At 36.8% G+C, this 72,089-nt stretch overlaps 2 protein-coding genes across 2 annotated transcripts; one reads left to right on the forward strand and one right to left on the reverse strand.

Annotated features, from left to right (window-relative positions):
• The first annotated feature begins 11,085 nt into the window (after window positions 1–11,085).
• LOC149837769 (putative E3 ubiquitin-protein ligase XBAT31) lies at window positions 11,086–12,622 on the forward strand. Its single transcript, XM_090008119.1, has 3 exons — window positions 11,086–11,161; window positions 12,103–12,303; window positions 12,396–12,622. The coding sequence occupies exons 1-3, from the start codon at window positions 11,086–11,088 to the stop codon at window positions 12,620–12,622; spliced, it is 504 nt and encodes a 167-aa protein (XP_089864245.1).
• Window positions 12,623–30,519: 17,897 nt separating this feature from the next.
• Window positions 30,520–31,167, reverse strand: LOC149837770 (uncharacterized). Its single transcript, XM_090008120.1, has one exon. It carries the CDS (start codon window positions 31,165–31,167, stop codon window positions 30,520–30,522), a length of 648 nt encoding a protein of 215 aa, XP_089864246.1.
• Window positions 31,168–72,089: the final 40,922 nt, after the last annotated feature.

Below are 72,089 nucleotides of genomic sequence, written 5' to 3' on the forward strand. Positions count from 1 at the left end.
TGTCAGAATCTGTCTTCCAAGTACATTCTTCTATCCCATGGTGCTGCCAACGCACCTTGACAAGGGATATCATCTTTGACCTAAGCACTTGATCTCGACGATTGTGAACACCCCAAATTTTTCAAAATATTGTAAATATTCCCTTTTTGCCCATGATTTCATTCTCTGAGCAATTGAGTCACTTTTAAATTTAAATTCCAGTTCATTTCTCAAGTTTTACTGAAATTAAATTCATTTTATATATCTGACTCAATTTCGGATCCGGATCCAGATAAAAGATCCAAATCTGAGCTTCTTTGTCCCATTTTTAAATCAAATTCTCAAAATTACCAAAATAAAAGGCTCAGACACCTCGTCCGGTATCCGCTTGGACCCATCGTGTTATATTCCTCGATTTGAGGTTTAAAACTCGAATATTTTCTCAAAACTTGGGTCCAAACCCATTTTCTGGAGAAATTTCCTCCAAATAGCCTTGAAAACCTTCCTTTGTAAATATTTCTCAGGAAAAACACAAAAAATTAGTTTTCCCGTAAAACTTTAGGATTTTATTTCAAAAAATACAAAAAAATGGAAAATACAAATAGAAAAGAAACAAAAAAACATTAGTTTTGAAAAACCACTTTAAAAAAAAACCATTCTTTTGCAAAAACCTTTTTTTTGAAAAAAAACACCTTTTTGAATCGAGTTTTTGAAAACACCCTTTAGCAAAAATCTTGAAAAATAAGGACCCGTATGGAATTTTTACCAAAACTTTCGTTAAAAGGAGTCGCATAAGAGGATTTAGGGCATCGGTTTTCACTCCTCTCATTCTCCTTCTTCGCCTCTCTCGAAGCCTCCAGCCAGCCATTCATCCGCAACAACAGCCATTCTCATCCTTCCGCCACCCATCACCAACCGAACCCCCATCAACCCTTGATCTCCAACAGCTCGACCCCTCTGGATTCGGCCTCTTCTTCTTTAAGAAAGGGTCGCATGTGCCTCTTCAACCCACCGCTTCTTCACCCCCGCACCTTCCTTCATCTTCAACACCCATTTTCACCCTACCACCACACCTCCTCTTTCACAAGACCGCTTCTTCACCTCCGCACCCCCTTCTTCCTTCTGACTTCTTCTTCCCTCTCTCATTGCTTTTTTTTTTCTCCTTCTGTGCTCATACCTTCTCTGATTCCCTTCCAAAAGTCGACTAAAGAGGAAGAATCGGTAAGGATTTCGTATGTTCTTCCCTTTTTTTTGTTTTATAAAAGAATCTGAAGATAGTCTTTCTGCTATTTTCTTTTTTTTTAGCCTCTCTATAATGTCGATCTATCTAAAATAGAATCGGCTTATGGATGGCACAATCAACGGAATGCATGTATTCCAACAGATTTTCTCATTTTTTTTTTATTTTCTTTCATTTTTAGTCATCATTTGTTCTTTTTTTTTTTCATTTATTGTTAGATTCATTTTCCTTCCCTTTTCTTTGGCTGCATTTCAATGTCTCGATCAGATTATGTTCTGATCTTTGATCCCCTGTTGGCGTTCCGGTTTAAATTTTTGTGGCTTTCTTGTGGCTTTTCTACTGATCAAAAATATTTGCGGGATGACAGTATCATGATTTACTTCATTGATTTTATACATTGTGAGCCCATACCCAGGTGTTTTGTTCTTGCATAGCATAATATTCATATGGCATATCATCTCTTCATTTGTACCTTTCTATGGTTGTGATTGTCATCCACACTGTAAATACTTTGAGGCTTATTACCTCGACTTCATTTTTGTCATTCAGGTGGTTTTGACAGTAATACCTTTTTGAAACTTCTCTTCACCATACTCCATAACGATGTACCATGACCATGGAATTCAGTCTCTACCATTGATGTCATGCTTTGGTCAACTTTTTTTTTTATTCATAAATAATGTTTCTAAATTGTTGTGAACATTAGTTTGATCTTATATACGCCAAGTGTATCTGTGTTCACCGATTTCTGATCAAGGCATGAAAAAGGGTGAACTCTTTGATTCTCATGAAAATCTGATTATACTGGAGAAGGATTATAAAGAGCTGAAGCCAAGGGTGAAGACAATTTTGAAAGGGGATGAATCTTGTCGTGTGTTTCATGATCCTATTGCTGGTGTCTGGATTACCATTTGAAGAAATGAAGTGATCCATCATAGTGCTTTAAAAGCACGTGACAGAGTGCTGCATAGTAGAGGTTCATGAGTGAGGTTCATTTTATGCATATTATCTTACTCAAAGATGCTATTCTTGGGTTATGACTGTTTGACTTACTGTTAATAGATTATGAGGTTGGATTGCAGTTAATCGATGGGCATTCTTTCTCTTCATGTGCATATTTCACCATCAAGATTCTTTGTAATCAACGGGTTAATTCAGAAGATCGAACCTTGATGAGACTTATCGGTTTCATAATCCTGTGATATTTTCTTTTCTTTTTTTTTCTTATATATATTTGTTTAATTAATCTGATTTTGTGAATGCTTGAAGGAGATGCCCCCAGTTCCCCAGGATGTATTGCTCCAGTGTCCTGAATGATAACATTGGCCTATAGAGAGTAGTACAATGACATTACAACACAAAGATATGGTGCCACGTTCAAAATTAGCTTTGAAGTCGAATTTACCATATGAACAAATTCCTCCCATGCCCCACGATGGTGCTCAGCAGCCTGTTCCTAGCTTAACCGTGATGTTACTCACTGTCCTTTGAGATTCCTGTGTTGTGGCTGGGAAGTGTGGTCCTTCTAATGTATCAACTGGTAAAAACCAAAAAAAAGATGTAGTTCAATGGGTTCCGATGTCACTACTGATAAAGTTACTGAAAGTGCACTAGGATCGAGGCAACGAGCACTAGAGGGGGGGCTGAATAGTGCTTTTAAAAACTTTCTGCGGAATATTGAAGGATTTTGCAAACACACAAAGAACACAAGATTTTATCCTGGTTCGGTCAAACCCGACCTACATCCAGTCCCAAGCAAAACCCGCTTGAGATTTTCCACTATCAACCTTATAAACTACAAGATCACACAGACCATAACCGGTCCCACTTTCAGTAACAACCCAACTGAAAGCAAACAACTCCTTTACACCAAGGAGTCCTTCTTTTTACAGAAAAGAAATAAGAACTTACAATACAACCTATGAGCCTTCCTTTTGAATGCAAATGAGATGCAATTGTCTTTTGAGGTTGTTGAAACACTCTACTCACGAATTCACTATCTCTCAAAGTGATTTGAGTGAAAACTGAAGTGAAAATATCATGTGAGTGAGAAAATCAATACTTGACTGAATAAGAGTGAAAAGCAAAATTCAAATCGATTGAATTGTTGTTTTTGAGTATAAAATGCACTCATATTTATAGTTAAAAGATTCCATACGTTGAGAGTATGAAAGGGTGTCAAAACGGTCCATTTCGAACGATCAAAACGTTTGAAAAATGAAAAGACACGCCTTTTTTGAAGTTTCAGGAAAACGACAAAATTAGTCGACTGAAACATCAGTTAGTCGACTAATAGTTAGTTATTAGTAGACTCACAGTTATCGTCGGTCGACTGATCTGTTAATCGAGCTGTTTGAAAATCTGAACTTTTGAAACTTAGTCGACTTAAGAAAAGTTAGTCGACTGATAATATCATCAGTTGACTGAAAAACCTTTTAGTCGACTGCTGCTAAAAACTTCTGAAAAACAAACATTTTGTTCGGTCGACTGATAAAAAGCATTAGTCGACTGCTGCTAAATTTTTCAGAAAACACATGTTCTGTTCAGTCGACTGAAAAACCATTAGTCGACTGCTGCTAATTTTCCAGAAAACAGACATTCTGTCCAGTCGACTGATAAAACCTTCGGTCGACTAATTTGACAAGAATGACTTTTTAGAAAATATGGCGCGAAAGGATTAGTCGACTGATAAGTCTATTGGTCGACTAATAAACATGAAAATTTAAGAAAAGAGTTTTCTAAAAAGATTTTCAAAAGAGTTTCTTTTAGAAAAGTTTTTCTAAAGACTTTTAAGATGAAATGCAACCTAAATATGCACTCTAAGTAAGGCTCTTACAAGAATCTAAGACTTTTAATGAATTAAACATTTGCACACTAGTCTTCAAGGATTCTTCACTGAATTCTTCAATTTCTTCATAGCCTTAGCTGAAATGCAGTTGATTCCACTTGCTCATCATCAAAACTATGTACTTGAAGTATCATGTATGGCTTCATTGTCGTAACAATCTCCCCCTTTTTGATGATGACAAACTTAATCAAAGATGAAGCATTTAGATGCATAGATGGAGATTTTACTCTCCCTATCAATATGCTGCAAAACATTAAAAGTTAGCACATTTAAAGCACATATATCACATATTGATTGGTTTGCATTTTCATTCATCATTTCTTCATGTATTTAGAAATACATTCATACAAAGCTTTCTTTTTCTCTTAATTTTGCAAGATCTCCTGTAATGTAATTGCTATCATCTTTTTCTCAAGATCTCCCTGCAATTTAAAAGTAATGCTATCTTTATCTTTTTCTCCCCCTTTGTCAGAATAAAAAAGAGTAAGGGCAAAAATAGCATAAGCAAAAATAGAGATAAGTTTAAAATATTACAACCCATAAAGTATGTTTTTCAAATATCAAACATCAGAAAAGAGAGTTTAGCAAATCCTTAATGGCAGTTACATCCTTCTGAATTGTAACTCATTCTAAAAAATCATCAGTCGACTAAAAATATATCGGTCGACTAATATGATGCGATACATTCCAAAATATAAAAACACCAGTCGACTAGAATTTTATCGGTCGACTAATATAGTGCGATTTTGAGATTTTGTTCAAAAAATCAGCATTTTTATAAATCCAAAAATGAGCAAATACTTAGTTCTCTCCTAATTCTCATAAAATCTTCATTTTTAAGAGGTTTAGTGAAGATATCAGCATGTTGTTCTTTAGTGTAAATAAAATTTAACGAAATATCTCCTTTTAACACATGATCTCTTAAAAAATGATGTCTAACTTTAATATGCTTAGTTCTTGAGTGCTGAATAGGATTTTTCGAAAGATTTATAGCGCTAGTGTTATCACAATAAATAGTTGTTGTGGAGTAGTTCAAACCAAAATCTTTTAAGGTCTGTTTCATCCAAAGTACTTGTGAACATGCTAAACTAGCCACTATATATTCAGCTTCAGTTGTTGAGAGTGATACTGAATTTTGCTTTTTACTAAACCAAGAGACTAAGGAATTTCCCAAGAAATGACAAGTTCCACTAGTACTCTTGCGATCAGATTTACTTCCTGCAAAATCTGCATCACTATATAAAACTAAATCAAAGGAAGATGATTTTGGGTAAAACAAACCGAAATCTGAAGTATCTTTCAAATATCGAAGAATTTGTTTTACTGCAGTTAAATGAGATTCCTTTGGATTAGCTTGAAATCTTGCACACATACAAAACTAAACATAATATCAGGTCGACTAGAAGTTAAGTATAATAGAAATCCGATCATACATCTGTAGAGCTTAGTATCTACACTTTTACCATTTTCATCTTTATCAAGAGAAGTAGTTGTACTCATAGGATTCCTTCTTGATTTCGATGAGTCCATCCCAAATCTCTTGAGAAGTTCTTTTGTATACTTACCCTGATTGATGAAGATTCCTTCTTCAGTTTGCTTTATTTGAAGTCCAAGGAAGTAGTTTAATTCGCCCATCAAGCTCATTTCAAACTCTTCCTGCATAGCTTTAGCAAATTCTTTACCGAGAGAATCATTAGTAGAACCAAATATTATGTCATCAACATAAATTTGCACAATAAGAATATCTAAATTAAAATGTTTAATAAATAAAGTGGAGTCTACCCGACCAATGGAAAAACCAGATTGTTCTAGAAAATTTCGTAGTCTTTCATACCACGCTCTTGGTGCTTGTTTGAGTCCATACAAAGCTCTTTTCAATTTGAAGACCTTTTCTGGATATTTCTCATTTTCAAAACCTGGGGGTTGCTTTACATAAACTTCTTCATTGATGTGTCCATTTAAGAATGCACTCTTAACATCAATTTGATATAACTTGAAGTTCATGTAACTAGCAAAAGCAAGCATCATACGAATTGACTCTAATCGAGCCACAGGTGCATAGGTTTCATCAAAATCTATGCCTTCTTCTTGATTATAGCCTTGTGCCACTAGCCTTGCTTTGTTACAAATGACTTCACCATTTTCATCCAGCTTATTTCGGAAGACCCATCTTGTTCCAATTACTAGATGATCCTTTGGTCTATCAACTAGATCCCAAATATCATTCCTAGTAAATTGGTTAAGTTCTTCAGACATGGCTAAAAGCCAAAATTCATCATCACATGCCTCATTGATATTCTTTGGTTCTAATTTAGATATGAAAGCAACATTTGCAATATATTTTTGTAACTGACTTCTAGTTTGGACACCACTCTTTATTACACCAATAACTTGTTCATGTGGATAAATAGGAACTTCTTTCCAAACCGGTTGAAGAGGAATATTTTCTTGAGAAGTACTCTCTATTAAGGGTTCTTCTTGAAGTGTTGCTTCTTCTTCTTCGCTTAGAGGAATAACCTGCTCACAATTCTCATCAAATGCAACATGTAAAGATTCTTCAATACAAGATGTTCTTTTATTGAAAATACGATATGCTTTATTTCTAGAAGAATATCCAAGAAATATTGATTCATCTGATTTTGAATCAAACTTATCAAGATTATCTTTGGTATTTAACAAGAAACATTTACTACCAAAAATTTTGAAATATGAGATCTTGGGTATACGATCATAATACAATTCAAAACATGTTTTATGTAAAATTGGTCGAATAAGAACACGATTTAAGACATAACATGCTGTATTAATTGCTTCAGCCCAAAAATATTTTGGTAAATTTTTATCTTGAAGCATGGTTCTAGCACATTCTTGCAAAGTTCTATTCTTTCTTTCAACAACTCCATTTTGTGGAGCCGCTCTAGGAAAAGCAAAGTTGTGAGATATACCATGTAAATCACAAAACTTTAGAAAAGATTCATTTTCAAATTCACCACCATGATCACTACGAATTTTAATAATAGATGTAGATTTTTCATTTGTAATTCTTCTACAAAGTTTAGAAAATTCTGAAAAAAGCATCATTTTTGCTTTTTAGAAAAATCACCCATGTAAATCGAGAATAATCATCTACTATAACAAAAGCATACTTGCTACCATTCAAACTTTGAATTCTAGATGGTCCAAATAGATCTAAATGTAAAAGTTCAAGAGGACGTTTTGTTGAAACTATATCTTTAGCTTTAAAAGAACTCTTGATTTGTTTACCCCTTTGACAAGCATCACATAAGTGATCCTTTTTATATGGTATTCTATGTAGGCCTCTTACAAGATCACTCTTGGATAATTTTGAAATAATTTTAAAATTAACATGTCCAAGTCTCTTGTGTCATAACCATTGAATTTCATTTGAAACAATAAGACATTTTTCATTAAAAGAGGGTAATTCATCTAGATATAGTTCATACACATTGTTTCTTCTTTTACCTTTAAAAATGATCTTTTTAGATTGAAAATCAGAAATTAAGCATAAATCATTTTCAAAAGAAACATGAAAACCTTTATCACATAATTGACTAATATATATTAAATTATGCTTTAAAGCATCTACTAAAAGAACATTTTCTATCAAGGGAAATTTTGGATTACCAATATTACCAATACCTATCACTTTTCCCTTGTTATTGTCACCAAAGGTGATGGTTCCTCCATCCTTATTTTGGAGGGTGGAAAATAACTTCGGCCTTCCAGTCATATGTTTGGAACAGCCGCTGTCCAATATCCATTTGCTCCTTATGTTGTGTACCTACAACAAAATCAGAAAACAGAGCATTTGACCCCTTTCTATTTTTGGGTCCATGAGAGTTAGTCTTAGGAACCCATATCCATTTGGATTTTGGTTTCCTTTGATAATAAATATTCTTTCTATAATCATTTCTAGAATAATCATTTCTAGATGCATTTTTATTAGAACTAGAAAATTTAGTTTTATGAACAAAAGGTTGAGAATAATGTCTTTGATTTTTCACCACATAGTTTGGTCTATTTTGAGTATCAAAGAAGCTATATCCCAATCCGGTTTTATTAACCGAGCATCTTTGAGAACCAAGAAGTTTTTCTAGATTCTCTTGACCATTTGTGAATTTGGTCACTATAGAAAGAAGATCATTTGACTTTTCTTTAAGACTAGATATTTCCTTTTGTAAGAGATTGGTTCTAACTCCAATTTCTTTTATCTCAAGTGCTTGGCAAGAATTTTCCTTCTTGAGATCTTCTATTTTTTGAAGTAACACTTTATTTTGAGAGTCAAGAGTTAAATTTTCAGTTTTTAACTCTTTATTTTTAGAACTAAGACTCTTAAATTTAGCATACAAATCATTAAATGCTTCAAATAACTCATCATAGTCAAATTGACTTACCGAATCTTCTTGTGCTACAAAACACATGTTGGCGACTTCTTCATTAGATTCTTCTACCTTTGACGTACCTTCGTGAGTCACGAGAAGAGTATGCCAGATTTCATTTGCTGTAAAGCATTGAGAGATGCGATTGAATTCTTCCTTGTCAACGCCACAATACAGCGCATTCATAGCTTTGGCATTCAGTGAAACAGTCTTCTTTTCATCATCTGTCCATCGGCTGAAATCAGTTGATGGAGTTTGGTACTTTTCTGAAACAACTCTCCAGATATCGAGATCCATGGATTGCAGGAATATTGTCATTCTTACTTTCCAGTATCCATAGTATGTTCCATCGAAGAGAGGAGGACGAACAGAGGAGCTTCCTTCTTTGTGCTGAGATGTTGTAGTTGCCATGCTAGATGATGGTCAAATCAAAGTAATAGCAAACCTGTGCTCTGATACCAAATGAAAGTGCACTAGGATCGAGGCAACGAGCACTAGAGGGGGGGTGAATAGTGCTTTTAAAAACTTTCTGCGGAATATTGAAGGATTTTGCAAATCTCAAAGCAAACACACAAAGAACACAAGATTTTATCTTGGTTCGGTCAAACCCGACCTACATCCAGTCCCCAAGCAAAACCCGCTTGAGATTTTCCACTATCAACCTTGTAAACTACAAGATCACACAGACCATAACCGGTCCCACTTTCAGTAACAACCCAACTGAAAGCAAACAACTCCTTTACACCAAGGAGTCCTTTTTACAGAAAAGAAATAAGAACTTACAATACAACCTATGAGCCTTCCTTTTGAATGCAAATGAGATACAATTGGCTTTTGAGGTTGTTGAAACACTCTACTCATGAATTCACTATCTCTCAAAGTGATTTGAGTGAAAAACTGAAGTGAAAATATCACGTGAGTGAGAAAATCAATACTTGACTGAATAAGAGTGAAAAGCAAAATTCAAATCGATTGAATTGTTGTTTTTGAGTGTAAAATGCACTCATATTTATAGTTAAAAGATTCCATACGTTGAGAGTATGAAAGGGTGTCAAAACGGTCCATTTCGAACGATCAAAACATTTGAAAAATGAAAAGACACGCCTTTTTTGAAGTTTCAGGAAAATGACAAAATTAGTCGACTGAAACATCAGTTAGTCGACTAATAGTTAGTTATTAGTAGACTGACAGTTATCGTCGGTCGACTGATCTGTTAATCGAGCCGTTTGAAAATCTGAACTTTTGAAACTTAGTCGACTTAAGAAAAGTTAGTCGATTGATAATATCATCAGTTGACTGAAAAACCTTTTAGTCGACTGCTGCTAAAAACTTCTGAAAAACAAACATTCTGTTCGGTCGACTGATAAAAAGCATTAGTCGACTGCTGCTAAATTTTTCAGAAAACACATGTTCTGTTCAGTCGACTGAAAAACCATTAGTCGACTGCTGCTAATTTTCCAGAAAACAGACATTCTGTCCAGTCGACTGATAAAACCTTCGGTCGACTAATTTGACAAGAATGACTTTTTAGAAAATATGGCGCGAAAGGATTAGTCGACTGATAAGTCTATTGGTCGACTAATAAACATGAAAATTTAAGAAAAGAGTTTTCTAAAAAGATTTTCAAAAGAGTTTCTTTTAGAAAACTTTTTCTAAAAACTTTTAAGATGAAATGCAACCTAAATATGCACTCTAAGTAAGGCTCTTACAAGAATCTAAGACTTTTAATGAATTAAACATTTGCACACTAGTCTTCAAGGATTCTTCACTGAATTCTTCAATTTCTTCATAGCCTTAGCTGAAATGCAGTTGATTCCACTTGCTCATCATCAAAACCTTGTACTTGAAGTATCATGTATGGCTTCATTGTCGTAACAGTTACCAGTGAAGTTTCAAGGATTATGGCTCTGTCAGTGATCTCATTTATCATGGTGTAGCTTTCACAAGTTTTTGGGCCAGTACTGCTGTCATGGTCGCACTTCTTATGATTATAATCTTACTAATTTTCTATTGCTTTCATCAGGTCTTTGCGCCATGGATAAAAAAAAATGGAGAGAGAAAAGGGGCATTACAGGTAAACAAAATGGAAAGAGGAAGATAGTTGATGAGTTTATTCTGTTAATGAACAATGTTACACATTATTTATTAGACATGATTTAGTTCCAGTTTACTCTCTTTTAGGTCCCCTGTTGCTTTATGTATGATTATATCATAGTCAGGGTCACGATGTGATTTAAATTTGCAGGGTAAATTGAAAAGTGCAAATACCATGCCCACATGCACATAGGTTTTCTAATGCTAATTTTCCTTTGAAATTTTAATAGCATAGCAAAAACTGACAGATACATGTCATCCTTTTATCCTATGAGCTTTCTCTCATATATCAGGTATTGTATTCCTCTTTACTTCTCTCTTTTGCAGGAAAAAAGGATTTCTGATTTTATATGTTCTAGGTAAACTGGTTTTCTTAATCAATGTGGTGATACTTGCATGGTTTTACATGTTTATACCTTTGTTCTGAACGTTATTTGATCCCAGTTATATGAATTATGAATCCAATTTGCTTTTATATCAAAACCTTTTCAAATTGCCAAAGGTAACTTCACTAGTTCGCAGTAATGCAAGAGGGTGATGAAAATTTGGATTCTAGATTGACTGAGGTTGCACTTTTCTTGCGAGAACTAGATGCTTTATGTCAGTTATCTGCTCAACTTGAAATCCTAGCAACATGTTCTTTTCTTTTGAGACGCAAGGAAGTTCTGCGTAATCTAGTGTCTGAGTGAACATGCCTTAAGTTGAAGGGTTCCAACACATGAAAAAGTCAATCCTCAGAAAAATTGGATCCCAACTACTAATTATTTGCAAGCACATCATGATTCATGGGTGGTGTTGTTACCTTGACCCTACAAGATTAGGGATCAGTAGAAATTTTTAGTCTATCCCAGCTGTATGTACATCTTGATGGGACCGTATTTTGGTGTTTTGTTCTTCTGGTCCAAATAATTCTTACCTAATTTTGATTTTTAATATGCGTACGGTGCAAGAAAATCTGGTTGGCCCTTGTACAACAAACACTATTTTGTATCGAGCGCAGGGTTCACTAGAGTAGGCATTCTTACAGATATTTTCCCTCATTACCATGTCAGAAATTCTTTCTTTTTCTTTCAATTTGAAGTCCCATTTGGTATTTAGATAGAGGTATATTTTTGTGCAGCAGTTGCAAGAAATGATTATGATCTCTATATTGTAATTTCTTGTTTATCAACATGAATGAACTGATCATACTTGAGCTTGAAATACATGATTATTCTTCCTGTGTAAAGGTCGTGTCATTTTTACCAGTTTAAGTGGCATCAACAGTATTTTTTTAAATTACCACTCTTTATTTATAATTTTCTGGTTCCACGCAGTGACGATTCATCATATACCTGGTTGTTTTATGTAGGCTTCATGCTTGTGATTGAAGTTCTATCTCCTGCCTCACAGCTTTGTAATAGGACCAAGTTTGCCCAGTTCAGATTTCGACAAGTCTTTTAGCATTGCTTGATGTTGAAGCTATTGTTAGAATTCTTTAAATAAATGAATTGTTTAATTAAGAATCATTCTAAACATTAACATACTCTTATTGTTTGCAGACAGTGATAGAAGGACTGCACTACACTGGGCAGTAAACCGTGGCCACTCAACTGCTGTTGAACTGCTTGTGAGTAAGCATTCAGATGTAAATGTCAAGGATAATAAGGGCCAAACTCCTTTGCGCTATGCAACTTTGTGTGAGAGGCAGGCAATTTGTGAATATCTCATCGACCATGGCGGTGACCTTAACATTGTGGATAGTGATGTTGAAGCCATTGTTAGAATTCTTTAAATAAATGAATTGTTTAATCAAGAATCATTCTAAACATTAACATACTCTTATTGTTTGCAGACAGTGATAGAAGGACTGCACTACACTGGGCAGTAGACCGTGGCCACTCAACTGCTGTTGAACTGCTTGTGAGTAAGCATTCAGATGTAAATGTCAAGGATAATAAGGGCCAATCTCCTTTGCGCTATGCAGCTTTGTGTGAGAGGCAGGCAATTTGTGAATATCTCATCGACCATGGTGGTGACCTTAACATTGTGGATAGTGATGGTTTTGGACCAGTCTCCTAATGGTCCCCTATTGAATGAGAGACATACCTGAATTGACTATTATTAAGGTATGAAAGTGATGGTAAAATCCTCAAAGTTTGCTGGTATTTGATGTTCTTATCAGTATGGTGGGTATCATGGAGGAACCCCTATTGGTTGCTGCAAACATTGTCCAGTCCATTCTTACTGTGGGCTACCGTATTCCGAAATTTGCTTCCTATATCTTAGATAATGGTGGTGCCGAGCTAACATTTGAAATGTCTGCAGTGATATCTGAGTTTGCTGAAGGGTTTTAACATTGAGTTGTGATCTTCTGCATAGTCATACTCTACAATACCAACCACCTTGGTAGGGATTCATTGTGTAATAGAGACACCAGAAGGAACAAGGTAAACTGTATGTATAATTCAAACCCTTTAGTTTAGTTCTGTTAACTTGTTTAAAAAATTGAATCCATTGCCATAACACTAAAAGACTTCACATTGTATATGATGGCTCACTGCTGGCTGCGTCTATATCCTATCCTGTCCATCTTATACTTCATAAATGCACAATAGCCACCTTATGGTTTGCTGCACAGTAATATTGGGATCTCATGATATAGCATTGTTATGTTTTCTGAAGCAATACTGTGATTCTTTGGCATTCACGACAGTCTGCCAAATTATGTTGATTTCATGCCTATCACATAGCAGTCCAAATTGCCATGGTCTCATTGGCTAAATACAATCTCATAGGCATATCATGGCAATTCTTCTATGATATTTGCACATGGTTGAAAGTCACGACTATGTCGTGACCAAATTACCATGATTTCATCCCATCCTCCACCTACTATGGTTGCCGAAGCCAAACTGGCCTTTGCTTCTGATCTTGTTTAAGAAAGACATTTGGACTTACATTGTGAAGTGAATAACTATATGCTTCTTCTTTTTTGCCAAAGGCGGAGGACCATTGTGCTCCTTCCAGGTATATCTTTTCCTCTTATATCAAATGTGTTATTCTACTTTACACTTATGTCTGATAATATCTGAAAGTTCCTTGTGGGATATTTATTATGCACATACTCACAGCACATACATATCGTGCATACACCCTTGCATCCCTTTGTTTACAACAATGCTGAAGCTCTAATTCCCACTGTTATCATGTTCAGCTACTTACCAGCCACATACCTGCCTCAATTCCTGCAAAAACAACTGTACCGGCACTCTCTCTCTCTCTCTCTATATATATATATATATATGTGTGTGTGTATATACGTGTACATATATGTGTAGATATATGTATATACCTATATATATGTATATATATATGTGTATACTTGTACATTGCCTACATAGATGTATACCAGTTCTCAGTATTACATCCGTTTATTATATGTCTTGTGCTAACTCTGTTTTGCAGGAAGATATAAGAAGTTTGACTTTCTCTCTTGGACTGGAAATTTCTGATATTTGCATTTCCAAGTTGCAATAAATTAGATATAAATGAGAAATTTCTCCTTTCAGCTTTAGAATATAATGAATGAGCATTGTAAATATCATGAATTGTTTGTTTTTTTATGCTTTTACCTTTATTTTTCAAAAAAAAAATCTCACAATGGTGAAACACGAATGGCACGTACACCATTTCGTAAGAGGTAATTAATCCTAAGTTGATGATTTACATCAATGGCCATAGTCAGGATGTAAACACAACTTAGGATTTTTATCTTTTACAAAATAACATTGGATTCACACTGGATCCTCTTCAAAAATCATCATATTTTCAAATATTTCCTTCTTTTATTAGAGTTTTACTTAAAATTGGCTCAAAATATATACCAATGGCCATAGTCAGGGTATATTGAGAGTTAATTTCATTTTAAACTCTATAAAAGCACAAAAATATGTTTTATTCTTCACCTCAATTTAAAACATAGATCATTATATAATACATTCAATGACCATAGTCAAGGATGTATTATATTTTCAATCTTGTTTCAATTCATGTAAAGAATGAAATATGATTTGCAAAATCCAATTTCAAAATTCTTTAAATTCATTCATCACTTAGGATAGAACTGCATCATATTTTCAAAAATTCCTTTTTAAAAAAAAAAACTCCAAGTGATGTAAATATCTTCTTCAATCAATCTTCAATTCTTGTAAAATCCAATTTATCCTTTCATTTTCAATTCTATTTTATTTTTTTTAATCTCAAAGTCCAATTTAACTTTGAGATTTCAAATTCATTTTATATTCTAAATTTCCAATTCAAAATAGATTTCAAAGTTCAATTTGACTTTGAAATTCCAAATTCATTTCATATTCAAAACTCCAATCAAATTCAAAATTCAATTTAACCTTGAAATTCTTGATTCAATTTTTTTCTAAATTCCAAATTCAAGCTTCAAATTCAAAGTCCAATTTGACTTTGAAATTTATTTGTATATCCCAAAAATTCAAAATTCTAAATTCAAAATCAAACTTCAAAAAGTTCAATTTAACTTTAAAGTTTCTGATCTATCTTCTGATTTCAAATTCAAAACCAAGTTTATTTTCTTATCTTCAAAATCCAAGTTTTGAGATTAATTATGAATCTAAAAAATTCAAGTCTTTTTCTAAAAGTTTTAAAATCAATCTGGTTTTCAAAACCCAGATCCATATTCAAAAGTCCCATTTGGACTTTCAAAACTCAAAATCCAAAATTAGATCAACTTGGATCCAGTTCTCTAAATACAATTCTACCTTTGGATCTCAGACTTCAGATCCAAAATCCATCCTAGGATCCAGAATCCAATCTCTACCTTGGATCTCAGATTTCAGATCCTAAATCCGTTTTAGGATCCATAACCCAATTCTACTTTGGATCTTAGACTTCAGGTCCAGAATCCAATCTCTACCTTGGATCTCAAATTTCAGATCCTAGATCCATTGTTGAGATCCAAAAATCCGTTTTTAGGATTTAGAACCCAATTCCATCTTGGATTCCATATCTTAGATCCAATTCTATTTAGGATCCAGAATCCAATTCCATTCCCAAGTCTGGATTTCCAATCCAATTCCGTTCTCAGATCTCAATCCATTCCTATTTTTTTATACCATTTGGATTTCTCAAGTCCATTCTGATTTCAAAATTGAAATTCAAATTCCATTTCAAATATTCTTTTCCTTTCCTAGATCCAAGTTTAAAATCCAAATTCAAAGTCGATTTCTGACTTTGAAACTTCATTTCATTTCATTTTCAGCTTCAAATCATTCTTTCTCAAAATCAAGATTTATTTTTCCAACTGTAATTTACTTCAAAAACTTAAAACTTCTCTGATCTATCTCAAAGTTCTAAGTTAGATTTTACCATTCAGAAATCAAATTCTTCACTCCATCATCAAGCTTATCTCAGAAAACTTGGAGATTTCCAAATCATTTTTCAAAAGAAGCATACATCTTTGCATTGCACAAGCATGATTCTTTGTGCATCTTTTAGACTTAGAATAAATTTTAGATAATATTTAGGCAAAGCAAAAGGCATAGATTCGATCCTTGGTTTGATTACCCCCGGTAAAGGCGCCAGAAACGGTCAAACCTCGTACTGACGAGCGAATCCCGTCTCTCTATTTTTCCCGCAATATTTTCAAAACGGAGGCGAGTTAAATTTGCTAAATATTTTTCAAATTAAGGTCAAGTGAAACCCCGTAAAAGAATTCCTCTTCTCTCTTCTTTTTTTGTCTTTTATTCTTCTCCCTTCAAAAAGGAGGAGAATAGAGGTTAGAAAATGAAAAGAGAAGGAAGAGAGAGAAACCACAAGAGCAGAAAAATTTTGCGATGATCGCAGTTTTGGCGACCGTGATGGGACTTTGTCCCCGTCTGGTTGAATTATGCCTTTGCTTTGCTTTAACATTTTCTAAGCCTTTATTCTTTCTATGTCAGCTTCATTTCCATGCAAAACTTAGGAGCCTAGACTCTGTCCTAAGCTGACATCATTGCATATAGGATTTAAGTATGGTTTGGTAGGACCATATTGAGGAGATTATTCCATGTTCACATTAGATCTAGGTCTGAAATACAACACTCCTTAATTCTAGGGATTGAATGCAAACAATGTATGCAAGTGTATGCTTTTATTCATTTAAATTTTATCTCTTTAGGACTTGCATTAGAGCTTTCTGGTTTTATCTGCATGTTGAACATGTTTTTGAAAACATCCCAACCTATATTGTCCCAGTCTTCAAGTTGCTGGGTTGTCTCACTAAACCATAGTTCGGGAGAGAGCCTCACAACTGGACCACTCATTTGGGTTTGCGCCCCCTACCACGTACCTAAGGGCCATAGTCTGAGGTATATCGGTAGGTGCTCAAGGATGTTGGGAAACCATTACCTTAGAACCAGAGAGATATTTTATGCCATGTACTTCGAGCCTCGGCTTGAGTATATCGGCATACCTTGATGGGAATCAGATGATATAAATCTTAGAGTTAGGATTAAGGTCCTATAAGCCATTTCAAATATTGCATATAGAGTCAGCTTTAGGGAGTGCTATTTGTGCATCCTTGCTTATATGTCTGTGATTGAATGATATTATATATATATCTTCCTTATATTTTCCAAAAACCCTGGGTATATATTATTCAAAATTTTCTCTTTTAAAAACTCAGGTGTATTGCCTTTTCTTTCTGATTTCTTTAAAATCTTTTTTATCCTGCTTGCTATTTTTCAAAATTTTTAAATCCTTGTCATCTATTTTCAAAATTTGTTTTCCTCCATCATGAGAGAAATGATATTGCCTATGAGGATTTTTAAAATCATAAAATTTCTGCAAAAGTCTTCAAAAGATTCAAATATTTTTTCTAAATCCCTTTTAAATAAACTAACATGTTGATTTTCCCTTTTCCAAATTAGGTTTTGAAAACCATTTGTCTTCAAAATCATCACCTTGTATTTGTTTTCTCTTTCAAAATTGGTTTTTAAACCACTATCCTCGAAATCAAACCTCATGATGATCTCTCATGATGATTCCCCTTCTTAAAGGATCAGATCTCACGCTGATCATTATTCTTGCGGTGGATTTTCTTCCCCAAAATGATTTCTCACTTATCTTTTAAATAAACATTTTTCCTTTCAAGATCCCATATGCAGGCAGGATCAGAAAAACTCCTTTTTTTCTTAAATCTTATAAATTTTTAGTTAATTTGGATATCTTTATCAGTTTCATTCATTTTATTCATACTTTTATCAAGTTTACATCAATTTTATCAAGTTTTATCAAGTTTTTCCCTCAATTTTATTAAAATTTTATCAAAATCTATTCTCCCTTTCAGGTTAAGGGATAAACTTGATGCCTCTTTCCCATGAGGTATTTTCTAAATCTTCTTTCTGCCCTTTTCAGGTTAAGGGAAAAACCTGACCCTTGTTGTCCGAGGTGTTTCCGCTCAGGTTAAGGGAAAAACCTGACCCTCGTTGTCCGAGGTGTTCCCATTCAGGATAAGGGAAAATCCTAAAACCCCTCGTAGGAGCAATAATGCTATCTATGAGGATTCTTTTGTAAAGACAATTCTTCAATTCTTCCCGATTTTGTAAAATGTTTATCAATTTCTCTTTTAAATTTTCTCCCAAAATTTTATTCTTTCACATCACCCTTTCAGGTTAAGGGATAAATCTGACCCTCGTTGTCCGAGGTGTTCCCATTCAGGATAAGGGATAATCCTGAGACCCCTCGTAGAAGCAATAACGCTACCTATGAGGATTCTTTTGTAAATACAAGTTTTATCAATCTTTATTGATTTTCTAGATTTATATCAATTTCTCTTCATTAAATTTTCTTAAATTCTATTCTTTTTCCCATTCAAGACAAGGGATAATCCTGAAACCCCTCGTAGGAGCAATAACGCTACCTATGAGGATTCTTTTGTAAATACCAGTTTCGTCAACCTTTATTGATTCTCTAAATTTATATTAATTTCTCTTCATTTTTCTTAAATTCTATTATTTTCCCCATTCAATATGAGGGATAATCCTGAGACCCCTCATAGGAGCAATAACGCTACCTATGAGGATTCTTTTGTAAATACAAGTTTCGTAAACCTTCATTGAATTTCTAAATTTATATCAATTTTTCTTCATTTTAAATTCCTTAAATTCTTTTTCCATTCAGGATAAGGGATAATCCTGAGACCTCTCGTAAGGGCAACAATGCTACTTATGAGAATTCTTTTTGCAAATACAAGTTTTATCGATCTTTATTGATTTCTAAATTTATATCAATTTCTCTTTAAATTCTAATCTTTTTCCTTTTCAGGTTAAGGGATAAACCTGAATCATTTTATTCTAAATTCTCCATAAATGTCTATTCTATCTCCTCTTCAGGTTAAGGGATAGACCTGAATCATTTTTCCTAAATTCTCTTTAAAATGTCTATTCTATTTTCCCCTTCAGAATAAGGGATAATCTTGAAACCCCGGCAATCATTCTTACCTTGATCTCTAAATATCTTAAAAGAATGTCGGTCTCCTTTCCGACTCTCAGTTGGAAAAAGCCGGTGCTCGCACTGGTTATTTTGCTAAAGTTTTTAAATCTAAAGATCAAGTTCAGTCCTCGTACTGGTTGTCTTTCAAAAGTTTTGAACTTAAATCCGGTCATTAAATGATTAAATAAAAAGTCCCAGCTACTTCGCTGGTCGTTAAATGATTAAATGAAAAGTCCCAGCTACTTCGTTGGTCGTTAAATGATTAAATGAAAAGTCCCAGCTACTTCGCTGGTCGTTAAATGATTAAATGAAAAGTCCCAGCTACTTCGCTGGTCGTTAAATGATTAAATGAAAAGTCCCAGCTACTTCGCTGGTCGTTAAATGAAATGTCCTAGCTACTTCACTGGTCGTTAAATGATTAAATGAAATGTCCCAGCTACTTCGCTGGTCGTTAAATGAAATGTCTCAGCTACTTCGCTGGTCGTTAAATGAAATGTCTCAGCTACTTCGCTGGTCGTTAAATGATTAAATGAAATGTCCCAGCTACTTCGCTGGTCGTTAAATGAAATGTCCCAGCTACTTCGCTGGTCGTTAAATGAAATGTTTCAACTCCTTCGTTGGTCGTTAAATGAAATGTCCCAGCTACTTCGCTGGTCGTTAAATGAAAGGTTCCAGCTCCTTCGTTGTTCGTTAAATGAAAGGTCCCAGTTTTTACTAGTCATTAAATGAAATGTTCCAACTCCTTCGTTGGTCGTTAAATGAAATGTCCCAGCTACTTTGTTGGTCGTTAAATGATTGAATGAAAAGTCCCAGCTACTTCATTGGTCGTTAAATGAAATGTCCCAGCTACTTCTCTGGTCGTTAAATGAAATGTTCCAGCTCCTTCGCTGGTCGTTAAATGAAAGGTCCTAGTTTTTACTGGTCGTTAAATGAAAGGTTCCAGTTCCTTCACTAGTCATTAAATGAAAGGTCCCAGTTTTACTGGTCAGAATGTCCAAAATCATAAATTGCAACTAAAGGTCGCATCAAAATCTATATTGAGTAAATATTTCACATAGAAGTCATGAAAAATTTGCCAATTTGCTTAAAGTAATTTTTTATTCCAATATTCTTACTATAGAGAAGAATCACCTCTGATTACCTCTAGTATCCTTTCCAAAAAAGGTGAAACTTTTTGCGAAAAAGAGGTAAAATTCAAGTCTTTTCCCTGTTGATCAACCAAAAGGATGAGAGAAATATCCTTGGTATGATTGGCAAAAGAAATATTCGATGACGTTGAAGAGCCAGAAGCGAATTGATATTGATCATGGCTATGACGCATGTTTAAAGATAATTTTCTGGCAATCAGACAGTGGAAATATCCTGAGCTACAAAAAGAATTCACTTAATCCATATCCTCTCATTTTAAAGCTGCAAATCAAATATCTGCAAAAGGGATCTCTCAATTGTAGTCAAGATGAAGGCGAGCAGACCCCCGGGGCCAAAGAAGATTTGGATCATCTACCGAGATGAAGGAGTTTGTGAAGGATCCTTCCAGGGAAAGTTCAGATCACCATCGCGATGAAGGCAAGTGTGATGAACCTACCGACAAACCCTAAAAGATATTTGATTTCTGATATTACCTAAAGACCTTTTAAGCCAATATCATATATAATCCCTGAGAAAAAGAAGGATCAGAACATCTCCGAGATGAAGGAGTTTATGACGTACCCTTCCCTGAAAAAGAGAGAAAAGTCAAGACATCTCCAAAATGAAGGATGATGTAAAACCCAAGAAAGCTCAATGACTTAAAAAGAGTGCAAAAGGATCATCATGAGAAAACACTCAGATATCAAACTGCCTAAATTGCTAGAAGTCATCTTTTCTTATGCAAAATTCTTTTATCAATATCTCTTCACTACTTGCTTTTATGAAACTAAGAATATTTCTTCTCTTCTCATATAAGGGAAATGGATACCTTGAAGAAAATCATCAGCGCTAAAATTCTGAATTTGACTCTTAAAAACCGAGGAGTTAACCTCGATGGAGGAAATACTCTAGGTAAAAGAGGGAATGCCTTTTGCACTTACGTGCACATTTTTTTTCAAGCGTTTGAGTCAACTATAATTTTATCTTTTTGGCAAAATTTTCTAGCTAGTCCAAGAATGAAATAAATATTCAATATCCATTTTGATACAACCTAGAGTTGTTTACATTATTCGTCTTTCGCTTTGTCGAGAGACTCGCCTTCTCCTTAATAAAAGGATTGCTTTCTTCGTCTTTCGCTTTGTCGAGAGACTCGCCTTCTCCTTGATAAAAGGATTGCCTTCTTCGTCTTTCGCTTTGTCGAGAGACTCACCTTCTCCTTGATAAAATGATTGCCTTCTTCGTCTTTCGCTTTGTCGAGAGACTCGCCTTCTTCTTGATAAAAAGATTGTCTTCTCCGTGTTTCGCTTTGTCGAGAGACTCGCCTTCTCCTTGATTAAAGGATTGCCTTCTCCGTCTTTCGCTTTGTCGAGAGACTCGCCTTCTCCTTGTCAAAAGGATTGCCTTCTCCATCTTTCGCTTTGTCGAGAGACTCGCCTTCTCCGTCTTTCGCTTTATCGAGAGACTCGCCTTCTTCTTGATAAAAGGATTGCCTTCTCTGTCTTTCGCTTTGTCGAGAGACTCGCCTTCTCCTTGATAAAAGGATTGCCATCTCCGTCTTTCGCTTTGTCGAGAAACTCGCCTTCTCCTTGATAAAAGGATTGTCTTCTCCATCTTTCGCTTTGTCGAGAGACTCACCTTCTCCTTGATAAAAGGATTGCCTTCTCTGTCTTTTGCTTTGTTGAGAGACTCGCCTTCTCCTTGATAAAAGGATTGCCTTCTCCGTCTTTCGCTTTGTCGAGAGACTCGCCTTCTCCTTGATAAAAGGATTGCCTTCTCCGTCTTTCGCTTTGTCGAGAGACTCGCCTTCTCCTTGATAAAAGGATTGCTTTCTTTGTCTTTCGCTTTATCGAGAGACTCGCCTTCTCCTTGATAAAAGGATTGCCTTCTTCGTCTTTCGCTTTGTCGAGAGACTCGCCTTCTCCATCTTTCGCTTTGTCGAGAGACTCTCCTTCTCCTTGATAAAAGGGTTGCCTTCTCTGTCTTTCGTTTTGATCAAAAGATTCGCCTTCTCCTTGATAAAAGGATTGCCTTCTCTGTCTTTCGCTTTGATCGAAAGATTTGCCTTCTCCTTGCTAAAAGGATTGCCATCTTTATATTTCGCTTTCACCTGCTCCTGTCCAAAAGGATTTTCCCTCTTCATCTTTCGCCTTGTTGAGAGATTCGTCTCCTTGATAAAAGGTTCACCTTATTCATCTTTCACACCATCAAAAGATTCACCTCCTGTTACCTTATTCATCGTTCATTTTTGTCTCACATCTCCTTATTTTCCATCTCTCACATTCCCAGAAGAATTTCCTCATTCAGTTGAATTATCTCTCCTGTCCCATCACGGTTTCGAGAATTTCGTATGGTCGTTACCCACTCAGGTTAAGGGCTAAACCTGTATTTTCTGCGAGAGGTCATCAATTTTAAAAGTTGATTCAGTCTCAGCAATGAGACTCCCAAGTTCATCCCTTTTTTCAAAATCTTTAGTGAACCCCATTTCTTTCTTCCTTTTGCAAAACCCCTTTCGGATTTGTTCGTCCAAATTCTGAAGGTCCCATCAGAGTTTCTTCATTCGAGGATTCCATATGGTCGCCCTTTCAGGTTAAGGGTTAAGCCTAAACCCCACCCATCGAGGTATCTTCCTTTTTCAGGTTTTAGTTAAACCTGAATCTCGTTCCAACGAGTTTCCCCTTGTTTCGACGAAGTGTTTTCTTCCAGTCCCATCATGGTTCGTCACATCGAGGAATCCATGCTTTGTATATCCATCCAGGATAGGATCCTACTTGAGATTCATCTCATGAAGCATTTTCCAAAATGTCCCATCAAGGTCCACTCATATTCCTTTCCCCATCCAAATTATCTTGATATATCTTCGTCCCATCCAGGTTAAGGGCTAAACCTGAGTCATTCCAAAGGCTGATCTTGTCTCACCCAGGAGACTTGATCAAAATTCTTATCTTTCATCATTTCGGGATATTCGCCAAAAGTCACATCACGATTTCCTCATTTTGCACTGAATCATATCATTGTCGAGCATTTCGTCCCCCCAAGCCATTCAGGATAAGGTTTTAAGCTTGAAAATCATGTCTTTTCAAAAATTTTTAAAATTTGGAGTGTTTCTTTGCCACTAAGCTTGGCTTTCAACCGGCTTAGTAGCAAAGAGGGGCATCCGTGAACACCCCAAAATTTTCAAAATATTGTAAATATTTCCTTTTTGCCCCTGATTTCATTCTCTGAGCAATTGAGTCACTTTTAAATTTAAATTCCAGCTCATTTCTCAAGTTTTACTGAAATTAAATTCATTTTATATATCTGATACAATTTCGGATCCGGATTCAGATAAAAGATCTAAATCAGAGCTTTTGTCCCATTTTTAAATCAAATTCTCAAAATTACCAAAATAAAAGGCTCAGACACTTCGTCCGGCATCCGCTTGGACCCATCATGTTATATTCCTCGATTCGAGGTTTAAAACTCAAATATTTTCTCAAAACTTGGGTCCAAACCCATTTTCTGGAGAATTTTCTTCCAAATAGCCTTGAAACCCTTCTTTTGTAAATATTTCTTAGAAAAAACACAAAAAAATAGTTTTCCGGTAAAACTTTAGGATTTTATTTCAAAAAATACAAAAAAATGGAAAATACAAATAGAAAAGAAAAAAAAATAGTTTTGAAAAAACCACTTTAAAAAAAAAAAACCATTCTTTTGCAAAAACTTTTTTTTTGAAAAAAACACCTTTTTGAAACGAGTTTTTGAAAACACCTTTTAGCAAAAATGTGTTAAAAACACCCTTTAGCAAAAATCTTAAAAAATAAGGACCTGTATGGAATTTTTAACAAAACCTTTGTTAAAAGGAGTCGCAAAAGAGGATTTAGGGCGTCGGTTTTCACTCCTCTCATTCTCCTTCTCCGCGTCTCTCGAAGCCTTCAGCCAGCCATTCATCTGCAACAACCTCCATTCTTATCCTTCAGCCACCCATCACCAACTGAACCCCCATCAACCCTTGATCTCGAACAGCTCGACCCCTCTGGATTCAGCCTCTTCTTCTTTAAGAAAGGGTCGCATGTGCCTCTTCAACCCACCGCTTCTTCACCCCCGCACCTTCCTTCATCTTCAACACCCGTTTTCACCCTACCACCGCACCTCCTCTTTCACAAGACCGCTTCTTCACCACCGCACCCCCTTCTTCCTTCCAACTTCTTCTTCCCTCTCCCATTTCCCTTTTTTTCTCCTTCAGTGCTCATACCTTCTCTGATTCCCTTCCAAAAGTCGACTAAAGAGGAAGAATCGGTAAGGATTTTGTCTGTTCTTTCATTTTTTTTGTTTCATAAAAAAATCTAAAGATAGTCCTTCTGCTGTTTTCTTTTTTTTTAGCCTCTCTATAATGTCGATCTATCTATAATAGAATCGGCTTATGGATGGCACAATCAACGAAATGCATGTATTCCAATAGATTTTCTCATTTTTTTTATTTTCTTTCATTTTTAGTCATCATTTGTTCTTTTTTTTTCATTTATTGTTAGATTCATTTTCCTTCCCTTTTCTTTGGCTGCATTTCAATGTCTCAATCAGATTATGTTCTGATCTTTGATCCCCTGTTGGCATTCCAGTTTAAATTTTTGTGGCTTTCTTGTGGCTTTCTTGTGGCTTTTCTACTGATCAGAAATATTTGCGGGATGACAGTATCATGATTTACTTCATTGATTTTATACATTGTGAGCCCATATCCAGGTGTTTTGGTCTTGCATAGCATCATATTCATATGGCATATCATCTCTTCATTTGTACCTTTCTATGGTTGTGATTGTCATCCACACTGTAAATACTTTGAGGCTTATTACCTCGACTTCATTTTTGTTATTCAGGTGGTTTAGTCAGTAATACCTTTTTGAAACTTCTCTTCACCATACTCCTTAACGATGTACCATGACCATGGAATTCAGTCTGTACCATTGATGTCATGCTTTGGTCAACTTTTTTTTTATTCATAAATAATGTTTCTAAACTGTTGTGAACATTAGTTTGATCTTATATACGCCAAGTGTATCTGTGTTCACCGATTTCTAATCAAGGCATGAAAAAGGGTGAACTCTTTGATGCTCATGAAAATCTGATTATACTGAAGAAGGATTATGAAGAGCTGAAGCCAAGGGTGAAGACAATGTTGAAAGGGGATGAATCTTGTCGTGTGTTTCATGATCCTATTGCTGGTGTCTGGATTACCATTTGAAGAAATGAAGCGATCCATCATAGTGCTTTAAAAGCACGTGACAGAGTGCTGCATAGTAGAGGTTCATGAGTGAGGTTCATTTTATGCATATTATCTTACTCAAAGATGCTATTTTTGGGTTATGATTGTTTGACTTACTGTTAATAGATTATGAGGTTGGATTGCAGTTAATCGATGGACATTCTTTCTCTTCATGTGCATATTTCACCATCAAGATTCTTTGTAATCAATGGGTTAATTCAGAAGATCGAACCTTGATGAGACTTATCGGTTTCATAATCCTGTGATATTTTCTTTTCTTTTCTTTTCTTATATATATTTGTTTAATTAATTTGATTTTGTGAATGTTTGAAGGAGATGCCCCCAGTTCCCCAAGATGTATTGCTCCAGTGTCCTGAATGATAACATTGGCCTATAGAGAGCAGTACGATGACATTACAACACAAAGATATGGTGCCACGTTCAGAATTAGCTTTGAAGTCGAATTTACCATATGAAGAAATTCCTCCCATGCCCCACGATGGTGCTCAGCAGCCTGTTCCTAGCTCAACCGTGATGTTACTCACTGTTCTTTGAGATTCCTGTGTTGTGTCTGGGAAGTGTGGTCTTTCCAATGTATTAACTGGTAAAAACCAAAAAAAAGATGTAGTTCAATGGGTTCCGATGTCACTACTGATAAAGTTACCAGTGAAGTTTCAAGGATTATGGCTCTGTCAGTGATCTCATTTATCATGGTGTAGCTTTCACAAGTTTTTGGGCCAGTACTGCTGTCAATGGTCGCACTTCTTATGATTATAATCTTACTAATTTCCTATTGCTTTCATCAGGTCTTTGCGCCATGGATCAAAAAAAAAGGAGAGAGAAAAGGGGCATTACAGGTAAACAAAATGGAAAGAGGAAGATAGTTGATGAGTTTATTCTGTTAATGAACAATGTTACACATCATTTATTAGACATGATTTAGTTCCAGTTTACTCACTTTTAGGTCCCCTATTGCTTTATGTATGATTATATCATAGTCAGGGTCACAATGTGATTTAAATTTGCAGGGTAAATTGAAAAGCGCAAATACCATGCCCACATGCACATAGGTTTTCTAATGCTAATTTTCCTTTGAAATTTTAATAGCATAGCAAAGACTAATAGATACAGATCATCCTTTTATCCTATGAGCTTTCTCTCATATATCAGGTATTGTATTCCTCTTTACTTCTCTCTTTTGCAGGAATAAAGGATTTCTGATTTTATATGTTCTAGGTAAACTAGTTCTTTTAATCAATGTGGTGATACTTGCATGGTTTTACATGTTTATACCTTTGTTCTGAACGTTATTTGATCCCAGTTATATGAATTTTGAATCCAATTTGCTTTTATATCAAAACCTTTCCAAATTGCAAAAGGTAACTTCACTAGTTCGCAGTAATGCAAAAGGGTGATGAAAATTTGGATTCTAGATTGACTGATGTTGCACTTTTCTTGCGAGAACTAGATGCTTTATGTCAGTTATTTGCTCAACTTGAAATCCTAGCAACATGTTATTTTCTTTTTAGACGCAAGGAAGTTCTTCATAATCTAGTGACTGAGTGAACATTCCTTAAGTTGAAGGGTTCCAACACATGAAAAAGTCAATTCTCAGAAAAATTGGATCCCAACTACTAATTATTTGCAAGCACATCATGATTCATGGGTGGTGCTGTTACCTTGACCCTACAAGATTAGGGATAAGTAGAAATTTTCAGTCTATCCCAGCTGTATGTACATCTTGATGGGACCGTATTTTGGTGTTTTGTTCTACTGGTCCAAATAATTCTTACCTAATTTTGATTTCTAATATGCGTACGGTGCAAGAAAATCTGGTCGGCCTTTGTACAACAAACACTATTTTGTCGGATTTTTCTCTTTTACAAAATAACATTGGATCCACACTGGATCCTCTTCAAAAATCATCATATTTTCAAATATTTCCTTCTTTTATTAGAGTTTAACTTAAAATTGGCTCAAAATATATACCAATGGCCATAGTCAGGATATATTGAGAGTTAATTTCATTTTAAACTCTATAAAAGAACAAAAATATGTTTTATTCTTCACCTGAATTTAAAACATAGATCATTATATAATACATTCAATGAATATAGTCAAGGATGTATTATATTTTCAATCTTGTTTCAATTCATGTAAAGAATGAAATATGATTTGCAAAATCCAATTTCAAAATTCCTTAAATTCATTCATCACTTAGGATAGAACTGCATCATATTTTCAAAAATTCCTTTTTTAAAAAAAAACTCCAAGTGATGTAAATATCTTCTTCAATCAATCTTCAATTCTTGTAAAATCCAATTCATTCTTTCATTTTCAATTCTATTTCATTTTTTTAATCTCAAAGTCCAATTTAACTTTGAGATTTCAAATTCATTTTATATTCTAAATTTCCAATTCAAAACAGATTTCAAAGTTCAATTTGACTTTGAAATTCCAAATTCATTTCATATTCAAAACTTCAATCAAATTCAAAATTCAATTTAACCTTGAAATTCTTGATTCATTTTTTTTCTAAATTCCAAATTCAAGCTTCAAATTCAAAGTCCAATTTGACTTTGAAATTTATTTGTATATCCCAAAAATTCTAAATTCTAAATTCAAAATCAAACTTCAAAAAGTTCAATTTAACTTTAAAGTTTCTGATCTATCTTCTGATTTCAAATTCAAAACCAAGTTTATTTTCTTATCTTCAAAATCCAAGTTTTGAGATTAATTATGAATCTAAAAAATTCAAGTCTTTTTCTAAAAGTTTTAAAATCAATCTCGGTTTTTAAAACACAGATCCATATTCAAAAGTCCCATTTGGACTTTCAAAACTCAAAATCCAAAATTAGATCAACTTGGATCCAGTTCTCTAAATACAATTCTACCTTTGGATCTCAGACTTCAGATCCAAAATCCATCCTAGGATCCAGAATCCAATCTCTACCTTGGATCTCAGATTTCAGATCCTAAATCCATTTTAGGATCCAGAACCCAATTCTACTTTGGATCTCAGACTTTAGGTCCAAAATCCATCCTAGGATCTAGAATCCAATCTCTACCTTGGATCTCAGATTTCAGATCCTAGATCCATTGTTGAGATCCAAAAATCCATTTTTAGGATTTAGAACCCAATTCCATCTTGGATTCCATATCTTAGATCCAATTCTATTTAGGATCCAGAATCCAATTCCATTCCCAAGTCTGGATTTCAAATCCAATTCCGTTCTCAGATCTCAATCCATTCCTATTTTTTATATACCATTTGGATTTCTCAAGTCCATTCTGATTTCAAAATTGAAATTGAAATTCCATTTAAAATATTCATTTCCTTTCCTAGATCCAAGTTTAAAATCAAAATTCAAAGTCGATTTCTGACTTTGAAACTTCATTTTCTTTCATTTTCAGCTTCAAATCATTCTTTCTCAAAATCAAGATTTATTTTTCCAACTCTGATTTACTTCAAAAACTTAAAACTTCTCTGATCTATCTAAAAGTTCGAAGTTAGATTTTACCATTCAGAAATCAAATTCTTCACTCCATCATCAAGCTTATCTCAGAAAACTTGGAGAATTCCAAATCATTTTTCAAAAGAAGCATACATCTTTGCATTGCACAAGCATGATTCTTTGTGCATCTTTTAGACTTAGAATAAATTTTTAGATAATATTTAGGCAAAGCAAAAGGCATAGATTCGATCCTTGGTTTGATTACCCCTGGTAAAGGCACCAGGAACTTTCAAACCTCGTACCGACGAGCGAATCCCGTTTGTCCATTTTTCCCGCAATATTTTCAAAACAGAGGCGAGTTAAATTTGCTAAATATTTTTCAAATTAAGGTCAAGTGAAACCCCGCAAAAGAGTTCCTCTTCTCTTTTTCTCTTCTTTTCTCTTCTCTCTTCTTTTTCTGTCTTTTATTCTTCTCCCTTCAAAAAGGAGGAGAATAGAGGTTAGAAAAGGAAAAGAGAAGGAAGAGAGAGAAACCACAAGAGCGGAAAAATTTTGCGATGATCACAACGATCCACGATCTCGATTGGTCTTTCCTTGAAAGATAAATCCTTCTGAATGTCTACATCATCATAATGGATGATGTGTGACGGGTCATGCACATATTTCCTCAACATGGATACGTGAAAGACATTATGGATCTGAGCATATTGAGGAGGTAAAGCCACACGGTAAGCTGCTTCACTAATTCGATCTTGGATCTCGAATGATCCGACGAATCTGGGACTTAGCTTTCCCTTTTTCCCGAACCGAAAAATGCTTTTTGTGGGAGATACCTTAACAAAAACCATATCTCCCGTCGAGAAGGTGAGCTCTCGACGACGACGATCCGCATAACTTTTCTGTCGACTCTGGGCAGTATGGAGTCGCTCCCGAATCAACTGCACTTGCTGAGTGTAGTGTTGTAGCACTACCGGAGAATCCAATCTTCACTCGCCGACCTCGTCCCAGTAGAGAGGTAATCGACAGGGCTTCCCGTACAAGGCCTCGTAAGGGGCCATCCCGATGCTAGCATGATAACTGTTGTTGTACGCGAATTCTGTCAAACTGATATGAGAATCCCATTCTCCTTTCCAATCCAACATGCATGCACGTAGCATGTCTTCCAAAGTCTGAATCGTGCGTTCAGACTGCCCATCGGTCTGAAGGTGGAAAGTGGTGCAAAACTTCAATTTTGTACCCAAGGCTGACTGCAATTGTCCCCAAAACCTTAAGGTGAACCTAGGGTCGCGATCGGAGATGATGGACACTGGAACACCGTGCAATCTTACAATCTCCCAAACATAGAGGTCCACCAGACTGTCGAGTGACTGACTATGGTGAATAGGGAGGAAATGTGCCAATTTGGTAAGTCGATCGACGATCACCCAAATTGCATCATGCTTTCTCCAAGTCTTCGGCAAACCGATGATAAAGTCCATAATGATGTCTTCCCATTTCCATTGTGGGATTTCAATCTGCTGCATTACTCTGCCAGGTCGTTGATGCTCGATCTTAATCTGTTGACAAGTCAAACACTTGGCGATATACTCGGCCACGTCTCGCTTCATTCCGCTCCACCAATAACCTCGCTGCAGGTTTTTGAACATTTTTTTGCCTCATAGGTGGATCGTGTATCTGGACTTGTGAGCCTCCATGAGAACCTCGTCTCTCAAAACAAGATCATTTGGGACCCAGAGGCGATTCTTACACCATAAACTTCCTTCTTCCTTCAGACAAAAGGGGGTATCAGGTTGTTGTGCTTGAGCCTTCAGCTTTACATATTGCGCATCAATCCTTTGCACAGCAAAAATCTTTGCTAAAAGCTCAGGTTGGGCCACTAAGCTGGAAAGTCTGATAGAATGTTGCGTGACCGCAAATGGTTTCCAAGAAACCAGATCCTCAAAAAGCTTCCAATCAACGTATAATAGATTGAAAGAAACACCGGAAGCCTTGCAGCTGAGAGCGTCAGCCACGACGTTTGCCTTCTCTGGATGGTAGGAAAGGGTGAAATTGTAATCCTTTAAGAATTCTAACCAACGTTGTTGCCTCATGTTCAGCTCTTTCTGCGAGAATAAGTACTTAAGGCTCTTGTGATCCGTAAAAGCCTTGAATTGTTCCCCGTATAAATAGTGTCGCCATATCTTCAAAGCGAAGACCACGGTTGCTAACTCCAAATCATGGGTCGGGTAATTCTTCTCATGGATTTTGAGTTGGCGCGAGGCGTAGGCGATTACTTTCCCGTTTTGCATTAGGACACATCCCATGCCTGTTCCTAAAGCGTCTGTATAGATCAAGAAGCCGCTTTGTCCTGAAAGCAAGGCCAAGATAGGAGAGGTAGTAAGTCGCTCCTTCAACATCTGAATATTGTTTTCGCACGTATCGTCCCACACGAACTTAGCCTCCTTCTTTAGCAGTTTTGTCATAGGTAGAGAGATTTTGGAAAAGTCTTGGATAAATCTTCGATAATATCTAACTAATCCAAGGAAACACATTCCTCGGTTGTTGCCAATTTAGTATGGCCTTCACCTTGGCAGGATCTACGGATACTCCTTTCTCGGATATAGCATGACCCAAAAACATAACCTCCTCGAGCCAAAACTCGCTCTTGGAGAACTTAGAGAACAAACACTCCTTCCGCAGGGTCTACAAGATTATGATCAGGTGTTCGCGATGTTGATCCCAGGTCTCCGAGTACACCAGGATGTCATCGATGAACACAATTACGAAAGTGTCTAAAAAGGGTTTGAACACACGATTCATGAGGTCCATGAAGGCTGCAGAAGCGTTGGTGAGTCCGAAAGGCATGACAGTAAACTCGTAATGCCCATACTTGGTTCAAAAAGTTGTTTTGGAGATATCAGCTCCTTTAATTCTGAATTGATGGTACCCAGATCTAAGGTCGATTTTAGAGAATACCCTAGCCTTCCTTAGCTGATCGAAAAGATCCTCGATGCAAGGCAACAATTATTGTGGCCTGATTGAGCATTCAATAATCAATGCACAATCGCAAAGACCCATCCTTCTTTTTAACAAATAGGACAGGAGCTCCCCATGGCAAGACACTGGGGCGAATGAAACCCAAATCCATCAATGTTATCATCGCAAAATTTTTAACTTTTTGTGAGTCAAACTGACCTTTGAAAAAGTTTTTGAAAATGACTCGCCTCCGTTTTAAAATGCGGGATAATTCCGAAGAATGGGACTCGCCTGTCGGTACGAGGTTCAACCGTTCCTGCCACCTTTAACAGGGGTAATTGAACCAAGGATCAATCTTATGCTCTATTCTATTCAACTTGTCTAAATCATATTCTAATTTCTAAATGCACATAGAATCAGGCATGTGCTATGAATTTTCAGAAAATGCACATTTGAAAATATGATGTTTGCTTTGAATGATTGAAATATTTAGAAAATGTAAATCTTGGAAATGATATCACATGAAAAATCGTGAATTGGGATTTGAAATGTACTTCTGAGAGAAGTAAAAATTGATTTTGAGGAATCCTTGACATTTGGTGCAAATCGATTATGAGAAACTTGGTTTCTCTGAATTCAAACTTTGAAATTGAAATTCTAACTTAGAAAATTTGAATTTGGAACTTGGGAAATACTTGAAATATCATTGGCAAATCCATATTTTGAGAAAATCGATTTTTGAATAAGACTTAGAAAAATTTTGATTTTTCTAACTTCAAACTTTGAAATTGACTGCATAACTTGGAAAATTGAATTTATGAACTTGAGAAACACTTGAAATATTCTTTGAAATTCAATGCTTTTGGGAAAATCGATTTTGCTATAAGACTTAGGAGATTTTGAGAAAATGAACTTCTTTGAATTGAGATTGGAATTGGCAAATGCATGAAATGAATGAATATGGATTTGAGGAATTGAGAAATACTTTTTGTATTTTTGAGAAATGCAGTGCATTTTTTTAGGTTAGCCTAAGAGTGTAGGCTGAATGTGGCTAATGTAAAGATCATAAATCTAAGTATCATTCGTATTCTGACTATGACCATAAATACAAATTCCACCAAGTTTATAAACTTCATAGAAGCTAGTGCATATGCCATTCGTGTAGACCATGGTGAATTTGTAAAAATATGCATGAATCATCATCCATCACACATTAAAAAAAATAAACTATATGCAATGCTGCCTAAGCTAAGCAGGAAATGTAAATTCTTATTCCAAAGTTTAATTACAAATTACATCACTATTGAAATTTAAATACATGAAAAATAAAGTCTTCAATGTACCTGCAAAACTAGAAAACTTTGTTAGTGATGATATGTTGGCTTTTCTAGATTTATCCAGCAATATCAGGAAATTGCTGGATTTTGCTAAATATAAGCCTTTTTGCCATGATTCCCTTAAATCAAAATGATAAAGTATGAAATAAAATTGAATAAATATGAAAGAGAAGATATGAAATTTCGAAATTGGGGTCAAAATGAGCAAAATACCCCTAATAACAAGACTATGGCCTTGAAATTAGAGTTTTTAGAAAGATATTTTGATAAAATGCAAGTTTTGAAATTTGAATGCAAATAAATTAGGCTAAAATATGATATGACATACTTAAACACATGAAAATTAAGGTTAGGGATTTCGAAATTTAGGTCAAATGACTAAATTGCCCCTGATAGCAAGACTATGGCCTTGAAATCAGGGTTTTTAGAAATAGATTTTTGGTAAAAACTTAGGTTTTATGCACTAAATGAAATCAAATGAGCACAAAATTAAACCTAAAGCATCCTAATATGATTATGAACATGATTAAATCCTAAAAATATATGCTCATGCACGAAAATCCAATAATATCACAAAAACTGTGATTTTAGCAGTGTTTTTGGATCTTTCAGGAACCCGGTTTTGCAATTTTATTAATTCAGAGATCAAATGGATTCCAAAATCCATAAAAATTGGTACCTGCACTTGTTATAACCCTAGTGTCGAATTGGAATTATAAAAATAATTTTTTTGACATTGAATTAATCCGAAAATTGCATTAAACCCTAAAAATATGCTATTTTTGACCTAATTCACCAACCAGTTTCAATACAAGACCTGAACCAGGGGTCAAATCTCCATGTAAATTTATGAAATTTTACAGAGACTAACTAAGAAGAAAAACAGAGATTTCACAATTTACAGATCGTAAAAATCATTTCTGGTTAGGGAGAAACCCTTCCGGCAATCTGAGCTAAAATATATCACTTTTAACAGGGATTAAAACGGCTACTTCAGATTGAAAATACAGACATAAATAGCAATCTTAAACAAACATATCTGAAATTTTAGTGGTGAACATTAGACAGAAAAATAACAATACTCACTTTTTACAGATCATGAATCGGATCTGTGGTTTGGGATTTATGACTAACACAAGTCTGATTAGGGTTTTGGTAAACCCTAATGAGTTTTAAATTTAAAAACAGATTCCCTGAAAAGGGAAAAATACTAAACAGTAACCAAAAAATCCGAGAATTTCACAGCAGACAGATCTACTCAATGTGAATCCATAGCAATTTACAGAACTAAAATCGGATATAATATGAGAGAAATATCATAACAGCAAGTTACCTTCTTGATTTTAACCATGATTTTAAAGCTTTAAAAACCCGATTTGATGTCTGATTTTTTTGACAGGGTTCCCGAGATTCAAAACCTCTGATTTTTCTACAGTAACTCAATAACTCATGCATGCACCACATATAAAAAAATCAGAAATAAACAATGAGAACTTCAATCCGAAATAACATTATCTTTACTGTTCTAAACCTAAAACACACAGAAATTTAAGACACTTGGAAAACCATGCATTAACTAATGTAAATCAATAAAATAAACCATAAAACAGTAAATAAAAATTATTTCTATGCTATAGAACGTAAAATAAACATGAATAAACCATGAAAATAAAATAAAAAAAGGGAATCAATGGCTGGAATTTTATATCACCTTTAAAACATAGATTTAACCCATTAAAAGGGTAAATCATATATTTTATTGGTTAATAATGTAAAGAATCATATTAAAATCAATTTTAATGGATTAAAATCCCTGTAAATCAATAAAAACAGGGTTAGATCACCTTCTTGGATTGTTCTTGCTGATTCTTGATGGTTCTTGAGGTGAAACCATGGTTGAATCCATGAAATAGGAGGTATTAATGGCTAAAATTGATTTAAAACTATTAAAAACATGAAATAAAAGCTAAAAATTAAACAAAATAATTACCTTAAGGTGGCTGCAATGGAGGAAGGGCTGGAGAGGAGAGAGAAGCTTCAAGAATCCCAAGGAGAGCAAGTTGGAAAAATCGACCCCCCTATGGAGACTATTTATAGAAATTTTTTAGGTTTAAAAATTGGGAATTTTGAATTTTTTGGACTCTAACAAGGGTGGGCGATTTTTGGGTGGAAAGACCTAACTACCCCTAGCCTAAATTATCTAAACTAATGCCTAATTAACCCCTAGACTTTCCTAAAAAATCCCCAAATGTAATGCCACTTGGCATTTTCTACATTTGGCTTTTTAAAACACCTTTAAAAACACTAGTTTTAAAAACTAACTTTCAAAATGAGTTTTTTTTCAAAATGGTTTTGACTCTTCTAAACCTCTAACATTAACCAAGACATCAACTAACCCTAGTCTAGACCTGACTGACTCGAATATGGCGCCACCCCGAGTGGGCCCTACTTGAGTTTTTTCAAAAAGCGATTTTAAGACTTGAAATTGAAGGAGTTTTCAAAAGGATTTTCAAAGACAAACTTCAAAGTTATAATTTTTGAAATGGAATAGGGTCCTAACTAGGTTAGAACTCCTCTGGATATGGTGCCAACTGAGTGGGCCCACATCGAGTTTTGGAAATTTTGAAACAAACACTGAAAATGGCTTTGAAAAAGGGTTAAAATTGACATTTGAAATTCAAGATCTTTGAAAATAGGGTCTCAAGCGAACTTGAACTCCGAGTTAGAGTCCTGAACTCTTAAGACTCTGAGATTTTAAATTTTTAGAATTCAAATGAAAGAATTTTTGAAAGATTTTATCAAGAAATGATGAAATAAGTCAGAAAACACAATCAGGGTTAGACTCCTAACTCGACCGAACTCTAAAATAGAGTTTTGAACTAACTAGACTCTGTAAAATGACCTAAATTTTGACAATAATCGAAAAAGACTGAAAATGGAAGTAAAACAGATTTCAAAACAGACTCCTGACCGGATTAGGACTCTGACACAGAGTCCTGATCGGACTGAAACTTTCAAAACTTTGAGAAATTTGATGAATAGAGGAATTCAGAAGCGACACCACCTCAATGGGTCTCATCTGTGAATTAAAATCGATTAAAATTTGAATTTGAAATGAATCCAGATTGTTTCCTTGAGAAAATATTTCGAAATATAAAGTCCTGGGGTTGGAAAATGACAGAGTATTGAATAAAAACCCAGGTTTTGAAATTGATTTTGAAATAAAAGCTTTAAAATTCAAATCTGGATTGAATGTTTTGAAAGCTGGAGTGCTGGATCTTAAGAATGAGATGCAATGTCATGCAATGCTATGCGATGCAATGAAATGGTATGTCGAATTCATGCAGTGATATGCAATGACATATAAAATGGACAAACACTGAATGAGGGTGAAAATTTGGGGTGTTTACAGATGCCCCTCTTTGCTACTAAGCCGGTTGTGAGCCGAGCTTAGTGGCAAAGAAAACATACCAAATTTGAACCATAAAAATGCCCCAGTTAGATAAATCTGACTGGGTATGAAAGAATTAATTCAAATGATGATGGTAGATATGAAATGGAGAATAAGGAGAAAATTTTATTTCAAAAGAAGTGAGATTCAGGTTTTGCCCTTAACCTGGATGGGACGGGAAATACCTCGTATGGAACGAAGCTCAGGCTTAACCTTTAACTTGATTGGGAAATGAAATACCTCATCACGTGAGGCTCAGGTTTGTACCCTTGACCTGATTGGGCAGAAAATGGAATACCTCATCAAAGGAGGCTCAGGTTTGTACCCTTAACCTGATCGGGCAGAAAATGGACGGAATCCTCGAAAGAAGAGACCGTGATGGAACCTTCGGATTTCCGCACAATGAATCCGATAGGAGTTTTGCAAAAGGAAGTAAATTGGGGTCCCTAAAGTTTGAAAAGGGATTGATTTTGGGCGTCTCATTGCTGAGACTAATTAACTTTTGAAATTGCCTTTTGCTGGAATTGGTGGCTTAATCTCAAGCCGAAATTGGACTGTCTATGGTGGGACAGTGGGGACACAGGGAAGTATGCAAATCTGAGAGCTCGTGCGCTCAGATTATACCAAAGAAGGGAAGGAATCTTGAAAACTCCCATAATCAAGTCCTAAAAAAGGGATGGTGTCAGGATGCGCCAAAGATGAACCTCAAGCTCTCGCTTCATGCCAGGATAGATAGAAAATATTGTCAAAATGTTGAAAATTATTGTTGATTCAAAAAAATTGAAAGTGATGCACATTGTTTTGAAAGTATTCCCTCTTTTCTACCTGAAGTATTACCTCCAACTGGGCTTAACTCTGTAGAATCAAGATTCAAATTCAAATTGCTTGCGATTGACTTTCTTTCAAGGAAGCTATCAATTTCCTTGATATGGACGGGAAAAAAAATATTCTTGATATTGCGAGAGCTATTGGTGAAAGAATATTGATAAAAGAATTTCACAAAATTAAAGAAAATTCTTGATAAATTTGGCAGTCTGATATCCTGGGATTCTTTTCTCATGATGATCTTTCTGCACTCTTTTTTTTTAGCAGATTGGAGCTCTCTTGGATTTTTCGGGAATTACATCATCCTTCATTTTGGAGATGTCCTGACTTGTCTCTCTCTTTTTCCTTTTTTTGGGAAGGGTACGTCACAAACTCCTTCATCTCAGAGATGTTCCGATCCTTCTTTTCTCTGAGGGATTATCATGATGATTATTGGCTCTTTGGTAGGAAATCTCTTGATGTAATACTGAACGTATTTTGAGATAATAATTTTGTGCAATAAAGATTTTTGAAATCAACAAATATTCGACGACAAATTGGCAAGATTTTCTTGAAATCCTTTGTGAAAGCGAGCATTTGAAGCACAACGCAACACATCCATGACAAAAATTCTCTTCTCCTTTCCCCAAAGGAGAAGATTCAAAAATTAGAATTGGGAATTACTCCTCTCTTCCCTGAAGAGGAGGTGTTTGCAAAACGAACTTTCGAAGAGAAATTAAGCTTTCGTCAAAAGTTCCTAACATTAGGCTTCTCTTATGGAAAGGGGGTCGGAATTGGTGAGGTTGGTAAATTGGTCATGAAGGAACGAGTTCATCACACTCTCCCTGAAAAGAGGGTCCTTCATGATGAAATGGCCTAGTCTGAAATTATGGGGCCACAAGGAAAGCAAGTCTCCGTCGAGTCTCTCCCTATAAAGAGGGTTCCTTGTGTGAAATTTGGAATTTTGTTTTGCAAACGGTTCACAAAGACATGAGTCCCTTCAAACTCTCCCTTAAAAGGGGCTAAGTGAACGAATTGGATAGCATGCGAAAAGAGTGAGCTCCCTCGAACTCTCCCTATAAAAAGGGTCTCTCGCAAGAGATTTTTTTTTTTTTTGAATTGGGTATTGGGTGACCAAAAGGTCGAAATTTGGAATTTGGAATTTTGAATTTTGAATTTTTGAAATTGGAATTTTCCTATTTGAAATTAAAAATTGGAAGTTTGGAATTTGATATTCGGAAATTAGAAATTAGAAATTGGGAATTTTGGAATTTGGAAATTGATATTTGGAAATTGGAAATTAGAAATTAGAAATTAGAAATTAGAAATTTTGGAATTTGGAAATTGATATTTAGAAATTGGAAATTAGAAATTTGGAATTTTGGAATTTGGAAATTGATATTTGGAAATTGGAAATTAGAAATTTGGAATTTTGGAATTTGAAAATTGGATGAGTGATCAGCACGAAGACTGAACTCAAGAGGTCGACTGACATGACCATTCAGTGGAACACTAACACGAGTGCTCGATTTTGAAAGGACACCGATATGCATACCGGTTTAAAAATGTACCAGTTTGGATACTGGATTTTGGTTTAGTTCTGGTGATTGTCTTTCAATCTTGAATCGTTAGGAATTGTGATGGGATTGATAGTTGAAATCTCAATATTGACCAGATCATTATTAATGCGATTGAATGCAAATGAATGCAAATTGATGCATATGAATGCACAAGTGCGTGAAATGAGAGATTTGTTTATCCTGCCTGCATACAGGACATTTGTAGATAAAAACAAAATTTTAAAATGCCCAGTGTAACTGGGAAAAAGAATTTTGATCATTATTGAAGAAAATTTGGAAGAATTACAAAGAATAGGAAATTGTTCAAGTATAGAATTTTTTCAAATGTCGAGCATTGATGGGATCTGGTAATTCTATTCCATCAGCATTGATGAGCCGATATGAATTGCGAGGTAGTGCCTCTTTGACAACATAAGGACCTTCCCAATTTGGCGACCATTTGCCACCCGGGCGATGCCTGAGATAAGTTGTTGATCTGAGCACTAGATCATTGACCCGAAATTTTCTCTCAATGACAGATTTTGCATATTGTCGGGCTATCCTCTGGCGATAGGATTGAGCATGCTCTGCTGCTCTGAGCCTTCTTTCATCGAGCAAATCAAGTTGTACCAGTCGCTGTTGCTGATACTGATCAAGAGGTAATTCTAGAAGTGATGCAAATTTCAGAGCAGGTTTCTGAACATGTAGAGGCAGTACTACTTCAGTTCCGTAGACAAGTTCTGACGGAGTAGCATTCGTTGGAGTTCGAATGGTGGTTCTGTATGCCCATAATGCATCATGAATCTTTTCATGCCAGTCACGGCCCGTTTCTAAAGTTCGTTCCAGGATTCGAATCAGAATCTTGTTGGTGGCCTCTGCCTGACCATTCCCTTGAGGATAATAAGGAGCGGAAAAATGATGATGAATTTTGAACTTTGAGCAGAATGTCCTCATTCTCTCATTCTTGAAATGACTGCCATTATCCGACACAATATCATGCGGTATACCGAAACGGCAAAGGATATTCTTATGGATGAAAGAAACCATGTGTCGACCTTCTACTGTGCGTAGAGTGACTGCTTTTACCCACTTAGTAAAATATTCTGTTGCGGCAAGAAAATATTTATGACCATTGGAGGCTGAAGGAGTGATGGGGCCTACAACATCGAAAGCCCACATGGAAAATGGCCATGGCGAGACGACAGATTGCAAGTATGTCGTTGGCGCATGAATGGAAGGCGCATGCACCTGACATTGAACACACTTCTTTACAAAACGATAGCAATCTTGTTGCATAGTTCTCCAATAATATCCTGCTCGGATGATTTGTTTGACGAGAGTCTGATAGCCAACATGACCACCGCAAATGCCTTCATGTTCTTCTTGCACAACTTCTTTGGCTTCTTCTTCGTCCAAACATCTGGAATACTCAGAACTGAATCCACGACGATAAAGGACGTCGGCAAGAATAAAATATCGAGCACACATGCGTTGAATTGCTCGCTGCTCTCTCTTTGATAATTCTGGAGGAAATTCGCCAGTTTTAATGAAATTCTTGATATCATGATACCAAGGCTTCTTCTTCTGCTCAGCCTGGTTTATCTGCTCTACTGGGACGAAAGCGAGTTGATCAAGTCTGCCAATTTCAAATGAGCGACAAGGTTCTCCACCCTTGAAAGACATGATGGATCCCAGATTGACTAAGCTGTCTGCAACTTGATTGAAATCTCTCTTGATATGGAAAAGTTGGAATTCTTCGAATTTGTTGGCAAGAGCTGAGACAATCTTCTGGTAAGGAAGTAATTTCTGATCTTTTACTTGCCATTCGACTAGGACTTGATTGACGACAAGCAAGGAGTCGCCATAAACATGCACTCTTTTGACATTGAAATCCTGTAGAATTTTCAGACCTTGTATCAAAGCTTCATACTCGGCCATATTGTGAGTGCACTGAAAATCCAGTTTGAGAGAAAAGGGAATCATCTCTTTCTCTGGTGTGATTAGAAGAATTCTGATTCCTATGTATGAACACCCCAAATTTTTCAAAGATTTACAAAATGACCCTTTTGCCCCTGACTCCATCTTCTGAGAAATCAAAGCAAATTCTTCAGACTTTCTAGATTAAAAACCATATTGATCCATTCAAAATAGTTTTTAGGTTCGAATCCGACGCTTTAAATCCATATTTCCTCAAAAACCGGATCCAAACCCATTTCTGAAGAAATTTTCTCAAAATAGCTTTTAAAACTCTCAGAAAAATTCTCTTTTGTAAATATTTTACAAAAACATTAAAAAAAATAGTTTTAACCTTTAATTTCTCGTAAAGATTTAGGATTATTCTAAAAATACAAAAAAATTGAAAAAAATAACATAAAAACCAAAAAAAAAAAAGAACAAGATTTTAGAAAAACTACGAGGAAAAACGAACGATTTCAAGCTTTTGAAAGTTGTTTTGCTAAAAAACTCATTTCCCAACCATTTTTGCAAAAATTTCTTAAAAGGATTCCTCTTATTGGAAAATGAGAAATTCTACAACGGAATCCTCCTGCGCCTTCTTCCTTCTCCTCTCCACCGTTGATCTTCCAACAGCCTCCTCTCTCCTCAACCTTCAATCCGAAACGACCTCCGTTCTCGAATTTTCCATTCCCCCTTTAAAAAGAGGTGAGCTCCTGTCTTTAGGGATCCATTTTTTTTTTCTTCGGGCGCAGATCATCCATTCTTCACCCCTCAACGGCATTCCCTCGATCCATTCTGTTCCATCCCACTCGATCGAGCATCCATTTTCAGACAACAATTTTCTCTTCCAGCATCCATCGAGTTTTCTTCCTGGAAGGAATCACTTCATCAACCCCTTCTCTTGGTGAAAAGCGTGTTCGAACCTGCGATAGTGCAAAAAAAAAGGGGGGGAAAGCATCTCCTCCTTCAGTCAAGAACAAAGAATTCGGTAAGAGTCTTATTTGCCTATTTATTTTTATTTATTTTTTTTCTTTTCTTCTTTTCGTCTTTGATTCCTTAGATTCCCCTATCCGCCCCATTAAGAGCACTCCTCGTGATACTGCTTTGCTCATGGCAATGTCAGATCACCTCCGTGCGAAATCAAATGGAACAATCTGTGTTCCGATATTTTTTTTTTTTCTTCTTTCTCTCTCTCTTTTCCTTTCCCTTTGAGTTTCGTAATTTTCATTACATTTCGCTGAATACTTTGTTCCACTTTAGTAATCGTATAATATTTTCTCTAGATCATTTTCTTCTAATTTCTGTTTCAATTTTGATAATGGGTCAATCTTGACCAACGGGTTAATATTAGTTCCTGATGGGGGTGGGGTTTTTCCTTACTTTTTTTTTATTAGTTATAATTCTGTTTTGAAACATAATTTTCTGTTTATGAGGTTTTGATCATCCCTCCATACATCGCAAAAGCTCCCATAATTTCTCTGCTTGTCATGGATTTACGTTCAGCTCTAGATTCTGCAATATATTGTATAAGCATTTTCTTTCCCTTTTCATGATTACGGGGGTCTTCATATCTTCTGTACCTGGATTTCCAAGTTCATTTAATTCTCAGTTATTGTTAACCCCCATCGACTTATAAATATTAGAAGAATTGTATCAATAAAAGGACCTGGTTCGAAAAAATTCGGTGGTGTCGCATGGAGAGAAAGGGGTGATGATCGGAAAATGTAGCAGAATGAAATGTCATATGACCAGTAGATCGGTTGTTATTTCTGAAGGAAGGGATGATCCTCTACCGAATAAATAAGCTCGTCTCTCACTTTCAAGGGGGGCTCTTCGAACAAAGCTCTACAGGGGAGTTATTTCTCTTCATCTGGCCTTCCTTACATTGTCAAATGATAAAGATCCTGCCAGAAATGTCTATCCCTTGTGGTTGGTACCTGTCATAGCTATGATCAAGAAGGAAGAGACTCCTCAATTGGCTATTGTCGATATTTTGTGAATACAGACATCCCCATCATTACTTGTGCTTTCCTGCTTATGGGCATTCATTTATATCTTAAATCCGAAGTTCAGCTATCCATTATTAACTTTCATTTACATGATCTGTTGCAGAAAATCCTCTGTATCAAGTCACGATTCTGGAGGTATGTAACTTATGACACTTTCAAATTGTCCTATAGAATGAATATATTGATCTCTCCTCTCACTTGCATTTAGATGCTCTCCATTTCGACACTTAAGTTACCCCTGCATATGTATTAATACCTATATGACCATCCTAGCATCCATACCATCTCTGATAAATATCTCTATGTTAATTTCTGTATCAATGTATTCATATTGTTAATTGCTGACAACTGACCGACGATTTCATTAGAATTATTGTAATAGCATGTTGTGGATTATATGTTCTTAAACCCAAGAATTTAAAATCGGCACTGCTATCAGTCCCTTTTTGCTGAGGAATTACCAACAAAACCTTCTGTCATGTCTCCATTCTCTTTAGTCACCTTAAGGCATCCGAGTGTTCTCATTAGAGTGATGGGTTAGTAATGCTGCTTTGTTGCGTTGATGTTTAGTTTGGATAGTCATCATACAATAGATTGTTACATTCATTTTCGGATGACCAGACACCCACCTCCCACTCCACATAATTGCCAATACTCCCATTAGGTACCAATGTCACGCCTGTTGTTCTTGACTCTACAAGAGGGGAATTTGTCATCACTGCTATTATAGTTAAAAGGTTCTGATGAAGTCTGTTAGTTGGTATTGATTGGTGGTGGACACCGAGTGCTGCAGAAGATAGAATGGGGTTCTGCTAATCCAGTATGTGAGGTAATTGGCAATGCAAGAATGAATGGCGACAAGATCTTGTTGTCGCTACAAAATGGTTGTCAGGGATGTCCTCATATCGATGACTTCCTTCAATTCGAAAGCCAACCTTTGAGAAGAAATTTATTTTATACCAGGCCCAAACATCAGCTAGGTGACCAAGATTCTCTCTGTAATTGCTCAATTTTCTCATAAGGATCAGTTCAGCTTTACTGGTCCCAGTGATCACCTACTCAAAATGATGCACCTCCAAAGTGAGCCAATTATGAACCTATCAACTGTTGCGGTTTGGAAGGGCACAGCTGGACCTGGGCGTAATTTTCAAGCAACTATGATAATGAGTATGAACATCGGTAGGAGTCTTTCGGTGCTGAAGGAGAGTAATTATCAAAACAAGATGTAGAATTGAATGATTCGGTATCATTTCATTTTTAGCCAGTCTCAAGCTCTTCTGCTTATATTAGTCCTTGTGCTTTAACACCCCCAACAAGCAACTGTATGCTGCAAATCATGACCATAAAGGTGCAGAAACACTGTCACTGGTACCTAACGGTATTACTTTACCTAAAACATCTGTTTATTTTGTTTGTCCTCATTTCCAAGAGAATATTCAGCTCGTCTTCTTCATCTCCACCTGTAGGTTACATGGCTATCCACGATCACCATGCTTCCATCTCTCACATACAATACCACCTGCATCTACACAATCAATTGCATCTCGCATGTATACATTTTTTTTCTCACCTGCAATTCTCCCTAACACTTACCTACCCAAACCATTTCCTGCAACTTTCAGCATTCACTGTTCCGCGATCCCTCACTAACTCCCTGTACACTATCCAATCTACATTAAATACCCCCTGGTGCGCACATCCATTATATGCATATTCCACAATTTTTAGCACATCACCCCTGCACTTTATTATACTGAGCATATTTATTGTATAGCATATGCAGTCACATCCCACTATATCCTATTTCACCATGTACTCACCTCACCATGGCTGACATATCATTTTAGCAACCATCTCCACTGTGTTCATAACGCAGCCAATCATTGTGTAAATGCACATCTCCTCGTCCATTATACATACCTTCACCGAACCAAGGCACTTTGAGTGCCTTCTCATATGCAAGTCGTCACCAAACTTAGATAATCACACACACACACACACACATATATATATATATATATATATATACGTGCTCATGTGTTCCCACAGGATACGTATATGCACCCTTCACTGTTAGGGAAACTATGGCCATTTGTGCATCCAAATAGGCACAATCATAAGCATTTTTTGTTAGATCTCACTATATTTTGTATTTCCATCATTCCATACTAACTCACTTTTGCTTTTTGCAGAAAAATCATGAGAATTGCTATTTCCTTTCCTAGAATTAAGAACTCTTGTAAAATTCAGAGTTAAATGTTGTAATAACTAGAGGCTAATGAAAACTTTATCTTTCCTGATTTAGGTAGAATGAATGGGCATTATGAAATACCATGAATTGCTTGTTTCATGCATTTTTTTTCTTTATTTCTTAAACTCTCACAATGGTGAAACACGAGTGGCACGTGCACCATTTCGTAAGAGGTAATGGATTTTAAGTTGATGATCCACATCAATGGCCATAGTCAGAGTGTGGACAAAACTTAACACTTTTATCTTTTACAAAATAACATTGGATCCACTTTCAAAATTCATCATATTTTCTTAAAATATTTTCTTTCTTTTATCAGAATTTAACTTAGGATTAACTCAAAATATATACCAATGGCCATAGTCAGGGTATATTGAGGGTTAATTTCATTTTAAATTCTAGAAAAGCACCAAAAAGATATTTTATCCTTCATTTGAATTTAGATAAGACTATTATATAATACACTCAATGACCATAGTCAGGGGTGTATTACATCATTAGTCTTATTTAAATTCATTTGAAGAATGAAATATGATTTTCAAATCCAATTTCAACTTATTCAAATTCATTCATCATGTAGGATAGAATTGCATCATATTTTCAAAATTTTCCTTTTCAAAATTCCAAGTGATTCTCCCTCTTCATTCCTCAGATCAAATCTTATTCAAATCCAATTCTACTTCATTTCAATATTCAAAAATTCAACTTCAAAGTCCAATTTGACTTTGAAATTCCAAAATCATTTTATATTCAAAACTTCAAATTTCCAACTCAAATCAAAATTCAAAATCAAAGTTCAATTTAACTTTGAAGTTATCTTCTGATTTCAAAATCAAGTTCATTCCCTTATCTTCAATCAAGGTTTGGATTTGAATCTCAAGTTTAAATTTGGGTTTCTAAAAACCCAAGATCCGTCTTTAAAGGTCCTATTTGGACTTCTCAAAATCCAAACCCAAAGACAAATCCTAGTCTCAACTTAGATCCAGATTTCCAAGTATAAACTCCATTCCACTTTGGATCTCCCATCACGGATCCGAATTCCATCTAGGATCCAAATCCTTATTTCACTTTGGATCTCCAATCACAGATCCAAATTTCATTTAGGATCCAGATCCTTGTTCTACCATTGGATCTCAGATTCAGATCCAAAATCCAATTCTTAGGATCCAGAATCCAACCCTACTTTGGGTCTCAGATTCAGATCCAGAATCCAACTCTACTTTGGATCTCAGACTTCAGATCCAAACCCATTCTAGGATCCAGAACCAACTCTATTTTGGATCTCAAACTTCTGATCCAATTCCATTATAGGATCCAAAAATCCAACTTCATCTTGGATCTCAAATTTAAGATCCAAAATCCATTTAGAACCCAGAATTCAACTTCAGGTCCAAATTTCATCTGGAATTCCAAACCTTGAATCCAATTCCATTCAAAATTTCAGATCCAATTTCTCCAAATTCTTAAATTCAATTCCATTCAAAATTCCAGATTCAAATTCCAGCTTGAATCCCATATTCCAAATCAACTTCTCAAACCAATTCCACTTCATTCTAAGATTTCAAGATCAAATTCCCATTTCAGATCCTAAATTCAGAATTCAACTTTGAAACTCTATTCAGAATCCAGATATTGGATTCGAATTTCATCTTAAAAATCCAATCTTTAAACCAATTCCATTTCTCAACTTTGTTCAAATCTCCCAATTCTATCTTTCCTTCTGATTCAATTTTCATTTCTATTCTGATTCAAAGTCCATTTATGACTTTGAAAATTCCTTTTATCTCGATGTTTCAAGATCATTTTCCAAAACCAGATTCATATTCCCAAGCTTTTGATTACTCTTAAAACTTAGAACTTTAATCTTAAGTTCTAAGTTAAAATCATTTCTTCACTTTATCAGATTCATCTCACTTGGGAGATCTTCAAAATATTTCAAAAAGAGCATACATCTTTATATTTGCACAAGCATGATTCTTTGTGCATCTAGACTTAGGATAAATACTTAGATAAATTCATTGCGAAGCAAAAGGCATAAAATTCGACCCTTGGTTAGATTACCCTTGGTAAAGGTGCCAGGAACGGTCGAACCTCGTACCGACGAGCGGATCCCATCTCCCAGTTTTCCCACAAATATTTCAAAAACGGAGGCGAGTTATTTCAAAAAAATTTCAAATTAAGGTCAAGTGAGACCCGCAAAAGAGTTCCTCTTCTCTTCTTTCTTTTCTCTTCTCTCTTTCTTTCTATCTTTTATCTTTCTCCCTTCAAAAAAGAGGAAAATAAGAGGTTGGAAAGGAAAAGAGAAGGAAGAGAGAGAATATTACGAGAGGAAAAATTGCTTTTCTTTTGCTTTGACATTATCTAAGTCTTTATTCTACATATGTTAGCTTCATTTCCATGCAAACCCTTAGGAGCCTAGATTTTGTCCTAAGCTGACATAATTGCATATAGGATTTAAGTATGGTTTGGTAGGACCATATTGAGGAGATTATTCCATGCTCACATTAGACTTAGGTCTTAAATACAACTCTCCTCAATTCTAAGGATTGAATGCAAAACAATGTATGCAAGTGTATGCTTCTCTTTATTTTAACCTATCTCTTTAGGACTTGCATTAGAGCCATCTGATTTCTTGCATGTTGCGCATATTTTGAAAACCTCCTTACCTATATTGTCCCGGTCTTCACGTTGCTGGGCTGTCTCACTGAACCATAGTTTGGGAGAGAGCCTCACAACTGGACCACTTATTTGGGTTCGCGCCCCCCTACCACGTACCTAAGGGCCATAGTCAAAGGTATATCGGTAGGTGCTCAAGAATGTTGGGAAGCCATTACCTTAGAACCGGAAAAATATTTCTATGCCACGTACTTCGAGCTTCGGCTTGGGTATATCCAGCATATCTTGATTGGAATCAGATGATTTGAACCCTAGAGTTAGGATTAAGGTCCTACAAGCCATTTCAAAATATTGCATTTAGAGTCAGCCTTTAAGGAGTGCTGAATGCGCATCCTTGTTTGTGCAGCTTTAGTTGTATGATAATTCTCTTATTTATACATATCAAACCCTTTTTCAAAACCCTGGGAGTATTATTCAAAACTTACCCTTATTTTCAAAAACCCCAGGTGTATATTTCTATCTACCTATATTTCTTTTTTCTCTTTTTGATCAAATTTTCTTCAAAAACCCTGGGAAATTTCTTTAAAAATTTCCTTTACCTTTTCGAAATATTCCAGGATTTGGTTCTTTAAAGAGTCTATCCATAAGTCCTGCATTTTATCTAATTCTCCCTATTTTCTTCTATTTCCCCAGTATCATTTCAATGGCGTCAAATTCCCTCGATACTGTCTTTCCCCGAGATCATGTCTTCTATCAGATTCAAGATGGACCCCCGGACCTGCGGGTTATCCAGTCTCGTCCTTTCTTCCCTCGGTGGTATTATTCTTGGTTCGCCACCTTCTCACGTATGTTCCCAGACCACTTGGATGACTGTGGGTTGGAGATGGCATCAGCGGCAGGCAAGCGAACCATCAATGGAGCCCTGATTCAGGCTATGGCAGAACGGTGGAATCCACGTACCTGCACATTCTGGTTTCCATGGGGAGAGATGACTCTACTGATGGATGAGTTCAATGACATTATGGGATTGCCCGAACCAGCTGGTCAGCCGGATGATCCTGTCGAGCAGCAATTTTTGATCAACATCAAAGGGGTAGATGTTCGGGAAGCCTTAGCAAGAGCAACCGGGAGCAGATCCTGGCCCCTCACTGAGATTGGTGGAAATAAGTTCATTGACCTATTCGAGCTATATCAAAAGTACGGAGCCTACAAAGAGGTTGACACTCTGTCTCGAGCAGCAAAAGACAGAATTCAACATGCCATGATCCTGTGCACAGTTGGATTAGCTTTCTTCCAAGATGGCCAGAATTTCATAGATATCAGAGTCGCTTAGCTCTTTCGAAGATGGGGAAACAAGCAGACCCGTCAGCTTTCAGTCTCCATGGCTGCATTAGCCTTCCTTTACAGAGGCTTGGTTCGATTTGCCCTCGGAGAGACCATTCTGGTAGAAGGATGCACGTACGCCTTGCAATCATGGTTGCTGCGACACGTTCCCTCGAAGGCCAGTTCTTTCAGATTCAATAGTAAGCAGTCAAAGACAGTCATCCAATGCCGAACTCTGATTGAGAAGCTGCATCAGGAGGAGATTACTTGGGATTTTTTTGACAGAAGAGAGACTGTTCCTCGATACACTTATGCTCGTGACAAGCGCTACAAGTTGATGAGCCATTTCTTTTGTGTTGATTATCAGCCGGAACGATGTCTGAGGCAGTTTTCACAGCGGCATGTCCGTGCCAACACCCGCTTCCCGACAGGCAACGTGTCAGAATTCAACCTGCAGTCGGATCAGTGGTCTGGGGCATATCATGTCGCTAAATATACCTGGAACTCTTTTATTTCTCTGACTATATTTCCTGGACCAAATGTATCATCTGAATATTAAGAGTGGTGGCAAACTGTCTGTCCACCCTCTCTTTGTCTTTGAATGTTAAAAATATCAATAAAAATTTACTTTTTGGCCAAAAATGTTGTTTTCTGTATTTTGTTTATGACACAAAAAGTCACAAATTTTTGAGTGACGACCACATCCCGGGTAAAATGGGACATTCCTTCCACATTTTCTTCAAATATATTTTCTCATGGTTGACGACCTCGCCTAGGTAACAAGGCACATTTCTCTGTTATCATCAAATGGTAATACAATTATCACAAATCGTGTGATGACCCAATCCCGGGTAATGGGATAATCTCTTGAAATTGTCTACCAAATCCCCTCATTTCTTGCTTTTTCTCAAAGAAATTATGATTTTCGAAAGCTTCTCCATACTCTAACCATTCCCATATTCTGCAGGAAAGCTTTGGCATCTGAAAATGGTTCAGACAAGGGCTGATAAGAGGGCTGCTCAACAGCACAGTGACAGCGAGCCAGAAGAGATGAATTCTCCTAGACATTCCAAAAAATATGACTCCGGAGATGAGAGTGATGTTGATCCGGCCATGTACTGGGTTTTCCAGAAAATGATGACTAAAATGATGGCCGAGCAGGCTAAGGCGGCTCCAAAGAAAGCAGCTTCTAAGGCCAAGGCTAAAAAGAAGCCCATAAAAAAGCCGGTTAAAATCAGCAAGTAGAAAGTACAGCGCGACAGTACTTCTGAAGATTCTGAGTCAGCGGAAGAGAATTCTGAAGAAGAGCAGTTGATCTACATCCCAAAGCATCTGCGATCATCAAAGAATCCAGTGGAAGAACCAATGTCAGTGAATAAGCCCAAGTATGGGGCCCTTGCAGAGGACTCAATCCAAGTACTGACCAAAATTGTTAAAGACCTGCAAGTCCGGGATAAAGGGAAAAGGTCATACACTAGGCAGGATTTCTACCTTGGTTTGGAAGGAGACATCAATTTGGAGAACCTCCCCCAAAAATTCATTAAATTTGATGGATCCGGAGATCCCAAGGCCCATCTTGCCATGTTCTTTGCAGAATGCGCCCGGTTCAGCGAAGACAACCGTGCCCTATTTCTCTGTTTTCCCCGCAGTCTGGAGGGGATAGCTGCCAAATCGTACACCGAGCACGTCAATCCCATTGAACTAAGGGATTTTGACAAAGTTGTCAACATGTTCGTTGAACGTTCTTATTCAACACGGAAGCTTTGCCCACCCTGAACCACCTGTGCAACCTGAAACAGGAGCCCAATGAGAAGGCCAGGGATATTATTCACAAATGGAGAAGCCTTTGCAACAAAATGAGGAACCCTATCTCTGAGGAACATGCCCTCCAAAGTCATCCTCAATAACTTCTCCCAACCCCTAAAAAGTCTTCTTTTCCCATATCCCTCCAAGTCCTTTATTGAACTAACAGAGTGAGCAGAATGGCTCGAGATGGGGGTAGAAAACGGGATGTACGAGGGTGTTGCTTTGGCCAAAAATATCTCGGACCCAAAGAAGAAAGCACACTTCACCTACTCTGCCGAGGTTCCCGGGGATGATCAGGGCAGTAGCAGCAAGCATGGCAGCGGCAGTGGCACGAAGCCAGAGCAGAACAGGGGAAAAAAGGGCAAATTCTTCAAGAACAATGATAAGCCTCTTCCGGCCGGTCCTCAACAAAAGGGGGACCTTCAAGAAAAGCCCAAACATATAAACTGGAGCAGGGATCGAAAATTCACTCCCCTCGATCAGCCTTTGGAGAAAATTCTGGAATACTTGTTGTCCCATGGGATGGTGAAACTTCCCAAGGTTGCAGATCCGCCAGTGCTCATGGGTAGATTTAAGGAACAGTATTGCAAGTTCCACAGGGCAATGGGCCATGATACTGAATATTGCTTCGTGCTGAAGCATCTGATCCAGGATTGCATCGATAAAAGTATCCTCATCGAGGATGAAGAAGAGGGCAAAATGGACATCCTGTCCGCCCCATTTCCAAAACATTCAGCATCAACCATTTCCGAGCATCCCTTCCTTCCACAAAATCACATACGTCCATGTGCCGGCGAAGAAATAAGTTTGCAGCATCAGGTAATGGTTCTACATCAGAATCAGCCTGCATTTCAGAGAGGGGATATCCTCTCATTTTTAAATATCAGAAACATGTCAGTTGAGAATGAAAAAATCCAAGTTTTTCCAAAGAGATTTGTGAAAAGGGAAGCCTGCACAGAAGAAGCAGAAACCTCAGAAGCAGCAGAAGGGCGGGCCAAAAGCCTTCAGAAGCCTATCACAGCACTCTCCAACATCTCCATTTTCGAGTTGACTCATGATTCTCCCCAACATCGAGAAAAGCTCAATGATTTACTAAGAAAGATCAAAGTAAAGCCGGGCACCACGCCCGAAGACATGGCGCAAATAGTAAATCAGGCAATGACAAATGCGCCCATTACGTTCTCTGATGAGGATTTGCCTAAACCTCATTCATTTCATAACAATGCGCTGTACATTGTGGTCAGAACCAGGGGCATGATTGTCCCACATGTTCTTGTTGATGGGGGCAGCAGTTTGAACATTTGCCCAGAAATGACAGCAAAGGCCCTGGGATTAAAAGAAGAAGAGTACGTCCCTGATCCCATCACCATTTACGGTTTTGACAATCACGGGCAGACTGCCAAGGGCAAGATCTTCCTAGAAATCTTCATTAATTACTCAGTGCATACGGTGCTATTCCATGTCGTCAACGTGCCGCCGACTTACAATCTGTTGTTGGGACGGACGTGGATCCACAATGCCAATGTCGTTCCATCAACCCTCCACCAGTGCATTAAGTGGTCTAAAGGTGGAATGATCACTACCATTTTGGGCAAAGATCCTGAAGAAAGGCTGCCACAACCTATGATTCCTCGTTCAACATTCACGGCTGATATTCCAAGCATCCGAGAAGCAGAAGAGATCAATCTCAGTGACAGTCTAGAGATGCTAAAACTGAAAGATGTCATGGAAGAGGAGAATGTTGCATCTACAGTCCAATGGCAGGGACCTTGTTTCTTCAAGTTAGGAGGACGCATTGATTACGCCTCCTTCAAAGATCATCCTTTATTCCCCCAGTTCTTCAAAACCAGAAAGGGATTTGATCTGCTGATAAAACATGGATACCAGCCATTCCGAGGCATGGGGAAAGATGAAGACGGCATGATGGAGCCCATCATTCCAGTTCGGCATGCAGACAGTTCAGGGTTGGGGTTCACCGGCCAGGATTCTAGCAAGAAGACCATTTTTGTCAGAGGAAGCCAATAAAGAGATGATGCCTTAGTTTTCCTGTTTTCTTTTCTTATCTTTTTTTAAATCTTGTAGGGACAACGCGATCCCATCTTTTTTTGTCAATGTCTTGTATACTTCATTTCCAATCAATGAAAGATCAATTTTCTCTTCACATTTTGAGCATCTATCATTCCTTCTTATATTTTGTCTATGTCATTGTTCTTTACTTATACAAAAATTTGATTTGGCTCGTACTTTTTCTTAAACAACCTCTTTTTGGCATTTTCAGGACCTTTAACTCCTGAATCAATGACAAAATTCGTTATCAATCCCAAATATCTAAAATTGGCAAGGTTTCCTGAGATGAAAGACAGAGCAGAGGTCAGTCAGACAGCGGAGCAGACCGAAGAGCCAGCTGAATTTGATTCCACCATTCAAGAATTGCCAGAATTTGCTCACATTCAGAAGCATGATGAACCATCATCTTTAGTTCAAGATCCAACTGAGGATATCAACATTGGATCGGAAGATGATCCGAAAATTCTCAAAATCGGGTCGAGTCTAAGCGAAATTGAAAAGGCTAGACTCATCCAATTCCTCAAAAGGCATCAGGAAGTATTTGCCTGGACTTATGAAGATATGCCAGGATTGGATATCAAGCTGGTTGAGCATCGACTCAAGTTGAAACCAGAAGCCAGACCAATCAAGCAGAAATTGAGGAAATTAGACCCTCGAATTGAGCAACAAGTCAAGGAAGGACTTGAAGATTTATTGAAAGCAGGCTTGTAAACACCCCAAATTTTCCTCATCCATTCTCAAACAACCCTCCTCGTGTAGTGCCAACTCTGTTAGGTCAGTGTAGGAGTCAAACCCTGAGTCAGTTTCAGAAAATCACCATTTTACCCATTTTTATTAGGAAAATTACCATTTTACCCCTAGGTCATCCCGGACCCCAGTCAGTCGGAGTCGACCAAGCTCATTGGTCAGTTCAAGACAGTTAGAATATCAGTCATCTCAAGCTCATCTGAGCTCACAATGAACAGACCATTTTCATTTCTGACCATTCCTGCCAAAATGGGATCATTTCTTCAAAAATGAGCTCATTTCTCACTCGAATCCAAGCCAATTGTCTCCAAGTCAGTCATTCCCAGTCAGTCATGTTCCCCAGAGTCTAACTTGAGCTCACCAGGAGTTCAAGTGCTCCAATTTCAGTTCAAAACTATTTCTAAGTGTTCAGGAGCCCATTTTAGTCCATTTCAGCTCTTTCAGCTGAAATTGAGCCGAGTTCAGTCAGTTGAGTTAGTGTTTGAGACTTGATTTTAGTTCATCTCAGTATTACTGACCTTTGTTTTAGCTCAAACCTAGTTCAGGTTCGTAATTCACTTCATTCCAATGACCATTCCATACCATTTCTCTAAAAATGGCAGCTTTTCTTGAAAATTCAGTTGGAAAGGTCAGTTGAGTCAGTGTCTGTTGAGTTCATTTGAGTTCTGAAACTCTAAAACCGAACTCAATCCAGTTTATTTCAGTTCAATCCAGCTCGAACCTCAATTTTCAGTGTCACTCTAACCCAGTAGAGTCCCGAAAACCATTTCTTGAGCTATTTTGTAAATTTTATCAATTTTAATGCTTTTTGAACTGGTACAACTGTCAATCGGGGTCTAACATCCAAAATTCTTCATTCAGGGTCTGCATTTCACATGTCATTTCTTATCATTTCATATCATTTCTCAGCATTTCATAACATCTCATCACATTTCATTGCATTTTCGAAGTCCAGAACTCCAGTTTTATAAATTTCAATCTAGATTGAGTTTTAAAAGTTTTCAGAAATCAATTTCAAATCTCGGGTTTCCAAAATTGATATTTTTACCCCCGGGAGTCTAAATTTGGAAATATTTTCTCAAGAAAAATAATCTGGATTTATTTCAAACTCAAATTTTTGAATTCTACACTGGATTTTCTTCGCAACGAGCTATTAAACTTCAAAATCTGAGCTCGTTTCAAAAGTTGCCAAAAATAGCTCGTTTTGTTGGAAGCATTTTCTCGAGAAAAACAAAATGGATTTCTTTCAAAATTACATTTTTAAATTCTACATTGGATTTTCTTCGCAACGAGCTATTAAACTTCAAAATCTGAGCTCGTTTCAAAAACTACCAAAAATAGCTCGTTTTGTTGGAAGCATTTTCTCGAGAAAAACAAAATGGATTTCTTTCAAAATTACATTTTTAAATTCTACATTGGATTTGCTTCGCAACGGGGTATTGAACTTCAAAATCCAAGCTCGTTTCAAAAACTACCAAAAATAGCTCATTTTTTTGAAAATATTTTCTCGAGAAAAACAATCTGGATTTCTTTCAAAATCAAATTTTTAAATTCTACACTAGATTTGCTTCGCGATGGGGTATTGAACTTCAAAATCCGAGCTCGTTTTAAAAACTGCCAAAAATAGCTCGTTTCGCGTAGAAATTTTCTGAAAAGACTATTTTACCCCTCTAATCTTCAAAATGAATTTCAAAATTGAAATTTGGACCCGCTCTGAGATGGCCCATTCATTTACATTTCTGTTTTATTAAAAAAAAACAAAAAAAAAAGATTTTTTTTATTTGTTTGTTTTGTTTTTATTAATTTTTATTTATTTATTTTATTTTAGAGAGGTGGGACCCACAAGATGGTCACCCAAACCTCCGGCCCCTCTTTTCTTCTTCTTTCCTTTCTTCCCTTTTCTTTCCCTTTCTTCTTTTTCTTTTCTCTTTTCTTTCTTTTTCCCTTCTTCTTCCTCTTTCCTTTTCTTTTTCTTCTTTCCTTCTTTCTTTCCCCTTTCTTCCTTACCTCCTTTCCATCTTTTTCAAAGGGAGAAGGCTACAGCCAATTCACGTAGGCTGTTTCATGAAACAATATTAGAAACTTAGGTTTTGATTTTTATCAAAACCTAAGTTGTCATAAGAAAAAAAAGGGATCCATACGGCTGGCTGAATTCTCTCTCTCTCTCTCTCTCTATTCTTCCCACCTTGGCTGCTCCAGCCACAACACCCTTTCTCCTTCATCACAGCCTTCTTTGGTGGCAGCAAGAGCCCATCCAGCCAGCAGCATAGAAGCTCCACCACAGCAACTCTCCTCTTGGCTGCAACTTCCAGCCATTGATGCCATCACCAAGCTCCATCTCCAGCAAGCTTCAACATCTACCAACGTCAAGGCAGCCTCCTTCATCCCATTGATCCCGCAGCTCCATCATCCAACCACCACCATTGATCCAGCTGGTGCAGCTATTCCAGCCACCTGCAGGCCTTCTTGCATCCAAAGCAGCCAGCCACTTCAACACTGCAGCCACCTCTTCCAAAGCAGCCAGCCACTTCAACACTGCAGCCACCTCTTCCAAGGGATGCCCAGCTGCTTCCCTACTTGCTCCAACCTTCATCGCTAATTGAAGCCTTAGTGAAGCTCCAGCCGAGCCTCCTCCTACGCCACACCATTGCAGCTCCTTTACCTTCAACTTCCCTCAAACAAGTGTAGCAGATCTACAACCTTCCTTCCATCATCACCACAGCCACTACTCATTTCACCAAGGTACCAAGGTAAGATCCATTCTTGTGTTATCTTTCATCAAATTTTGCTAATATCGGGTGATTGAAAGAGAATGTTAAAAGGCTATGTTCATGTGAATGCTGGGCAGTTAGTTTAAAAAAAAGAAAAGAAAATGAGTCTATAATGATGTGGGAGCTTCTTTCATGATTATAAGTGTTAGGAAGTAAGAAAAACACATACTGCATGTATATGGGCTAAGATAAAGAAAGATTCATCTAATCGATAGATTGAATCTTTTGTTTCATAAGCCAACATCAAGAAAATGAATCATGTCCCCCATTGAATTTCGTTTAGTCTTATATTTTATGAAAATTTTCAGTTTATTAGCCTTTTCATTCATGCCATATAGATTTCATTACTACTTAACTTAGAATGTTTAAATTGTCATTTTGGTATGAAATCCATGCACTATTTCACGTGCATTTATTCATCAATAAATTTTTTAAATTGTATGGCTATTAGATCTATGTGTCTTTGATCTTCTGAAAAAAACCCAAGTCTAATCTGGTTTTGTAACTCCATTTAGAAAATCAAACTCTAAATCGGGTTTTCTGTCTCTCTGAGATTTCAATTTCTGCTTTAGCAGAAAAGAACCTCCAACACCACCCTCATGGGAAATTCAAATCGTCTTCCAAAACTCATAGTAGATTCATCATTGAATCTACTAATGATCTGGAAATTTTGAGGTTTTTCCAGTCAGTTTTGATCTCTCTAAAAAATCGGATTTCTCAGACCTCTGGGAAAATCTCGATTTTCTTTTGTCAGGATATAGACAGATCTTAATGCACCGACTCCTCCAAATCTGTAGTCTGTCTGCAAAAACTTTAAACATGAAAGTTGTTCCTAACATAATTTTCTGTCATTTCCCAAAATTTGGAAATTTTTGGATCTGTTTCATTATTTTTCCCGGATTTTATCTTTCTGTCTAACAGATTCCAATGTCCAGAAATTCCAGAGATTTAGGTCTCTGATAGCAGTGTGTCCTTTTCCAAACCGTAACCTTAATCCCAATAGTGTCAAAAGATCAAATCTTCCTCTATTTGTCAGGAACATTTTCCCATAATTTCAGCCATTTTCCCATCTGTCTGACATTTTTCCCACATTTTCTACCGAAACCTATCTGTTTCCTTCATTTACTAGAGTCGCCGGATTCCGATCCGACTTGCCGGAGTGGTACAGCTCCGACCATAGGTCAAAACCAGAAAGTGTAAAAGGAAAAAATCTTTGCCTTACTGTCCTCTGTCATCCCATAAAAGTTTGGAAATTTTAATGGAAGTTTGATATCCTAAATCCCCTTTAGAATCAATATTTTAGGCAAAAATCATGAAATTTAGGGTTTTTATTTGAATTTCCATATTTAAAAATACAAAAAAATTAGATTTTCGAGCTTCATTCTGTTTTTAGGGTTATTTTAGGTGTCCATGCCAAATTTTGTTTAATTCCAAGTTCATTTGCTCTATGTGTTAGTTTATCTTTAAATTCAGAAGCGAAAATCAAGCGAAATCAGGTTAAATTCGATATTTTATGATATTTTCGCCATTTTAGGGTTTTTATCATGTACATAAGCATGTAGATTCATATTAGGATTAATTTCAATCTCATTTTCATTTCATATTTTTCAATTTTGCAAAATTTATTTCAGAAAACCCTGGTTTCAAGGCCATAGTCTTGTTATCGGGGGTATTTTGGTCATTTTGACCTAAATTTCGAAATTTCAATTTCTAATTCTCTAAAATTTCATGCATATCATCATATTTCATCATATTATGTTTGATTTATTTCATTTGATTTTCAAATTTCCAAAATTTACAAAAAATTCTTTCAAAAAACCCTGATTTCAAGGTCATCAGGGGTATTTTGGTCATTTTGACCCCAATTTCGAATTTTCAAGTTTATTTTCGAAATTTATCCATTATTCATCATGTTTATATCAAAGGGGGTATGATTTTGGGTTTATATTTGAATAATATCCGATAATTTCCCATATTTTCGGATAAATTCAGAAAAACCTATATTTTTGTGCTAACCTTGTTTTCTAGTTTTGCAGGAATATTCAAGAAGAAGATTTTATTTTCTTATTTTATTTCAATTCAATGTAACATCAAATGTAATAATTTGGAATAAGAGTTACATTTCTGCTTAGAATAGGGTTGCATTGCATATAGTTTAATTTATGCAAATTTTAATATGTGATGTATGATTCATGCACATTATTTCAAATCCACTATGGTTTACACGAATGGCACGTGCACAAGCTTTTATGGAGTTTATAAACTCGGTGGGATTCGTATTTATGGCCATAGTCAGAATACGAAGAAAACCAAGATTTATGATCTTCATATTAGCCACATTCAGCCTACACACTTAGGCTAACTTCAAAAATGCACTGCATTTTTCAAAACTTTAAAAGGATTTCTCAATTTCTTAATTGAAATTCCCTTTTCAAATTCATATTCATTCATTCATATCATTCAAATTGTATTATTCTCAAATTCATTTTCCAATTTCAATTTCAGAAAATTCAGCTTTCTCAAGAATTTCCAAGTCTTTGTCAGGATCTGATTTTCTCAAAATCCTAAGTTTTCAAATGACATTTCAAAGCATTTCCCAAGTTCAAATCAAGATTTTTCTATGTTTTCGAATTCTCAAATTTCAAAATCCCAAGTTTTCAGAAATTCATTTTCTCATATTTTCCAGTTTTCCTGAGAATTCATTTTCCATTTCAAAAGTCATTTTCCAATAAATTTCTTAGATTTTCTCAAGATTCTCAAATCCATTTTCTCATAAAAGCAATTCCAAGTTTCCAATCTCAAAACCAATTTTCTCAGTTTTTCAAGTTTTCCTGAGAAATCACTTTTCAATGCAAATTTCTGATTTCCAATGAAATTCAATGATTTTCCCAAAAACTCAAATTTCAAGCACTTTTCCAATCATTTTCCAAATGCATTTCAATTTTTCAAAGCAAACATCATAGTTTCTCAAACTTGCATTTTTTAAAAATTTCATAGCACAAGCCTGATTCTTTGTGCATTCTAGGAAAAATAGAGCATAATTTAGATATTTGAGTCAAGTTAAAGCACATAATTGGTCCTTGGTTCAATTACCCCTGGTAAAGGCGCCAGGAACGGTTGAACCTCGTACCGACAGGCGGATCCCATTCCATGGAATTTTCCTGCAAATTTTCAAAACGGAGGCGAGTAAATTTTCAAAACAATTTTCAAAACTTTGGTCGAGTTTGACTCGCGAAATTTGTTTCTCTGTCGCAAGGGAGGGGAAAAATTTTGCGATGATAACAGGTTTGGCGACCGAGATGGGACCTGTCTTCGTTTGATCAATTATGTACTTTAACTTAGTTCAATTATCAAAATTATGCTCTTTGAACTGTCAGCTTTTAATTTCTGATATCATGTGAACCTAGGAGCCTAGACTTGAACCCAGCTGACATGGATTGCATGTAGACTAGGCATGGTTTGATAGGACCATATTGAGGAGAATTATGCATGCTCAATTAGACTTAGGTCTGAAATACAACACTCCTCAATCTAGGACTTGTATGAAAACAATGTTTGCTTCTTCAAAAAATTTCAAAATTCTATCTCTTTAGGACTTAGAGCCCTCTGTTTGCCTGCATGTGATCATATTTCAAAAACCACCCCACCTATGTCTACCCGGTCTTCACGTTGCTGGGCTCTCTTCCAGAACCATAGTTCGGGACAGAGCCTCACAACTGGGCCACTTATTTGGGCTAATGCCCCCCTGCCACGTACCAAGGGCCATAGTCCAACGTATATCGGCAGGCGCTCAAGGATGTTAGGAAAACACAAGCCTAGTCCCGGAGATGAATTTTTATGCCACGTACATCGAGCCTCGGTTCGAGTATATCGGCATAGCATGATTGGACACAGTTGATCTGAGCCTAGAGTCAGGATTAGGGTCCTAAAGCTCTTTCAAAATTGATGCATTTAGAGTCAGCTTCTTAGGGAATGCTGTATGTGCATAATTGTTTGTAATTGAATGTATGATAGTCACTTTCGCCTTATTTTTTCATATTTTTTTTAATTTTTCCAAAATACCGAACAATTTTCCAAAATACCTCATTTTCCATCTTTTGTGAAATATCTCCTTTTTCTCAAAAACCCTGGATGATTTTTCTAAATTATCCACCTTTTCTTAAAAACTCCAGGAGATTTTCCATTCTTTCGTTCCTCTGGACTTCGAATTTCCAGCTTTCATTTTATCCTGCCTGCAATTTTCAAAATTCTTGTATTTTTCCAAAGTCTAATTCCAGTCTTCTTGTCCCTAAGTCCAATGGCATCTAGTCAGCTCGATTCTATTTTTCTCAAGGGTCACATCTCCTACGAGGTGCGACAAAGTCTTCCTGAGCATCGATCTCTTAGCACCGGACCCTTCTTCCTCCGGTGGTACTATGTCTGGTTCAAAAACTTCTCTCGTATGTTTTCGGACCACTTGAGCGATTGTGGGTTGGAATTGGCATCTGCAGTGGGAAAGTTGACAGTCAACGGCAATCTGATTCATGCACTGGCAGAGCGGTGGAATCCGCGCACTTGCACGTTCTGGTTCCCGTGGGGCGAGATGACAATATTGATGGATGAATTCTCAGAGATTATGGGACTGCCTGAGCCAGCCGGTCAGCCTGGAGATCCATTAGAGCAGCAATTTCTGATCAATGTCAAGGGTTTGGACCCCAAAGATGTCGTAGCTCGCATGACAGGGGGCAAGTCTTTGCCACTGATTGAAGAAAACGAGAATGAGTACGTGAGCCTGATCGAGATCTACCGACAGCATGGAAAATTTGCAGAAGTCAACTCGCTGTCCAGAACAGCTCAAGAGAGAATTCAACATGCGATGGTTCTATGTACTGTGGGACTTGCTTTCTTTCCAGATGGACAAAATTAAGTGGATGTCAAAATAGTTCAGCTTTTGAGAAGATGAGGAAGTTGACGGACGAGCCGTCTCTCGATAGCCATGGCCGCGCTTGCTTTTCTATACAGAGGATTGACCCACTTCACACTTGGAGAGTCCATCCTAGTCGAGGGATGTACCTATGCTCTTCAGTCTTGGCTCCTTCAGCATGTGCCGACCAGAGCTAGTTCATTTAGATACAATGGCAATGAACTTCTTCCAGTTGCGCGGTACCGATTCATGATCGATTATCTATAGGAAGAAGAAGTGGTGTGGGACTACTTTGATCGAGAATTATCACCTCCCAGATACACCTATGCATATGGCAAGAGATTCAAGCTACTTGGCCCATTTTCCTGTACCTACTACTATCCAGAGTGATGCATCAGACAATTCTCTCAGAGAAAAAAGCGCGTAGTAGCTCGGCTACTATCAGGGGTTATGCCAAAGTTTGACCTTACATCAGCACAATGGTCTGAAACATACCATTCTGCCATATATGGCTGGGATTCTTTCATCATTCTCACTCTTTTCCTTGGTCCTCGTGTCTCTGTTGATCGTTAAGAGTGGTGACAGACTGTCTATATACTCCCTCTTTCTCAAGTCCACTATTGATGCAATCATATTTTTCCTTCAATAAAGAAAAAAAAAAATCCTTCAATTTTCATTCTATCATGGTTTGATAACCTCGCCTAGGTGACAAGGCATATTTGCAGTTGTTCGTTCTCCTTGCAAAGAATGACAACATAATTGTCGTGATCCCAGCGGCGACCCAATCCCTAGTAATGGGATGTTCTTCCAATTGTCTACCAAATTCTCATCAAATATTTTTTCTATATTCATTTCTATCTTGAATCTTCATCATCAAAATTTAATCATACATTCTGTAGAGAGCATCAGTATTCCCAAGTGGTTCAGATCAATCAAGCAAGAAGACACCACTGTATCAGGGCATCAGTGATTTTAGAAGCAGGCAAGAAGAAATGGATTCTCCAAGATCTGCCAGAAGACAGAGTTTGAATGATAGGGATGGCATTGATCCTACTACATATCAGATGTTCAAGAAAATGATGATTAGGATGATGTCTGAGCAAGCTAAGGACTGTTTCAGAAAGGCTCCCATCAAAAAGAAGACATCTGTCTCCTTCTCTTAGAATATCACTGGTAAGAGTAATGAGCGATTTGGCATGTGTCTACCCGATATTTTATTATTGCCGATGTCCTCTATCATCGTGGATTCAGTTCTAAATATTTCAGATGCCTAGACGAAGATGAAGCCAAAGAAGTTGTCCAGGAGGTACACGAAGGCATTTGCGGTGATCGCGTCGACTACCAAACTCTTATCAAGCAAATCATCCGGGCATGATATTATTGGAAGACTATGTAGCAAGATTGCTACCAGTTTGTGAAGAAGTGTGCTCTATGCCAGATACATGCACCTTCTATTCATGCGCCAGCAACATATTTGCGAATCGCCATCTCTCCATGGCTATTTTCTATGTGGGCCTTTGATGTTGTGTGCCCCATCACTCCTGCTTCAAACAACTACAAATATTTTCTTGCCGCAACAGAATATTTCACTAAATGGGTCGAAGCTATCACTTTGCGTATAATAGAAGGTCGACACATGGTCTTATTCATCCACAAGAATATTGTTGTTTCGGCATACCGCACGATATTGTGTCAGACAATGAGAGTCATTTCAAGAATAAGAGAATGAGGACATTTGACTTAAAGTTCAGAATTCAGCATCGTTTCTCCGCTCCTTATTATCCTCAAAGGAATGGTCAGGCAGAGGCCACCAATAAGATTCTGATTCGAATCCTGGAGCGAACCTTGGAAACAGGCCATAATTGGCATGAGAAGATCCATGATGCATTATGGACATACAGAACCACCATTTATACTCCAATTAATGCTACTCCATCAGAACTTGTCTACGGAACTGAAGTAGTACTGCCTCTACATGTTCAGAAACCTGCCTTGAAGTTCGCATCACTGCTGGAGTTACCGCTTGATCAGTATTAGCAGCAGCGACTCGTACAACTTGATTTGCTCAATGAAAGAAGGCTCAGAGCAGCAGAGCACGCTCAATCATATCGTCAGAGGATAGCCAAACAATATGCAAAATTTGTCATTCAAAGGAAATCTTGAGTCAATGATCTAGTGCTCAGATCAACGGCCTATCTCAAGCACCATCTGGGTGACAAATGGTCGCCGAATTGGGAAGGTCCCTATGTTGTCAAAGAGGCACTACCTCGTAATTCATATCGACTCATCAATGCCGACGGAGTGGAATTACCAGATCCCATCAATGCTCGGCATTTGAAAAAATTCTATACTTAAACCATGTCTTATTCTTTGTAATTCCTCCAAATTTTGTTCAATAATGGTTAAATTCTCCTTTCCCAGTTATACTGGGGCATTTTTAAAATTTTGTTTTTATCTACAAATATCCTGTATGAAGGCAGGATAAACAAATCTCTCATTTTGCACGCATGTGCATTCATTTATATCATTTTCATATTTGCATTTGCATGCATTCATTCGCATTCATTTGCATCCATATGTATCAAATTCACTTCCCCTTTAGGTTAAGGGATAAACCTGAACTTCCCCTTCAGGTTAAGGGATAAACCTGAATCATTTTCCATAATTCTTCAATTTCGACCTCCGGGTCATCCAATTTCCAATTTTCAAATTACCAAAATTCTCAATTTCGACTGCCAAGTCATCCAATTTCTATCCCCGTTCAGGATAAGGGGATAATCCTGAAACCGTTCATAGAAGCAATCCAAGTCTATATAATAGTCCTCGTTCTTCATTGAACTGATAGTGTTCCGAGTGAACTGATAGTCGTTCTTCATCGAACTGATAGTGTTCCAAGCGAACTGATAGTCGTTCTTCATCGAACTGATAGTGTTCCAAGCGAACTGATAGTCGTTCTTCATTGAACTGATAATATTCCAAGCAAACTGATAGTCGTTCTTCATTGAACGGATAGTGTTCCAAGTGAACTGATAGTCGTTCTTCATTGAACTGATAGTGTTTCAAATGAACCAATGTCGTTCGTAGGCTGAATACCTATCGAACCCATGTCGTTCCTAGTGAACCAATGTCATTCTTAATTGAACCAATGTCGTTCGTAGGCTGAATACCTATCGAACCCATGTTGTTCCTAGTGAACCAATGTCGTTCTCAATTGAACCAATGTTGTTCGTAGGCTGAATACCTATCGAACCCATGTTGTTCCTAGTGAACCAATGTCGTTCTCAATTGAACCAATGTCGTTCGTAGGCTGAATACCTATCGAACCCATGTCGTTCCTAGTGAACCAATGTCGTTCTCAATTGAACCAATGTTGTTCGTAGGCTGAATACCTATCGAACCCATGTTGTTCCTAGTGAACCAATGTCGTTCTCAATTGAACCAATGTTGTTCGTAGGCTGAATACCTATCGAACCCATGTTGTTTCTAGTGAACCAATGTCGTTCTCAATTGAACCAATGTCGTTCTTAGGATGAATCCCTATCGAACCCATGTCATTCCTAGTGAACCAATGTCGTTCTCAATTGAACCAATGTCGTTCTTAGGCTGAATCCCTATTGAACCCAGGTCGAACCCCTGCGAAACCAATGCCGTTCTCAATAGAACCAATGTTGTTCTTAGGATGAATCCCTATAGAACCCATGTCATTCTCAGTAAACCAATTCACAATTTTGACCTTTTTAGCCAATCAATTTCCAATTTCCAATTTCCAATTTCCAATTTCCAATTTCCAATTTCCAATTTCCAATTTCCAATTTCCAATTTCCAATTTCAAATATCAAATTTCAAAATTCCAATTTCCAAAATTTGACCCTTTTGGTCATCCAATACCAATTCCAATAAATTTTTCTTGCGAGAGACCCTTTTTACAGGGAGAGTTCGAGGGAGCTCGTTCTTTTCGCATGCTATCCAATTTGTTCACTTAGCCCCTTTTCAGGGAGAGTTTGAAGGGACTCGTGTCTTTGTGAACCGTTTGCAAAACAAAATTCCAATTTCATACAAGGAACCCTTAGTTCAGGGAGAGCTTCGACGAAAGTTCGCTTTCCTTGTGACCATAATTTCGTACTAGGCCATTTCATCGTGAAGGACCCTCTTTTCAGGGAGAGTGTGATGGACTCGTTCCTTCATGACCGATTCACTGACCTCACCATTACCGACCCCCTTTCCATAAGAAAAGCCTAATCTTAGGAAGTTTTGACGAAAGCTTAATTTCTCTTCGAAAGTTCGTTTTTCAAACACCTCCTCTTCAGGGAAGAGAGGAGTAATTTCTATTTCCCATTTCTGAATCTTCTCCTTTGGGGAAAGGAGAAGAAAATTTCTGTCATGGATGCGTTGCGTTGTGCTTCAGATGCTTGCTCTCACCAAGGATTTCAAGAACATTTTGCCAATTTGTCATTAAATATTTGTTGATTTCAAAATTTTTATTATACAAAAACATTACTTCAGAATACCTTCAGTATTACTTTCGAAAGGACAAAGCTTTCACGAAGAAGGATTCAAAATTCAAATTTTTTCTATTGGCCAGCCAAAAGGATGAAGAATAAATCCCCCATATGGCCAGCAAAGCAAATTCAATATTGTTGCAAAGCCATAAGTGATCGGTATTGATCGCAGTCAATGGCACATTTTTAAAGATCATTCTTGAAAAATAAAGCAGTCGAAATATCCTGGGTGATACAGAAAAATCCATTCAATCCCTACATCTCCTCAATCACCTAAAGCTGCAATTAAATATCTGCAAAAGGGATCTCTCAACTGTCGTCAAGATGAAGGCGAATTAGGCGAGTAGACCCCCGGGGCCAAAGAAGATTCGAATCATCTCCAAGATGACGGAGTTTGTGACGGATCCTTCCAGGGAAAGTTCAGAGCACCGTCAAGATGAAGGCGACTGCGATGGGCCTCCCGACAAACCCTAAAGGATATTTAATTTCTGCTATCATCAAGAGATTTCCAACCAAAGAGCCAATAACCGTCAATATAATCCCTGAGAGAAAAGAAGGATCGGAGCATCTCTGAGATGAAGGAGTTTGTGACGTACCCTTCTAAAAAAAAAAAGAGAGAGAGAGAAAAGTCAGGACATCTCCAAAATGAAGGATGATGTAATAAAATCCCCAAAAAAAATCCAAGAGAGCTTGAATTCTGCCAAAAAAGAAAAAAGTGGACAGAAAGATAATCATGAGGAAAGAATCCCAGGATATCAGACCGCCAAATTTGCCAAAGAATCCTCTTTAAATTTTGTGAAATTCTATTATCAATATTCTTTCACCAATTGCTTTCACAATGTCAAGAATACTCTCTTTTCTGCTCATATCAAGGAAATTGATAGCTTCTTTGAAAGAAAGTCAATTGCAAGAAATCTGAATTTGAATCTTGATTCTACGGAGTTAAGCCCAGTCGAAGGTAATACTTCAGGTAGAAAAGAGGGATTATTTTCAAAACAATGTGCATCATTTTAAATTATTTTGAATCAACAATAATTTTCAAACATTCTGACAATATTTTCTAGCCATCCTGACGTGAAGCGCGAGTTTGAGGTTCATCTTTGGCGCACCCTGACATCAGTTGTTATCCCTTTTAAGGACTTGATAACGGGAGTTTTCAAGATTCCTTCCCTTCTGTTGGTATAATCTGAGCGCATGGGCTCTCAGATTCGCACACTTCCCTGTGTCCCCACTGTCCCACCATAGACAGTCCAATTTCGGCTTTAGGTTAAGCCACCAATAATTTTCTCGCAAAAGGTCATCAATTTCAAAAGTTATTTAGTCTCAGCAATGAGGCGCCCAAAATCAAACCCCTTTTCAAGCTTTAGGGACCCCAATTTCATCCTTTTGCAAAACCCCTATCGGACTCATTGTGCGGAGATCCGAAGGTTCCATCATGGTTTCTTCCTTCGAGGATTCCATTCATTTTCCGCCCAATCAGGATAAGGGTACAAACCTGAGCCTCCTTTGATGAGGTATTTCATTTTCTGCCCAATCAGGATAAGGGTACAAACCTGAGCCTCCTTTGATGAGGTATTTCATTTTCCGCCCAATCAGGATAAGGGTACAAACCTGAGCCTCCTTTGATGAGGTATTTCATTTTCCGCCCAATCAGGATAAGGGTACAAACCTGAGCCTCCTTTGATGAGGTATTTCATTTTTTGCCCAATCAGGATAAGGGTACAAACCTGAGCCTCCTTTGATGAGGTATTTCATTTTCCGCCCAATCAGGATAAGGGTGCAAACCTGAGCCTCCTTTGATGAGGTATTTCATTTCCCAATCTGGTTAAGGGTTAAACCTGAGCTTCGTTTCTACATGAGGTATTTTTTGTCTCGTCCAGGTTAAAGGCAAAACCTGAATCTCACTTCTTTTGAGGCAAAATTTTTCTTCTGTATTCTCCATTTCATATCTACCATTTTCATCAGGGCTAATATTTTCATATCCAGTCAGATCCTTCTAACTGGGGCATTTTATAGCCCAAATTTGGTGTGTTTTCTTTGCCACTAAGCTCGTCCTCAAGACGACTTAGTAGCAAAGAGGGGCATCTGTAAACACCCCAAATTTTCCTCATCCATTCTCAAACAACCCTCCTCGTGTAGTGCCAACTCTGTTAGGTCAGTGTAGGAGTCAAACCCTGAGTCAGTTTCAGAAAATCACCATTTTACCCATTTTTATTAGGAAAATTACCATTTTACCCCTAGGTCATCCCGGACCCCAGTCAGTCGGAGTCGACCAAGCTCATTGGTCAGTTCAAGACAGTTAGAATATCAGTCATCTCAAGCTCATCTGAGCTCACAATGAACAGACCATTTTCATTTCTGACCATTCCTGCCAAAATGGTATCATTTCTTCAAAAATGAGCTCATTTCTCACTCGAATCCAAGCCAATTGTCTCCAAGTCAGTCATTCCCAGTCAGTCATGTTCCCCAGAGTCTAACTTGAGCTCACCAGGAGTTCAAGTGCTCCAATTTCAGTTCAAAACTATTTCTAAGTGTTCAGGAGCCCATTTTAGTCCATTTCAGCTCTTTCAGCTGAAATTGAGCCGAGTTCAGTCAGTTGAGTTAGTGTTTGAGACTTGATTTTAGTTCATCTCAGTATTACTGACCTTTGTTTTAGCTCAAACCTAGTTCAGGTTCGTAATTCACTTCATTCCAATGACCATTCCATACCATTTCTCTAAAAATGGCAGCTTTTCTTGAAAATTCAGTTGGAAAGGTCAGTTGAGTCAGTGTCTGTTGAGTTCATTTGAGTTCTGAAACTCTAAAACCGAACTCAATCCAGTTTATTTCAGTTCAATCCAGCTCGAACCTCAATTTTCAGTGTCACTCTAACCCAGTAGAGTCCCGAAAACCATTTCTTGAGCTATTTTGTAAATTTTATCAATTTTAATGCTTTTTGAACTGGTACAACTGTCAATCGGGGTCTAACATCCAAAATTCTTCATTCAGGGTCTGCATTTCACATGTCATTTCTTATCATTTCATATCATTTCTCAGCATTTCATAACATCTCATCACATTTCATTGCATTTTCGAAGTCCAGAACTCCAGTTTTATAAATTTCAATCTAGATTGAGTTTTAAAAGTTTTCAGAAATCAATTTCAAATCTCGGGTTTCCAAAATTGATATTTTTACCCCCGGGAGTCTAAATTTGGAAATATTTTCTCAAGAAAAATAATCTGGATTTATTTCAAACTCAAATTTTTGAATTCTACACTGGATTTTCTTCGCAACGAGCTATTAAACTTCAAAATCTGAGCTCGTTTCAAAAGTTGCCAAAAATAGCTCGTTTTGTTGGAAGCATTTTCTCGAGAAAAACAAAATGGATTTCTTTCAAAATTACATTTTTAAATTCTACATTGGATTTTCTTCGCAACGAGCTATTAAACTTCAAAATCTGAGCTCGTTTCAAAAACTACCAAAAATAGCTCGTTTTGTTGGAAGCATTTTCTCGAGAAAAACAAAATGGATTTCTTTCAAAATTACATTTTTAAATTCTACATTGGATTTGCTTCGCAACGGGGTATTGAACTTCAAAATCCAAGCTCGTTTCAAAAACTACCAAAAATAGCTCATTTTTTTGAAAATATTTTCTCGAGAAAAACAATCTGGATTTCTTTCAAAATCAAATTTTTAAATTCTACACTAGATTTGCTTCGCGATGGGGTATTGAACTTCAAAATCCGAGCTCGTTTTAAAAACTGCCAAAAATAGCTCGTTTCGCGTAGAAATTTTCTGAAAAGACTATTTTACCCCTCTAATCTTCAAAATGAATTTCAAAATTGAAATTTGGACCCGCTCTGAGATGGCCCATTCATTTACATTTCTGTTTTATTAAAAAAAAACAAAAAAAAAAGATTTTTTTTATTTGTTTGTTTTGTTTTTATTAATTTTTATTTATTTATTTTATTTTAGAGAGGTGGGACCCACAAGATGGTCACCCAAACCTCCGGCCCCTCTTTTCTTCTTCTTTCCTTTCTTCCCTTTTCTTTCCCTTTCTTCTTTTTCTTTTCTCTTTTCTTTCTTTTTCCCTTCTTCTTCCTCTTTCCTTTTCTTTTTCTTCTTTCCTTCTTTCTTTCCCCTTTCTTCCTTACCTCCTTTCCATCTTTTTCAAAGGGAGAAGGCTACAGCCAATTCACGTAGGCTGTTTCATGAAACAATATTAGAAACTTAGGTTTTGATTTTTATCAAAACCTAAGTTGTCATAAGAAAAAAAAGGGATCCATACGGCTGGCTGAATTCTCTCTCTCTCTCTCTCTCTCTATTCTTCCCACCTTGGCTGCTCCAGCCACAACACCCTTTCTCCTTCATCACAGCCTTCTTTGGTGGCAGCAAGAGCCCATCCAGCCAGCAGCATAGAAGCTCCACCACAGCAACTCTCCTCTTGGCTGCAACTTCCAGCCATTGATGCCATCGCCAAGCTCCATCTCCAGCAAGCTTCAACATCTACCAACGTCAAGGCAGCCTCCTTCATCCCATTGATCCCGCAGCTCCATCATCCAACCACCACCATTGATCCAGCTGGTGCAGCTATTCCAGCCACCTGCAGGCCTTCTTGCATCCAAAGCAGCCAGCCACTTCAACACTGCAGCCACCTCTTCCAAAGCAGCCAGCCACTTCAACACTGCAGCCACCTCTTCCAAGGGATGCCCAGCTGCTTCCCTACTTGCTCCAACCTTCATCGCTAATTGAAGCCTTAGTGAAGCTCCAGCCGAGCCTCCTCCTACGCCACACCATTGCAGCTCCTTTACCTTCAACTTCCCTCAAACAAGTGTAGCAGATCTACAACCTTCCTTCCATCATCACCACAGCCACTACTCATTTCACCAAGGTACCAAGGTAAGATCCATTCTTGTGTTATTGAAGCTTTCATCAAATTTTGCTAATATCGGGTGATTGAAAGAGAATGTTAAAAGGCTATGTTCATGTGAATGCTGGGCAGTTAGTTTAAAAAAAAGAAAAGAAAATGAGTCTATAATGATGTGGGAGCTTCTTTCATGATTATAAGTGTTAGGAAGTAAGAAAAACACATACTGCATGTATATGGGCTAAGATAAAGAAAGATTCATCTAATCGATAGATTGAATCTTTTGTTTCATAAGCCAACATCAAGAAAATGAATCATGTCCCCCATTGAATTTCGTTTAGTCTTATATTTTATGAAAATTTTCAGTTTATTAGCCTTTTCATTCATGCCATATAGATTTCATTACTACTTAACTTAGAATGTTTAAATTGTCATTTTGGTATGAAATCCATGCACTATTTCACGTGCATTTATTCATCAATAAATTTTTTAAATTGTATGGCTATTAGATCTATGTGTCTTTGATCTTCTGAAAAAAACCCAAGTCTAATCTGGTTTTGTAACTCCATTTAGAAAATCAAACTCTAAATCGGGTTTTCTGTCTCTCTGAGATTTCAATTTCTGCTTTAGCAGAAAAGAACCTCCAACACCACCCTCATGGGAAATTCAAATCGTCTTCCAAAACTCATAGTAGATTCATCATTGAATCTACTAATGATCTGGAAATTTTGAGGTTTTTCCAGTCAGTTTTGATCTCTGTAAAAAATCGGATTTCTCAGACCTCTGGGAAAATCTCGATTTTCTTTTGTCAGGATATAGACAGATCTTAATGCACCGACTCCTCCAAATCTGTAGTCTGTCTGCAAAAACTTTAAACATGAAAGTTGTTCCTAACATAATTTTCTGTCATTTCCCAAAATTTGGAAATTTTTGGATCTGTTTCATTATTTTTCCCGGATTTTATTTTTCTGTCTAACAGATTCCAATGTCCAGAAATTCCAGAGATTTAGGTCTCTGATAGCAGTGTGTCCTTTTCCAAACCGTAACCTTAATCCCAATAGTGTCAAAAGATCAAATCTTCCTCTATTTGTCAGGAACATTTTCCCATAATTTCAGCCATTTTCCCATCTGTCTGACATTTTTCCCACATTTTCTACCGAAACCTATCTGTTTCCTTCATTTACTAGAGTCGCCGGATTCCGATCCGACTTGCCGGAGTGGTACAGCTCCGACCATAGGTCAAAACCAGAAAGTGTAAAAGGAAAAAATCTTTGCCTTACTGTCCTCTGTCATCCCATAAAAGTTTGGAAATTTTAATGGAAGT

The sequence above is a fragment of the Nuphar pumila genome, chromosome 5 (genome assembly GCF_984573655.1).
Source record: "Nuphar pumila chromosome 5, dmNupPumi1.hap1.1, whole genome shotgun sequence".
NCBI lineage: Eukaryota > Viridiplantae > Streptophyta > Magnoliopsida > Nymphaeales > Nymphaeaceae > Nuphar > Nuphar pumila.

Bases quoted from the DNA above. Each gene is read 5' to 3' on its own strand.
- LOC149837769 (XM_090008119.1), top strand. From the start codon at position 11,086: ATGCAAGAGGGTGATGAAAATTTGGATTCTAGATTGACTGAGGTTGCA. The intron at 11,162-12,102 runs GTCAGTTATCTG...TATTGTTTGCAG, and splicing joins GCGAGAACTAGATGCTTTAT to ACAGTGATAGAAGGACTGCA. The intron at 12,304-12,395 runs GTGATGTTGAAG...TATTGTTTGCAG, and splicing joins TGACCTTAACATTGTGGATA to ACAGTGATAGAAGGACTGCA.
- LOC149837770 (XM_090008120.1), bottom strand. From the start codon at position 31,167: ATGGGATGTGTCCTAATGCAAAACGGGAAAGTAATCGCCTACGCCTCG.